Here is a 72,089-nt window from a genome sequence, read left to right as displayed (position 1 = left end):
ACAACTATGCCGGATGATTTCTCAAACAACACCCTCTCCAAGCATACCAGCTCGGCCAAGACCAGCAGATGAAGTCAAGCTTATCGTACTCCAACACCAACTCCCATTTCAGTTCAACCACTTTAGTACCAAGTGCCCGAAAATTTCAATGCAATACTGCCGCCTAACCCCCCTATCTTTGGATAGTACGGGCATTATGGCCAGCCGTTCGACCAGGCTATATACCTGACCGGACCGACCGCACAACCTCAGCCCATTTATTGGAAAATGCGTCTGTTAAATCTTAGTGACAAGCCACCTCCGTTTTCTCCAGAAATTCTAAACTCTCCTCAACTAGCAAAGGTGAAGAGTGTACTTGTGGGTGCATATGATGGTACGGGAAACCCAGAAGAGCATGTCACCTTGTACAGGAACTTAATGTATCTTCAAAGCGTGGATGATGCCACATGGTGTTGATGCTTCCCGGGCACCCTGAAGGGCGTGGCGCAGGATTGGTTTAACAGCCTCCCAGCCGGGTGCATCAACTGTTTCACTACTCTCAGTCTGTTATTTGTAGGAAATTTTTCATACAACATACCTCCTCGAAAAACTAGCCTTAACCTGGCAACAATCGTCCAGGGAAAAAAATGAAGGATTGCGTTCGTATGTGCAGAGATTCAACCAAGAAAAAGCCCAAATTCATAATGTGTCGGATGAAATGGCTTACTCTGAATTTCTCCGAGTATTAAGGCATAATGGTTTTAAGTTTGATCTAGTTAGGAAAAAGGTTCGGACGTACGCAGGTTTGCTGCGGGAGGCCGAAGCCTATATCGAAGAATCTGATTTTTGTTCGCTCCCCAAAGCGGAACAACCAATCAAGGGGGCTGAGAAAAAGCAACCTTCTCAGCAAGACTCGGCCGGGAAGAAAAAAGAAGGAAGCAACAAGCGAAAGGAAGTCTGGGTGGCCGACGGCCAGCAGACAAAATCAAAGAAGGCCAAGACATACGAACCACAGTATGAGTTCAACAATGATTTTTACTCAATCCTGATGGAAATCAAAGCATATTTAAGTTCGAGAAGCCCTAACCACTGAGAGGCTCGGCCTAGTACCGCAACAAAAACAAGTAATGTCATTACCACAAGGACGTGGGGAATGATATGAATGAATGCATCAATTTGAAAAGATTACTGGATAAATTGGCTGAGAAGGGCATGCTGAATTCGTGTCCTGAAGTCAAAATTCACATACACTCGGAAAGACAACAAATCCAAGAATAAAAAGCAAAATGACCAAGAAAAAGATGATGGAAACAGTATTGACTCAGGGTTTGTGGCCGTAATATCAGGCGGTTTGCTGCAGGCAGCCCGACCATGAATGGAATCAAGTAAGACACTTGGAAGCTGGGAAACGTGATGCACGCTGAGGAGGTGAAGGATGAGCCCTTCCTAGAAGTGACGGTCTGTGAATCAAACCGAGGCGAGATAAAAGCCCCTCACAATGACCCTATGGTGTTTATCATGAAAGTTGCTAACTTGAAGGTCGGCCAGGTGCTAGTAAATACTGAAAGCTCATCCGACATAATCAGCTTAGAGTGTCTGAAAAATTTGAAGTTTCGAGAAGATGCACTCCATGATATCTCCCATCCACTTGTTAGATTTAGTGAAAGTATCACTAACCCCGTCAAAGGAATTGATTTGCCCATTCAATTTGGGAAGAAGGGAGAAGGAAGAGACATGGGCGTCCTCTTCCTGGTAGTTAAAGAGCTTACATGCTATAACGTCATCCTCGGCCGCCCGACTTTAACAGCAGCCAAGGCAGTAATCGTACCTCACTTAATGCTGATGAAGTTTGAGCGGACGGATGGAAAAACTGGTACCATTCATGGTAACCAAAAAAAGGCTAAGAAATGCAATCAACTGGCTGTGAAGCCAACATCTAGAGGACGACCCCGATCATCCGAGCCAAATTCAGATGAAGGGTTATCCCTAGCACAGCAGGTCGGCTAGAAGCGCATCAAAAAAGAGTAGGCATAGCAACTAATGGTTGTCGGCCGACCAAAAGAGTTAAGACCACAGCTGGTTAGCGATCATACGGACATAGTGCTCGATCCGGACAAGCCTGATTGGACAGTCAAGGTGGGCACTATAACCGTGGGCTTGCTTGGAGATGACCTGATAAAGCTGCTGAGAGAATTCAAGGATGTTTTTGCATTTGAAGTACATGAGATGCCGGTCATAGATCCAAATCTGGCTGTCCACAAATTGGCGGTGAATACGATGATAAAGCCTGTCTGACAGAAAAAGAGAAATCATGAAGAATAAAGGAATCAGGTGGCCGCAGCAGAGGTAAAAAAGCTGCTGGACGCCGATTTTATTCGGCAATGTTACTACCCTGATTGGGTAGCGAATTTAGTCTTGGTAAAGAAGCCGAATAGAACATGGAGAACGTGCGTGGACTACACCGACCTCAACAAGGCGTGTCCCAAGAATAGTTTTCCCTTGCCTAAAATCGACCGGCTGGTCGACTTAATGGGTGGACATGCCCTAATGAGCTTTATGGATGCATACTCCGGATTCCACCAGATCCCTCTATGGGAAGAAGATTAAGAAAAAACAGCAATTGTGACAGAGCACGGCTATATTGCTATAAAGTCATGTCATTCGGCTTGAAGAATGCCCCTGCTACATTTTAGAGACTTTTCAACACCATCTTTAGAGATTAGATCGGCTAGAATATGGAGGCGTACATTGATGACATGATTGTCAAATCAAAGCAGTCGGCCGACCATGTGAATAACCTTCGAGAGATATTTACCGAACTCAGGCGGCATAAGATGATGTTAAATCCAAAGAAGTGTGTTTTTGGTGTTGAGTTCGATAAATTTCTCGGATTCTTAATTGATCAGCGCGGCATGGAGGCAAACCCTGAAAAAGTCCAAGCAGTCTTGGACATGAAATCGTCAAGAACTATCAAAGAGGTTCAAAGATTGATCAGCTGTCTAGCTGCACTCGGCTGATTTCTGTCAAGGTCAAGGGATAAGTGTCGATATTTCTTTCAAACAATTAATAAAAAAAGCCATGTTCGATTAGAACGAAAAGGCCGAGGAAGCCTTTGTACAATTGAAAAATAATCTGCATACACTTCCTTGGCTCGTCAGTCCGCTCAAAGACGAGAAGCTATACATGTATCTTGCTATTTCAGATCACTCTTTAAGTGTCGTCCTCCTTGCTGAGAGGGACGGCCATCAGATCCCCGTGTATTTCATAAGCCACGTCCTGCACAATGTCGAGCTAAGGTACCCATCCATCAAAAAATTTAGGCTGGCATTGTTCATGGCATCAAAAAAGCTAAGGCCATACTTCCTAGCACATTCTATAGTGGTCTACACGGACCAACAACTTAAGAAGCCGTTCACAACATTGGAGGCTAGTGGCCGAATGCTTAAATGGGCCTTGGAGTTAAGAGGTTTTGATATCACGTTCGAGACCAGGAAAGCAGTCAAGGGGCAGGCCTTTGCTGATTTTCTAGCTGATATGATGCAGCTAGACTTACCGGTAGGGGATCAAATTTGGAAGGTCTTTGTGGATGGAAGCGCTACAGCGACTGGATGCGGTGCTAGTGTCATTTGTCAATCTCCCGAGGGAGATAAGTTTGAATATGCTATGAGATTTCAATTCCAAGCCTCTAACAACAAGGCCGAGTATGACGCCCTTCTGGCCGGCCTTAGAATGTGTAAGGCGGCCGGGGCAACAAAGGTTGATGCTAGTTCAGACTCCCAACTGATAGTCAGCCAGGTCAATGGTGACTATGAGACCAGGGAGCTAGCCATGATGAAATATCTTCATATGGTGAAAGATAAGGTCGAGGTTCTAGAGCATTTTACCCTGCAACAAGTTCCCCGTTCGGAAAATCATTAAGCGGACTTGCTCTGCAAGCTAGCATCATCGGCATCATGTGATACTCCCAAATTAGTGTTTTGGGAAGTAAAAGAGAAGAGGAGTATTGATGTCGAGCCTGTGCAGATCATAGACAGAAGCTCCACTTGGACGGATGGAGGGATGGAACACTCTCGGACGATCCCAAAGAGAGTTGGTTGATGAAGAGGAGGGCGGCTTGGTTCAAAATGAAGAATGGGGAATTATTCAAAAGAGCGCTTGTTAAGCCATATTTGAAGTACATCACCCCAGAGAGGGGGCATAATGTGTTGGATAACCTTCATCAGGGGCAATGTGGATCGCACATAGACGGACGGGCCTTAGCAGAAAAGGCTACCCACCTGGGGTACTACTGGTCGAGCATGAATTTGGACGCCGTGAAAATGGTGAAAAAAAATGTGACAAGTGCCAGAGGTTTTCCACCCTTATTCACCGCGCGACAAATAGCTTGTCGGCCATAAGCAGTCCGTTCCCCTTTGCAAAATGGGGCATGGACATCTTAGAGCCGTATACTCCAACGTCAGGGCAGAGGTGATATGTGTTAGTAGCGGTAGACTACTTCACTAAATGGGTTGAAGCTGAGGCCGTCCGAGGAATCAAATGGATAAATGTGTTCGCCTTTATCTGGAAAAATATTATCACTCGCTATGGTGTGCCACAGTCAATGGTGTTCAACAATGGACCCCAATTTGAAACATGCCAACTTAAAAGTTGGCTAAGTAACCATGGCATCACTCACTATTTTGCCTCGGTCGGATGCCCGCAAGCCAACGGCCAGGTTGAGGCTTACAACAAGCTGATCTCCAACGGTACAAGAGCAAGCTTGAGCAAGCAGGCGACCTCTAGGCAGATGAGTTGGTCAATGTGTTATGGTCCATTCGAACAACAGCCAAGAATTCAATAGGAGAGACCCTATTCTTTCTAGTATACAGTGCTGAAGTCGTGCTCCCAATTGAGATGTACGAGCCTACCCTTCGGGTAATGCTAAATAATGAATAGGCCAATTGGGAGGCCATGAAGACTACCCTGGACTTTCTTCCAGAAGCCAGGGGCAATGCGGCACTTAGACATGAAAACTATCGTCTCAAAATGACGAGGGCATACAATCGCAAGGTGTCTAAGTAACCGCTAAAGATGAGGGATACGGTTCGGGGAAAAATGGAAGCGGTTGGCCAAGCTAATGAAGACGGAAAGTTAACTCCAAACTGGGAAGGGCCATACCGAATCAGAGAAGAAGTGCGGGATGGTACATACCGTCTCGAAGACTTAGATGGTCAACTTATTCCTCGTACTTGGAATACGGACAATCTAAGAAAGTATTATGTCTAAATCTAGTACTTAGCCAAAAAAAGTTGTATATACAACTAGGTCTAAACGACCGAGCCCTGGTATTAAAGCCGTACGGCCCCCAACAATGTAATTTTGACAAATTAATGAAAAGTCAAACATTGTTATCTAAATTTTTGCCATTTAATTATGATTACTTAAGCAGAAATGCCGAATAAAAGTAATAATAATGTTGTTTCCAATTCCGTCATTTTAAACAGAAGGGAATCTGAATGGGCTAACGGCATGTCAAAATAGACAGCAAGGTCAGCAAAATCGAAACCGTCGTCCTGAAATCTCGGACGACAAGTGTCCTCCCTAAAAAGACAGTTGGCCTGCTCCGTCCGACTGACCTCAAGACTCAAAAGTGTCCAATTGAGGAATTACAAGCGAACTGAACAAAGCGTCCGACCCAAGAGAGAAATCCCCTGTTAATACGGACGGTATTGTCTGCATACCAAAGAAATGTTCAAAACTTCTACGAATAAGACATATCTAGACGAGTAGAAAATCAGAGGAGGCGACCCATAGAGTACGAGCTACCCCCTCTGAGGGGAAAATGTTTAGGGTAAAAATTACCCCCAAAGCGTGGACCAACCCCATAGTGACACGTGGCCCAATCAAAGGGCAACACATGTCCCTATAGAAAGATGACACGTATGCAAGCCTTACAAAGAGCACCTGAAAAAGAGAGAAAAGGGTCTCCTTACATAGTTACATCTGGAGGCCCAAATCTCGAGAAAGCCGCAAAACGACGGCCTAACCAAGACACGTGTTTATACCTGATTGCGCTGCTAAACAGAACACGTCATTCTAGGGTAATAACCTTAAAGGGCACAATTCCCCACCCCTATAAATACCCCAATCATGATAGGAGGAGTGGATGGTGACATAACATTCAATAGAGCATTAAAACAGATCCAACTTCTCTCTACTTTCTCTCTCTAACTTTTCCGATTTCTAGTTACTAACTTAACCGTTGGAGGCAAATATTCCAGTAACGGACGGGATATTCGTGTTTTGCAGGTGTCCGGGCCATTTATCCGAAGAGCATGACCAGTGTCCCAGAGGAAATCACAAAATCACCCGAAAAAGCATCTAAATGGGGGAAAGGTGGCATTAATTAGCAGCTTCAGGTACCATCCCCTTCTCATAAATGAGCTTGGCACAATCTGGTGGATTGAAATAATTAAGTCCTATGACCAAAAGCCATATTATTTCCAACACTACCGGTTTGCTCTTAAGTTCATATAGTTGAAATAAAATAGTCATTGAACATATAAAAGTCATTGAAGCTGCAAAATAATAGAGCACATGCAAGGATTCTTCTGACATATGTATAAATGATGACCAATGTCGTAGGCGATTGTCGTAGTCCCACTGAAAGCAAAATGTATGACCACACATAAAATCTGTACAAAGAGCGAGAAAATAAATGCATGCAAACTTAAATAATAAAACACATGCATTATAATCTAAAACTTTGGAGTCTTACCCCCATCAACAAGAAGACATCCAAAAATAATCTGACAACCCCAAAGCGTGCGCTTGGTCACAATATACTATAAAGGTCCAGCAGTATCATGAGAAAGCTCCAAATGAATTAAATAAACATAGCTGCAGTCGAAAACCTAAGATTACAGAATTACAAGCTATGAAAGGGGTGAGTGAAATTGTATCAGCGTCGGAGTCGGAATGTTTTGTGGGTTTTGGAGAGCAATGACGATGCTCTGGAGGATTGTAGGATGAGGAGACGGAGAGGGTTTTTAGCGCTGATGAGAGCAGACCAATGTAGGATATGAAGGGCCACAACACGAGTATAATTTCCTTCAATTGGGTTGCTTGTGTATAAGGGATTTGTCAGTTTCCCATGATATTGTGTTGATCGATGGTTCACCCAAAAAGGCAATACAATATGTGAGATATGCGGCTCAATAGCTCGCAACGTGTATATTAGAGAGAGCTAATCAGCACGGCAATGGAGCGAGGCTCAAGATCCACCTTCTCCATCTCCTCCACCTCAGGCTAAGTATTTCTGGCAAAGCCGTAGTTTTTTACATTTTGTGATAGCGTGTTTGAGTTTAGCCTTGCTTATGTCTTGGCTGTACTACTTTACTTTTGGTATTTATTAGGCTGAAATTGAATATGATCTTCTACTTTTTTTACTTTTATAAGAGCTTTTGATGATGTTCACATAATTTACTCAATGATGTTAAGAAAATGAAGACATTAAGATGATACATTTAGGTAAGTGTATATTAATCTATAATTTTTATCCCGAATTCTAGATATAATCAAATATGTATAACTATTTTAACGGTTAGTTCTTGTAACAATTTAAGTTGTACAACTATTTTAACGGCTAGTTGTCTTATTATTATTGTTGTTATTGTTGTTTTTATAGTTTTAATTCTCATTTCATATAATATTATATATTATATATTGCACATATATAAAACTCTTATAAAGGTTATTATAATCCTATTTAAGGAGACCTTAGCACCTATACATACTTCAAAAACATAAAGGTCTCAACATACCTTTACATTTGAGGTCAAATTCAATTAAAACCCCCTAAGCATAGTTAATGAAACAAGAATTTGGGATAAATTTTACAATTCAATGTTATCTGACGGATTGTCACCTATCAACAAATTATTCAAGCTAGATCAATTGATTTTTAATCACTGTATTTAATTACGTATGATTAGCATATATGTTTAAGTGGATGTGCTACATAAGATAAGGACTTATCACATGGTAGCAGTTATAAAAAAAAATAAACCACTTAAATGAATTTCATTTTGTCTAAACACTTGAGCTGTCATCAAAGAAGAATTCTTAGTATGCTTATTTTACACTAATGACAAACTTCTTAATTTGTTGAATGTCCTCCAACTGACACATGATCATTGGCTAAGAAATGTTAAGCTTAATTTTTCCAAGCTTAGTATGTTGCTAATTGGAAGGATATATAGAAATTGGATAATTATGTAATTTTTTAAAATTACTCAAGACGCTAATTTATATTATCTTATGCTCTCCTTATAGGATGAACGATTTCAAGGGGCGTTATGGGACACGTTTTAGCATTTGCTTACGAGTCGTGCAGATGGTTTTTTCTAGTTTCAGTATTATCCTGTTAATGTACAACAGACAACTCAAATCTACTAACCACATTGGGTTTAGGTAATCCATCTTTATTTAATTTTTATTGGAATTATAACAATTACTTTTGTAAATTTTAACATTTTTTTTTTTAGTATTTTGATGTTGATGATGGCTGTGTTGGACATATGGAGCTTTCTCCTCATATGGAGAGAGATCTATGCCCTAAAAAAAGGAATAGATCTTCGCACCGTTCCCATCTACCGTACCATTTCTTTAATTGACGTGGTATGATATTTTTTTTATACTGTATTAATTTTCCTCAATTTATATTAATTAGTTTTATATTAATTATATACTAATGTAATTTAACTCTTAATACAGGTGGAATTCACGGCGGCATTGGGTGGCACAAACTCATTCACAACAATGGTATTCCTCTCCAGCATAGACACGAATGCATGCCCTATAGAGGGGTTTGGTGTTTGTACTGTAAATCTATTAGCTAGTATATTAGCGTTTGTTGCCACTCTTTGCCTTGCATATTCCACCACTGTTCGGCTTTGGGTTGGACTATCAGTTAAATAATCTGTACTCAAGCTTATAAGATTTATTAGCTAGTATATCAGAGTTGCCACTCTTTGCCTTTCTTATTCCACTGTTGTTTGGCTTTGGGTTGGACTCTCCGTTAAGTAGTGTGTATCAAGATTAAAGATTATAGTGTGCCTTGTAATCTATATTGTTTAAAACTATTTGTATGCTAAAACAGATTAAATATATATTATAAATATTATTATGTATGTCTTAGATTGCCTATGTGAGGAATTACTACGTATATTCTCTGCTTTGTACATATTGTAAGGCCAAGCTGCAGTACAGAATATTTGATCTGAAGTTCATTGCAAGAAAAGAATAAATGTTCATTTTCCTACAATGACATTTGCATCCTCTTTATTTTCTCATTTCCTTCATGTGTTTTCTTCTTTCATTTTACATCACTCAAATTTTTTATCATTTATAATAAGTTACAATTGTTCATTATCCCCATAAATTGCAGCATTAACATCAACATCTTGGTTTCCTGTGTAATCCTGTGGAACATCCTGGTTCCTAACAAGTTTTTCCAAGATTTTGACACTTATAGGAATACAACTCTAATATGCATCATAATTATTCGACACTAAAGCAACCAGTAGGCTCATAGTAGCTGTTAGAACACTTAAATCAAGTTTCCAAAATTTCATCATTACTATTACTACTACAACTACAGATAATATGAAAAGACCCAATAACGAAATATACACGAGAAAAAAAAAGGATGCATTGCATTAATACTACTACTACTACAAATATTTTCTCTCTCCTATACTACACAAGGAACTAAACTATTTATCAGTTAGTTTTTACAGTATATAATAACAATACTATAGAACTAAAAACACCAAAGGCCACCATTGCACCAAATTAACTCCCACGTATGATATTAACTCCCAATAACCCATAGAAAAAGTCACATACCAAATTCAAGTATAAGCAACAGGCATGTACAGGGTAAGCTAAAAGATGCCAAGACTCCCTCCCCAGCCCCCAATGGCTTTTAGTTTGGTTGGATACATAGAGACAAACATGAACTATACTAATCCTTCCAAACAAAAATAAGTTCAATTAAACCCGGCATACATTTTGTTTTAGCAAAATCACATAAATAAACATGAAATTTTAAGGCCTAATTAATTTTAATATATATGTAGATCAAGTTACTCTGTCGCACCTTAAAGAGCATATATATTAAAATTAATTAGGCCTTAAAATCACATTAACCAAGTTTTCTTATGAAGAGCATGAGCATATATTTCTTTAGCAAAAGAACGGGTTTTAGTCTATGATGATAGCCCAAATTCCACTTGCTTACCCACAACATCATCGGGGGACTGGGAGAGAAGCCTGCTTAACTAAAAAAAAAAAAAAAAAAAGAATAAAATATATTATTTTCTAATGGTGTCTCCTAAACAAACTCCTTTTTAGTTTTTACAATCAATTCGTCTCAATTCAATTGATAGACTAAATAAGGGTTGTGAAATACTATCAATCCATTATTCAATCTAACCAAAGGAGAGAAATAGTGAAGAATGAAAGCAGAAATTATGGAATTTAAAGTGCGATTATTAGCATAATTAAATGACAATTTGGAGATACATGCATTGATTTAGTATAATCTATCAAGTGATTCAGATGCATGTATTTCAATTTTTTTTCGCTACTCAAATTGATGAAACAAAAACATAGACAGGAAGCTTACCAATAAATCCAGATTGTGAAATTGATATTCAATAATTTTTGTACAAAAATTACCTCACCTTTAAACTGATCTAATGGAAGAGAGAAATTTCAGTGCGCACTTCAATGGAGAACTCATAGGTCGCTTCAATAGAGCATAGAGTTTGAGGAGGAAGGAGAAAGGAGAAAGAAGAAAGAAAAAGAAAGGGGCGTTTAAAGAGAAAGAAGATGAAAATAACTTTAGGCATATTAATTGAGGATAAAATTGTAAATAAACTTTTTGAAGGGTAAAATTGGAATCACACTATTTATAAGAATAATTTTATACTTTTTATAAGGTAGGGAATCATAATTTTGAACCCTAAGATTGAAAATTCTGTTTATGCATTTGAACCAAGAAAGAAATTTGATTAACTAACCCAATTTATAATAAATGTTGTGGACAAATTGTCGGTCAATTTTATGAACAAATTAGAGAATAGTATGATGATGGATGATTATTAACATTCAAGTAGGGCTGGCAATCCCTGACCCGACCCGATAACCCGAACGAACCCGACCCGAAGTTACTGAGAGAAACCCGAACCCGACCCGATCCGAACCCGAATAACCCGAATTCGACCCGATTTGACCAAAATTTCATATTTCGTAATAATATTAAGTTTTACACTATTTTTTTATTGTTTCTAAATAACCCGAAATCGACCCGAAATCTGACCCGAACCCGACCCACCGACCCGAATTGCCACCCCTACATTCAAGGAGGAAGAACAAGGAAGAACAATGAAGATTATATTTTTTTATTATAATTTTCAGATTAATTTTTTTGTAATATCAATAATAATGGAATACAAAAATATAACCAGAAAATTATAATTATGTATTTCGAAATAATTAAATGTATTTATAAAATTAGACAAATACATTTTTTATAAACATTGGACTTCAAAAATAAATCAAACGGAAAGTAAAATGTAGCAAGGTCCTGTTTGACAAAATTAGCGGTAGCAGGTAACTTTTAACGGTTGAGTAGCGGATAGCTGTTAGAGTAGCGAGTAGATGTCAATTAGTAGTGGGTAAAGGTTAGTTGTCAATGTAGCGTTTAATAGTATGAGTGTTTGGTAAAACTAGTAGTTGGAATGTTAAAATACAGTAAAAATACATGCATAATATTTATGAAGTAAACAAAATTTGTCAATAGCTATCGGCTACCTTTCAAATGCTACTATTATTAACGTTTGACAAAAGCTACCTAAACGCCATATCTACCGCTAACCGCTGCATGAATCACTATCTTATCAAACACACTTATTTTTTCATACTAGTGTTTTGACTTGGTCCAAACGCTAACTATTACCTAAAACGCTATCGCAACACAAGGCCTAAATAATAGCCAATCATGACGCGACATATCAGCAAGCCCCTTAATCAATACCTTTGTAATTTTATGAAAATGGAAAAATCTTATACAAAGTACGTATATAAATAAAAGAGTAGTTTTCATAAGTTTTAACCACCAAAGTAACCCTTAATTAATCTCTTTTTTTTTTTTTTTTTTTTTTTGGTGAGAACTAATCTCTAATTTCACACTCACTTTATTTAAAATAAATAAGTTCATATATAAAACCATTAATTTTCTATTTTCCTTTGCAAATTTGATATCATATGCATTAGTATGGGTACAACCAAGTACTCCCTCCGTTTTTAAATACTTGCTTCACTTTCCTTTTTCAGCAGTTTTTAAATACTTGGTTCATTTCCTTATTTGGAAAGCTTGTACAATATTTAATTTATTTCTCTCACCTAGTGGACCCAACATAAATCATATTTTATTAATTTCATATTCTCTCCCCTCCCATTCTCTCCACTCTTTTGCTTTTTACAATTTTTTATTTTTCCACTTACCCCACTACCTCCATATTTTATTACTTTATCCAATTTCTCCTAAAACTCCGCGCATGGAGAAATGGGGCAAGTATTTAAAAACGGAGGGAGTACTCTTAAAGAAAATGAAAATTAAAATGACGTGAACGAACTCTACTTATAAATACTCCCTCCGTGTTTTAATAAGTGTTACACTTACCAAATCCGATTGTATTGTAATAAGTATTACACTTCCTTTTTTTTGACAAAAAGCTACATTAAAATATTATATCTCTCTCCTCTCATGGTCCCCACCAAAACCCATTACTACCTTTTTTTTATTATATCTCTATTCTCACGTTCATTACTTTTCAATAAACTATTTACCCCACTATCTTTCTTTTACAATTTTTTAACACTTCAACTATCCCACTTACCTGTTATTTTATTTAAGTCAATTAAATTGCCTAAAATTACGTTGCGGTCAAACTGTAACACTTATTAAAACACGGAAGGAGTACTAAATTTTCAAGATAGAATTACCTAAAACAGTTATCAACAAGCTAAGTCATTAAAGAGAAGTTGCAATTATGATGTCTTTACATCATCATCATATATACATTTGTTAGCATGTTTCAATGATGTTCAATCCTAGTATATATTCACCACTTCACATACAATCATGCATCATGAAAGTATTTGCTACCTACTTACAATTTTTAATCACTATAATCCTTACAAATTTGGTGGAAAGAAATATAATATAGTGGTATTAATGTAATATTAATTTAAAATATTTGCTAAAAAACAAGAAAAAGTCAAGCTAATCATATTTACCAATAAAATAATGGTTCACATGTGCCTTAGAGATATGTAGATAAGGATAGATTATTATCGAGCATACCTCTAATAATCAACTTGGTTAGGCTGCGCTATAGTACTATTGTGTCAACTTGCCGGATGACCAATATCTAAATTGTTACATAAAAATCAAAATTAGCATAGTTTGGTTGACTCATATGAGATATTCATTGATCAATTATACTTTTATATGTTAGGTGAGCTTCAATTATTATATATTTATCACTTGTATTGCATAAAATTAGAGGCGTATACAAGTTTTCTAGAGTTTCAGGAGAAGAAAAAAGCGAGGCAGGAAAATGGAGTCAAGTGTAGACATCAATAATAATGGCAAAGGAGGGTGGCTCAGTTCCATGCTAATCCTAGGTTACTTTCTATTTATCCCTTCATTCTTCTTGTTTCGTTTAATAACATTTATATGTTTGTATATTCTAATATCCCAAAGTATATATTGATAGCATTGTCTCCTAGTTGTTGCTATGGGTTTGAGTCTCATACCTTGTTTGTCACAGAGCGTGGTCACAAGTTTGAGCCTCATACCTCGCTCGCCTGTCACAAGGCTTGGTCACTAACTTTCCCTAGGTATCAAACTGTCACTGGCCTGCATACATAGATGGTTTGATGGCGTCTATCAACCTTGCTATAATAATATAAATTTGCCGATTATTAATACTTCTTTAAGCCTATATGTTAATATTGCACCATGTACTTTTAATAGTGGTTACATATTTCGTCAATTTATCTCTTAAAGAAGTTTCACATATTTTATGTCTTACCCCTCTTAATTGAACATGTACATGTGAGCTACGACCCAGTAATGAACCTTAAACAAAATAAATAATTCATTCGGTCTAAAAAAATAATGTAAGTTTTGTCAAAAGTATTACAATGTTTTTATTTAAGGTCAAGGAACCATGTTTCAAAAAAAAAAAAAGGTCGAGGAATACTAGGAAAAGATATCATAGTATATTTTTTAGCTTTATTCTCTAACTTATCTTAGGAAAGGATAATTAGTTTCCGGGTATGATTATATTTGCAAAATCTCTTTCTTGTGGCTCAAGGAGAGTAATTGTATAAATATTGGTGATCTTGGAATAATAGGATCAAGAAATTGAGTTTCAATCTTATCATGGTATCGGAGCTAAGGTTACTTCAAAAAAGAAAAATAAATTTTTTTTTTAGATCACCATGGCTGGTGATGACACACCACCGCCACAACCACCACCAAAAATCGAGTCCAACTCTCCCTATTACCTTGGACCCCAAGATCGTCTAGGCGATTTTATAACCTCTCAAAGACTTAAACTTGATAATTTCAATGAGTGGTCTCACGCAATATACATTGCTTTGTCCTCAAGATGTAAATTCGGTTTTCTTGATGGCACTATCACGAGCTATGCTCCCCCTTGCACAAAAGATGATTGGGTCACGATACATTGTATGCTCGTATGGTGGCTTATGAACACCATTGACCCGGAGGTTCGTTCTATGCTCTCGAACTATGACAATGCTAAGAAGCTATGGGATGATTTGCAAGAACGTTTTGGCCTTGTGAACGGCCCTCGTATCCAACAAATAAAATCAGAAATCAGTCGGTGTGAGCAGCCAAAATCAATGCCAGTTGCGGTTTATTTCAGCAAGTTGTCGGTCTTATGGGATGAGCTAGATAAACACGAGCCATTAATAAGTTGCAAGTGCGGCAAGTGTACATGTGATATTGGGAAGCAGCATGCTACAAGGCGTGACGGTGATCGCCTACAACAATTCTTGCTTGGGCTAAACTCTGACTACTATGTTGCGCTACACTCTACTCTTCTCTCCCAAGACCCCTTACCTTCCTTGAATAGAGCGTTCCAAACCATTGCTCAAGAGGAGCGTGTTCGTGGGATTGCTAGTCACAAAGAAGAGCCCCCTGAAGTGGTGGGCTTTGCGGTTCGAATGGAGAACAACTCCAAGCCGTGCCTATCTCGTGCTGAGAGAGAGCAGCGCTAGAGTGCACGTATTGTCACAAGAAGGGCCATGATGCTACTACTTGCTTCGACAAGCATGGAGTCCCTTCTTGGTACACCGAAAAATATGGCTCGAAGGACAATAATAAGGGGGCTGGTCGAGGCAGAGGTGCGCCAATCAAGGAAAACGCCACCCCTGCCTCTACAGCAGCACCTTCGGCCCCTGCCAACACGGCTGCTCCACCTCTCACCGCCGAGCAATGGCAAGCCATCATGCCCGTAATGGGTAATACACCCCCTCCACCTCATCGTGTGAATGGTAAGTGGATCATTGATACCGGTTGCTCCCATCATGTAACCGGCGATCTTTCTTGTTTGTTGGATGTGCGTGATGTTTCTCCTTGCAATGTTGGGCTCCCGGATGGCCAAAGTGTCGTTGCCATGAAAGAAGGAGTTGTAAAATTGAAGGACAACATTACTCTTTATAATGTTGTTTTTGTTCCAAAATTAAATTGTAACTTGATTTCGGTTTCACAATTGTGCTCTACTAATAATTGTGAAGTCATAACTAACTCTACAATATGTACTATACAGGACCAACGCACGAGGGAGGTGATTGGAAACGGGTGATCTCAAGGATGGACTATATTATTTTCGGGAGGAGGCATCAATAGCGGCTATATCCGTTGAAGACACCTTGAAATTATGGCATAGGCGATTAGGTCATCCTTCCGAGAAGGTTGTAAAGCTACTTCCTTTTCTTAGTAATACTAGTAGTCATTTAAATAAAGATTGTGAAGTGTGTCATCGTTCTAAACACACTAGAGACAAATTTCCTTTAAGTGAAAATAAAGCTTCCCGTATTTTTGAGATAGTACATTGTGATTTATGGGGGCCATATGCCGAACCCTCTTCTTGTGGTGCACATTATTTTTTAACCTTGGTAGATGATTACTCTCGTGCAGTTTGGATTTATTTATTGAATGATAAAACAGAGGTTTTTGCAATGTTCATGTCTTTTATCGCTATGATTGATAGGCAATTTTCTTAGAACATAAAAATTGTACAGAGTGATAATGGTACCGAATTTTTTTGTTTGAAAAATTATTTCCTTGCCCAAGGTATTTTATTTCAAACCTCTTGTGTTGGGACCCCACAACAAAATGGGAGGGTAGAGAGAAAACACCAACACATTCTCAATGTTGCTCGTGCCCTTCGTTTCCAGGGGGTTACCAATTTATTTTTGGGGGGAGTGTGCTCTAGCGGCGGCTCATATCATTAATCGTACACCTTCTATCCTCCTAGGTAATAAGACACCTTATGAGACGTTATTTGGCTCTCCTCCTCTTTTTAGTGAACTTCGTGTGTTTGGGTCATTATGCTTTGCTCATAATCAACGGGCAAAAGGTGATAAATTTGCAAGTCGTAGTCGTAAATGTATTTTTGTTGGGTACCCTTTTGGGAAGAAGGGATGGTATTTATTTGATCTAGATAAAAAGGAATTCTTTGTTTCTCGTGATGTACGGTTTTTTGAAGATGTATACCCTTATTTGGATGCTGAAATTATAAACATTGATGTTACACTGATGGCTTAAGTACTCCTATTAATTTGGAAGATAATATGGATTATCTTCCAATTATTGAAGATTGTGACGGGGGGCAGCCACCACCTGTACTGTGGCAGAGCCACCACCACAGGCAACAGGTGCGCCGCCCAGCACCACCGAAGCCACGGCAGCAAGCAGGGAGGGGGATAGCGGGGATGTCACGACACCTAATTTAATGGGGCGTGGACATCGTACTAAAATTCCCTCGACTAGATTCAAAGGGTTTGTTACTCATACTACTGTGGCTCGAAATAGTCCATCCAACGATCCACCTAATCTAATTGCTCCACCTTCCTCGGGTATGCCGTATCCTGTAGCACATTATGTTAGTTGTGATAAGTTTTCTACAAAACACCAAAATTTTGTTGCAGCAATAACAGGTGGGAAGGAGCCACGATCATTTAAAGAAGCGATGCAAGATCATGGGTGGAAATCGGCTATGAAAGAAGAGATGCATGCCCTTGAATCTAATGGCACATGGACCTTGGAGAAACTACCTCCCGGGAAGAAGCCTCTTGGAAGTCAATGGTTGTACAAAATAAAATACAATTCTGATGGGAGCATTGAAAGATTGAAGGCAAGATTGGTTGTCTTTGGTAATCATCAAACCGAAGGCATAGATTATGATGAGACGTTTGCCTCGGTTGTTAAGATGACCACGGTTCGTGTATTCGTTGCTATTGCCGCTGCAAAGAACTGAGAATTACATCAAATGGATGTACACAATGCATTTCTACATGGTGACTTAAATGAGGAAGTGTACATGAAACTTCCCCCGGGTTTCACCACTGATGAACCGGGCCTTGTTTGTCGACTTCGAAAGTCTCTATATGGTCTCAAGCAAGCTCCTCGGTGTTGGTTTGCCAAGCTTACTACGACTTTGAAGAAATATGGTTTTGTTTAATCTTACCCGGACTACTCTCTATTTACTTATACAAAGGGTTCAATTCAACTCAATGTTCTTGTTTATGTGGACGATTTAATTGTTGCAGGGAACAATTCTACGGCTCTAAAATTGTTCAAAAATTATTTAAGTGCTTGCTTCCATATGAAGGACTTAGGGGTTCTCAAATACTTCCTTGGCATCGAGGTAGCGAGGAGTAGTACCGGTCTATTTCTATGCCAACGCAAATATGCGCTTGATATAATTTCCGAGACTGGTCTTTTGGGGTCAAAACCGGCCTTGACACCCATGGAGCAAAACCATCACTTGGCTCGTGCTGATAGTCCACTACTTGAAGACCCAGAACCGTATAGAAGGTTAGTTGGGCGCCTAGTTTATTTGGCAGTAACTCGGCCTGACTTGACATACTCTGTCCACGTACTCTCGCAATTTATGAAGGCACCACAGCAAGCTCAGTGGGATGCTGCTATACGTGCGGTGCGCTACTTAAAATCCACCCCGGGTCAAGGCATCTTGTTGCGTACGGACAACGACCTCACCCTTAATGGATGGTGTGACTCGGACTGGGCAGCATGCCCTCTTACACGTCGCTCCTTATCAGGTTGGCTGGTCTTCTTAGGTCGTTCCCCCATTGCTTGGAAGTCCAAGAAGCAGCACACCGTTGCAACTTCATCCGGCGAAGCTGAATACCGATCCATGTGTGCTATGACCATGGAAATAAAATGGTTGAAGGGGCTACTATTGAGCCTAGGGGTACAACATCCTTGTGCTATTCCTATATTTGTGATAGTCAAGCGGCAATTCATATAGCTCAAAACCCGGCGTTCCATGAGCGAACAAAACACATTGAAGTTGATTGCCATTTTGTTAGAGATGCAATTTAAGAAGGTCTAATTACTCCGATTCATGTGAGAACAAATGAACAACTTGCGGATATTTTTACAAAGGCCTTGGGTAAACAACAATTTGATTATCTCCTTAGCAAGTTGGGCATCTTTGACTCAAGTACTCCAACTTGAGGGGGGGTATTAGGAAAAGATATCATAGTATATTTTTTAGCTTTATTCTCTAACTTATCTTAGGAAAGGATAATTAGTTTCCGGGTATGATTATATTTGCAAAATCTCTTTCTTGTGGCTCAAGGAGAGTAATTGTATAAATATTGGTGATCTTGGAATAATAGGATCAAGAAATTGAGTTTCAATCTTATCAAGGAACCAAATACAAGTATCTCCTTTTCATACATTGTCACCCACTCATCTTTTGACTTCATTTTTCTTGCTTTTCCACCTTTTTCAAGTTTTCCTTGTTCTTATCTTAATTTCAATATAAGTGATCAGTTCATTTCTTTGTACTATAATTTATTTTCCACATCTAATTTAAAGGTTAGAATTAAACCAAATAAGACTTAAATCACTTGGCAAGACTATAACTTGAACAAATCCTTGATAGTGAGAGATGGGTTCAAATCTTGTCAAGTGAAAGTGAATAGGGTGGGAATTCCCTTACCTTTTTTCCTAATCCTAAGTACCTACTACCTAGCTCGGGCCACAAGTACTATATCGAATTAAGGTCTGATTATGATCGCCTTCTTCTAACCATAAAAATACTGGGGTATAGTCCCTCCACCCCAAAAGTCTCCTTTATGGCTAAAATTTAGTCACAAAATAATGATTCCATTTGCATTAAAACACCCTCTAATATACAAAAATATTAGTGTAAAATTAGCTTTCTCATATAAATTTTGTTTTTTCATGTACTTTTATTACTTTCTCTCTCTAGTTTTTTGTAAACCTTGTATAAATTTACTTTTTCAATATACTTTTACTACTTATTTAACTTTTTTAATACCCGTGAAAATTACCCATGTGGGTCGAAATTTTGGGGATGAAAGGAGTATATATATTTGGTCCGATCTTTTTTTTTTTTTTTTTTTTTTTTGTGGAAACCGATCATTTAATTAATTTTATAAATAGTTACTACTCGTTTATGATATGTGTAGGAACAAGCTTCGGATTAAGTATAGCATCAGGTGCCTGGTATTCCAACTTAATAGTGTTCCTTATCAGTGTTTTCAATGTGAAGAACATCCCTGCTGCCCAGATTAACAACATCTTCAGTGCATTAATCAACTTTTTTCCATTCGTTGCCGCCATCTTAGCGGATTCTGTTTTCGGATCCTTCTCCATCACCCTCATTTCCTCCATTGTTTCATTATTGGTAAGTTTTTTGTCTTCCACAACTACTCCCTTCGTTTCGTAATAATCGCAATGATAGGGAGTGCACATAGTTTAAGAAAAATATAGAGCAGGCTTGTAGGCTTTAATAAATAATATAGATAGTATGAGAGAGAAATAATAAAAAAAGTTGTGAAATTGGGATTGATAAGACAAAGGAATAATAACATATTTGTGAAAGTGATGTTAGTAGGTGAGATAATTATTATTAAAAAAATAAAAAATAAAAAATAAAAAAAAATTCTGAGTCATACCAAATAAGAAAGTGTTGTGATTATTATAAAACGGCCTTAAAATAAAAGTGTTACATACAATTATTACGAAACAGAGTGAGTACATTTTTTTTAGGCCAAGAGGTGCAACGACCTTGGTCCTAGAGAAACACACATTTATAATAACACACATTAATTTTCAGGGAGTCCTTATGTTTACCTTGATTGTTACAATCAAGTCCTTGAGGCCACCTTCGTGTGCAATCAACTCAAGTTGTTTGCCACCAACAACCTCACAATACTCCATTCTATATGTATCTCTTACACTAGCATCACTCGGACTAGGAGGAACGCGTTACATACTAGCAACCATGGGAGCAGACCAACTCGATAAGCCTAAACATCAAGCAAGTTTCTTCAACTGGTTTGTGTGCGTCTTATATGTTGGTTGGATCATAGGATACACCCTTCTAATTTATATTCAAACTAGTGTGAGTTGGGAACTTTCCTTCTTCGTTGCTCTTGTTGCTAATTTGACTGCCGTTGCTCTCTTCTTACTTGGATCACGAATTTATCGAAAATTTCCACCTCAAGGAAGCCCTTTTACTAGCATAGCAAGGGTTTTGGTTGCTGCTTTTAGAAATATGAAAATGGTTAAACCAGTAAATGGAGAAGATTGTTATCTTCATGAAAGTGAGGAATCAAAACTTACCTATGGAGAGCCTAGTAAAAGTCTCAGGTATGTTTTTAAGTTTTAACAACTTATCCTATGTCGTTTACATGAATGATTGTGCATACCTTATTTGCTTTTCATATGTCCCATATTTACTCTCTACTTCCTCTTTTTCTTTTTTCTTTTTTTATTAACTTGTAACACTCTAATTTTTGCACTATTTATATACTCTACTTTGAGTCTTTAAATGTCTAGCTCTAATTATTTATAGTTAAGGAATAATTAGTCATGTGAATTATTATTAGACGGTCTCAATTTATACTTTGTTTAATATCAAGTATTTATAATTCTTACATATTGGTAATTAGAGATATTAATTAGTGATTTAAATCATTCATTGACAAGTGTGAAATGAAACGTATTGGAATTAATAATAATAATTTTTTAAAAAAGTATATTATAATGCATCTAGTAATTAAGGAGACTTTTCCTGCTGAACCAAAATCTTTACATTTATACGAGTCTACTTGACTCAAGTCACTTATATTAGCTTAGACGTATGGGATTAGCATGTAATTTAGGCCCCGTTCTGTTCACCTTATTTTTGCTGAACTGGAATTATTTTTACTGAAACAAAATTATATTTGTTGAACTTAAATTATTTTTAATGAACTTAAATTAATTTTACTGAACTGAAATTATTTTTGCTGAACTGAAATTATTTTTACTGATTTTCTATTATAATTCTTCTTTAAGGAAACTGAATTTTACTGAACTGAACTTATTTTTACTAAACTGAAATTATTTTTATTGAACTGAAATTAATTTTACTGAACTGAACTTATTTTTACTGAACTGAAATTATTTTTACTTAATATTATTTTTTTAAGGTAAAGAGAATAGGGCCTTAGTATATTGTGGTAACTAGTATAAGGCTCGTACAATGCACGGTTTTTACAAAAATTTATTACGAATTATTATAGTCATGTGGAGTATTGTTAATCTGACCCAAATTAATTATTTCGTTTATTTCTTAGTATGTATAAAGTTATACATAGATTGTACCACTAGCTAGATTAAATATCATCAAAATTTCGTTTACAAAAACATCTACAAGAATATTACTCCGTATTGATTTTGATGGTGAGAGTACGTGAGTAACTAATTGCAAAGTTTCAAAAACTAGTCTACTATTATTTGTTTTAATTTGATAAATCATAGACATGCTATTAACTTTTATACATCATGTTGAAGGTTTTTAAACAAAGTGTACGGGATAATACCGACAACTCACCTATTTGGCCGATAATTGACATTAATTAGCCAGCAATTAAGCGAACCAACTTAGCATCCATAATGGCCGGTTTCTCGGCCACGTGGAAAGCAGCTTGAAACCACGCAGGCACCTGCCACCTATAAGGTCGGTGCGCCACCTGTAAAGTCGGTGCGCCACCTGTAAAGTCGGTGCGCCACCTAGAAGGGCCGGTGGCACCTGCTTGGTTACTCCCCTATATATACCCAGCCACATTTTCACAATAAGGTACAATCTCTTAATCTCTCAATCTCTCTCTCTCTCTACACCTCTTTCTCTCTCTTCAAACCTTCTTCCTCAGATTACTGACTTTAGCATCGGAGCGGTTATTCCCGGATAACCCCCGGGCTAGGTTATCTGTGTTGACTGTGCAGGTATCAAATTGGACGGTAAACCTTTACCAACCCCCAAGACATCTCGGTATCGGAATTCACCCGGAACAATTGGCGCTAGAAGGAGGGGGTAATAACTTCTATCGTCCAAAAAAGACCTCCCACAGTCATGGAAGGAAATACCGAAACTACACCCATCCCAGAATCAGAAAACCGGAATTTTGATAGCGGCATCCTGGCAACTGCTGACAACAGGGCCGTAAATACTATACCGGAAATAACGGTGGAGGATGAAACCCACCTTCTTCATAAGGATACGGTAAACATACCGCTAACACCGGAGAGAACCCAAGCTACCCCGGATCCCTGGGGAGAGTTCACTCCGGAAGAGTTAGAGATAACGGCCAAAGTCATGCAGGCAATGTCCCGAAAAAGGAAAGAGGCCGGGATTGCGGCCACGAGAGAACCACAAAGAAGGCCGACATCGCCTGTAATTATCAACCTTGAAGATCGGTTCAATCAGGCCGAACAGCAGCCTCAGCCACAACCACCACCGTGTGAGGTGGTGATGCCCTCTGAACGACAGGTCACAAGAACTGCGCAAAGGGAGGAATCCGAATCATACCGACAGGAGGCCAGTAGCGGGCCGCCGAGGCACTTGGCCAGGGCCATCATCCGACTGAAAACGTCTCCCTTTACGCAAGGGGTCCTTGATCAACAAATGGAAAAAATAAAAATGCCGGCGTGTACCTAAGACGGCAAGGGTGATCCAAAGAGGTATGTAGCGGCCTTTGAAAGCCATATGCTGCTGTATACCGATACTGACGCGGTATGGTGCAAGGTTTTCCCTACAACGCTGGTAGGGGCTGCCTCAGATTGGTTCACTAATCTCCCACCTGGGTCTATCGACTGTTTTGAGACCCTTGTTGAGATGTTCACAAGTCAGTATGTGAGCAACAGTGCAAGACAGAGAATCTCAGGGGAACTTATGTCTATCAGACAAAGAAGGGACGAATCACTGAGAGATTTCGTTCGGCGTTTCAATAATGAAGCTAATACAATTCCAAAATTACAGCAAGAGATAGCCGTCATGGCTTTGATGAGTGGTCTAGCCGACAGTGATTTTAAAAGATACATGGCGCGGAAATCCTTCCCCAACCTAGGGATAGCTTTCAGCAAAGCTCATGAGTATATCAAGAGCGAAGAACTTTTGAAAGCAGGAAACCAGACTGTCTCGGCAGACTCATCTCGGCGACAAAATACGTTTGTACCAGTAGAAACCCCGGTGGAAGGGGTTAGAAGGCAGAACCCACAAAAAGCGAATAGACCTGCCAGAGGTCTGGGACGGTACAACAATTACACTCAACTGAACACACCAAGGGCCGCTATTTATTCAATAAACCAGCACAAGGAAGATTGGACCCGGCCGGCACCAATGACAACGAAGGGCCGAGATATAAAGAAATATTGCATGTTCCACAAAGATGTCGGCCATTATACCGAAGAATGTATCCAGTTGAAAGAAAACATTGAGGACCTTATTAGAAAGGGACACCTCTCCCAATACCGGTCTCAGGGGGGAACTAGCCGACAATCAGCACCATTGGCCCGACAAACCGAATATCGAAAGCAAGGAGACCTGTCAACGCAAGATGACACCTATCGCCCAGGCCATACCGATTCTTATCGGCAAGGAACTGCACCTCCTGGACGTAAGATAACCATAGAAGTAATTACCGGAGGGCCCGTGCATGGGGGTTCCGTTAGCGGTGCAAAGAAAAGCTTGTCGGAATTCAAGCATGTGGTGAACGCTTTAGGAGTAGATGAACGACCTCGACCCGCGACAATGCCACGCGTATCGTTCTCCGAGGACGATGCAAAGGGTATAGTTTTTCCTCATGACGACCCGTTAGTGTTGATATTGGCAGTCAACGGGTGCTACGTCAAGCGCGCGTTGGTAGACGGGGGCAGCTCGGCAAACATTTTGTTCGCAAGAGTGTTTGATGCGATGATGATAGGTCGAAAGTACCTAACGCCGGTGTCGTACCCGGTTATCGGTTTTAACGGGTCAACAGTTAGACCCGAGGGAAGTATACTATTGCAAGTAAGAATTGGGGAGGGATCGATGACACGGGACGTGATGACAGAATTCCTGATTGTAGACGTGCCGTCAGCATACAACGTTATTATCGGTAGACCATTGATTCATGATGTACAAGCAGTGGTATCGACATATCACCTCACGATGGTTTACGTCTCCAATTTCGGCAAAACAGAGCGTATCCGAGGCAGTCAAACGACGGCAAGAGAATGCTACGTATCGGCATTAAAGCAACCTGGCCGACAAAGCCCAGCGAGCTTGCACAATCAAAAAAGAGAGCGATCCCCCTCTACCCAAGATTTGGCAATGACTAATTTTGACACAAGGCCCGTAACTGTGCCGAGACCGCTGCCGGGAGGAGAAACAATTGATGTCGAATTGCAGCCTGGAGTTGCCAATCGTACAGTGAAGATAGGCTCCGATATGGATAGCGATATGCAATGCCACTTGATTGAACTCTTGAGAGAGAATGCGGATGTTTTCGCATTCTCGGCCGACGAAATGCCAGGTATTCACCCAGATGTAATGGTGCACAAGTTGAATGTTGATAGGCGAGCTAGGCCGGTACGACAGAAGAAAAGGAACTTTTCAATAGAAAAAATTGAAGCGATACAGGCAGAGGTGAACAAGTTGTTAGCGGCAGGTTTTATAGAGCCGTGCACATACCCAGAATGGTTAGCCAATGTCGTAATGGTTAGAAAGCCATCAGGAAAGTGGAGAATGTGCGTTGATTTTACCGATTTAAACAAGGCGTGCCCGAAAGACTGTTATCCCTTGCCGAGAATAGATCGACTGGTTGACTCCACGTCAGGCCATGCACTTTTAAGTTTTATGGATGCCTTTTCTGGATACCACCAAGTCAGCCTCTATCATCCGGACCGAAATAAAGCGGCATTTATCACAGATGCCGGAGTTTACTGCTATAAAGCCATGCCTTTCGGGTTGAGGAATGCAGGAGCAACATACCAAAAACTTGTAGATAAAGTTTTCGCCGACCAAAAAGGAAGAAATGTCGAAGTTTATGTTGACGACTCCATTGTAAAAAGCCGTCTAGCTGCAGATCACATTAAAGACTTAAGGGAGACGTTCGATACTCTACGACATTATCGAATGAAGCTGAATCCCGAGAAGTGCGTGTTTGGGGTCAAGTCCGGAAAATTCTTGGGCTTTATGGTTAGCAAAAGAGGAATAGATGCTAATCCCGACAAAGTAGAAGCTATCCTCAGCCTTCCGCAACCGAGGTCAATTAAGGATATACAAAAGCTAACAGGCCGAATGGCGGTGTTAACGAGATTTATCAGCAAATCTGCCGACAAGGCTCTGCCATTTTTCGTAGTTCTACGGCAAAACAAGACTTTTGTTTGGGGACCAGAGCAAGTCAAAGCATTAGAAGCCGTTAAGAATCATCTACGATCATTACCAACAATAGCAAGGCCGGAAACGGGGGAAACACTACAACTTTACATCTCGGCATCCCCCAAAACGGTAGCAGCTGTACTACTAGTGGAACGGAAGAAAACGCAGATGCCTATATATTTTGTAAGCCACGTGTTAAATGCTGCAGAACGACGATACCCCCTAGTAGAAAAAACCGCATATGCAGTCGTAATAGCGGCAAGAAAACTGCGACCGTACTTTGATGCACACACCATTGAGATTTTAACAAATCAACCATTAGAGAAATCTCTTCAAAAGATGGAAACCTCTGGCCGACTGCTGAAATGGGCAGTTGAGTTGTCGGAATACGCGCTGATCTATAAGCCCAGGGTGTCGATCAAGGCCCAGGCCCTGTCCGATTTTATAGTTGAGACCTCTTACAATGAAGAGGAGGAACAAATCGGCATCTGGAAAGTGTCCGTTGACGGCTCTTCAGCCGCAACCGGATCCGGGGCCGGTATAATCCTTACTTCTCCACAGGGAGATATATTCGAATATGCAATTAGATTCAAGTTTAAGGCATCCAATAATGAGGCTGAGTATGAAGCAGCACTGGCCGGGGTCCAATTATGCATAGCGGCAGAAGCAAAGAACGTAGAGCTTTCCACGGATTCACAGTTGGTAGCAAGCCATTTTGATGGGACATACGAAGCACGTGAGCCGACAATGATAGCTTACTTACAAAAGCTCCGAAGTGCGACAACAACACTTAATCAATTCGTAATCAACTTAATACCACGTGGGCAAAACACTCAGGCAGATGCATTGGCAAGATTGGCAAGTTCAAGTTTCAATAACATAGAACGCAAAGTGATGGTTGAGGTTCTGGAACACAAAAGTATAGACGAAAAAGAGCAAAAGGAAGTCAATTGTGTGGCGCAAAGCCGAGAATGGTATGATGACATTCTGGAATATAAGTTGCAGGGTGTACTTCCGACAAATAAAAGCGAGGCACAAAGGATCAAGAAAGATAGCGTCTGGTTCATTATGTTTCGGGGCATGCTGTACAAGAGAGGCTTCTCACTGCCATTGCGTAGATGTCTAACGGCATATGAGTCAGCGAGACTAATAGAAGAAATACACGAGGGTCATTGCGGTAATCACTCAGGCGGCAGGTCAATGTCCTTAGAAGCAATGAAAAGAGGGTATTATTGGCCGACAATGAGCTCAGATACTCTATCCTACGCAAAGAAGTGTGACAAGTGTCAGAAATTTGGTCCAGTGATAAATCAACCACCTAACGACTTAACACCTATCCTCAACCCTATCCCATTCGCCCAATGGGGGATGGATATTGTCGGACCTTTTACTTCGGCAACGGGAGGCCATAAGTTTTTGATAGTAGGAATAGACTACTTCACGAAGTGGATCGAGGCGGAGCCGGTTGCGAAGATAACTGCTAATGAGGTGAAGAAGTTTATCTGGAAAAATATTTTCACCAGATTTGGGTTGCCGATAGCGATGGTATTTGATCACGGCTCGCAATTTGACTGTAATCCGGTCAAAAATTTCCTCAGCATATATAAGGTCAAGTTCGCATATGCCGCAGTTTGTCACCCTCAGTCCAATGGCCAAGCTGAAGCCGCTAACAAACAAATACTAACCGCACTGAAAAAGAAGATTGACGACGCCAAAGGCCTTTGGGCAGACTTGGTGCCGGAAATATTATGGGCTAACAGGACGACAACAAAAGAGACGACAGGAGAATCACCTTTCAATCTGGCGTTTGGATCAGAGGCTGTCATCCCTGCAGAAGTAGGGTTACCGACATTTCGAGTTCAACACTTCTGCGAAGACCAAAATGATTTATTATTACGACAGCAGTTAGATTTCATACCAGAAGTAAGATTAACGGCTTCCATTAAGTCTGCTGCCTACAAAAACAGAATGAGCCAAGCCTACAACAAGCGCGTCAACCATAGGCCGTTAGAAGATGGAGACCTGGTGTTGCGCAGAACAGCTGCAACGGGAAAAGGGAATGCCGATGGTAAATTCACGGCCAACTGGGAAGGTCCGTATCAAATATGCGAAACAATACGCCAAGGCTCCTATCGTCTTATGACATTAGAGGGAACCCAGTTGAAAAATGTTTGGAACGCAGCTGTCCTAAAAAAGTATTATGCTTAATCCTATGTATTTTGTACTGAGTTAGCTAAAATTTGATATGTATTTGGTACCTATAGTACTTAGATATCGGCATAACTATTCCGTATGTATTTTGTACTTATTATTTCTAGGGACTGCTTTGTCCGCAAGTTTTATTTTGGCGGAGAGCCGTTAATAAGAAATGAGAAGCAAAAATGAGAACCATCTGCCCACTTTCGATATGGACTTGCAAACGGCCTAGCTAGCCGTAACAGTCATTCAAGTGCCGAGATGGTTGGATAACTATGCACCTAAAGGTGAGTTGAATAGACGGTCTGATCGACTGTCGTTGCTCAGCCTGCTAAAGGTCGCAGGAACGGATTTATTCCAGAAGAATAATGGATTTTTGTTCTCTTCAAAATCCATCACGGCAGTATATTGTTCAAGAACAATACTGAGTTTCACGAATAAATGCCAAGGCATTTACCCGTAAAACTGTGGGGCAAACGTATTATGAATAATAAACAAAATTAACTAGAACAAGCAAAATTGACAGCTAACAAGGGCAAATATCACAAACAAAAAATAAAAGCATGGTCATCAAAAAAGAACAGATTATCGTTTACAGCCGATAGTAAATGAAAAGTTTGCTGATTAAAACATAGTTAGAAAGAGGACACAAAACCAAAAGTAGTCCCTTATCGGACATAGCATACAGATATGAGTTTTTTCAAAAGACAATTAATAAAACAGCTGGATAATGACTGCCCAAAACACCTCAGTTCTTTTTTGGTTCAGACTCCTTCCCTAAACCGTCATCATGAGAAGGAGTAGCAAGAAGGGCGTCATCAAATTCTTCATCAGGGAGGCCGCGAGGATCAAGGTTCTTCATAGTTGCAAGGCTGGGAGGATCATCGAAATAATCCTTCTCGTAGCTAGTAGGAGAAAGATGTCGGTCAGACCCGTAAGCATCCTCCACTGCCTGCCATTTGTCCTCGCCCCAGTCCTCGGCTTTACATACGCACCGATGTGCAGCAACCCACCCACCAGTGTAACGGTCAATCAGCTTCTGACAGTAGATATCAGATTTCAGAAACTGGTTCACGGCCCGACGTTTCAGCACAGGCCTCTCTGACCGTGCCAGCTCAAAGTCCTTCTCCGCCGTTTCCCTCCGAGTCTCCTCGGCCTTCAGCTTCTGTTCCAAATCGGTAATTTTCTTGGACAGAGACTCCTGGTCGACCACTTTGAGCTCTAGCTGATTGATCCGAGACTGCAGGCCTTCAACCTCAATCCGATGAGCTTTGTGCTCCTCATCAGCCTTCTTCAAAACCGCCTCAGCTTTATCGGCCTGCCTCTGATAATGCTTGTACATATGAACAACCTCAACAGCCGAGGTGACAGTCTGCAAAGAGACAGTTTCCACCCTTAATAATAATGTATATACGTACAATAAAAAAAAAAGAGAAGAAAGAAAAATACCCTCATAAGATTGTTCATCATCTGACCGCAAGGGGCCGTAAACCTACTGCTAGTCCTATCGGCAGGGGTTGGCAAGTCCTTCAACATTCTCCAGCCCAGACTGCCCCCGGATAACGGGTCATCTGCATAAATGGATTCACCCCTGTTAACATTCAGCTGAGGACGCCAAGCCTCACTAGCATTGCCGACAGGGAAATCCAGAAGTTCGTCAGCAATTTCTTGAGGAACCTTCACATGTGGAACCTCAATGAAGTCTGGAACCGGTGCGGGCACAAAAGCGTTATGAATGCCAGCTGTTGAGAGGCCGATTAGGACGTGGGGAGCCCCCTAAGAAACAGGAATGATCCTTTCAGCTTGAACTTGGGTGTCAGCCCCTTTAATTTCTTTCCCAGAGTCGTCAATTTCAATATCCTCTAAGTTTACGACGTCCGGGGCAACAGAAGACTCCTTTCGGCCAGTAGCTGAGGTTGTTCTCTGTTTTTTCGACTGATCACGATCAGAAGCCGAGCTAGCTCTCTTCGACCTTACGGTACCTCCACCTCGTCTAAGGGGGAGACTGGTAGCCCCAGTAGATCTTGATTGAGAATGGGCTGTCATATCTCGCTTACTTCTTTGACGGCCTTTCTGGGCTCTGGTAGCAAATTTAGGAAGAGTGTCGAGTTTGCCCTTAGGGTTAGGTGGACACTGCTGCTTAACACGGCCGTCAGGATGAAGCCCTAATTTAGCGTTATCTAACTTATCAGGACCTGTTTTTCAATAAAAATGTATGAATGCAGTTAGCGAAAAGCTACAACGGCGAAAAGTTCCAACATAATAAACACTAGTCAAAATCGAAACAAGGTATAATGAGCAAATATACTAACGGCCGCAGATACTCAACGATAAATTAAATATTGCAAGAGGCCAAATAATGCACGAGAACGAACTGGTATAAAGGATAATTAACACAAACTTAAAAACAATGGCTAAATTCATACCATATTCATCAGTATGGCAGAGACCGACATGAGACAGGGGAGCGTTGCCCAGAATATAGTTACAATTGGGCAGCCACTCCCTTGGAACGACCTTTACTTTCCTACCCTCATTTATATAAAGACAATCGAAAAACCGAAAGGCTTTTTGTTCAAGAACGCCTAACTTTCTATCTCTAAGGGTGTCAAACCAAGTATGAGGAAGGTGGAAGGTCTTCCGTAACCCAAAGTTATCAGGAACCTTCACGAAATAGAATTGATTTTGCCATTTTTTACAGCTGGTCATTTTCGGCCATACTGTAATCTTACCGGTAGTAGTAAGAAGAGACCACCAGCCTGGAGATTGACTGTCTTTTTTCAATCGATGAATTTTGCGGAACAAATTCAAAGTTAGCGGAAAGTCCATATAAATCATAGTCCAGACCAAGGCTACAACATTGCGAACCGCTGTCGGGGTTAGCTGTGCAATACAGACATTCCAAGCTTTAAAGATCTTTTCTATGAAGGGATGAAGCGGAAAACGAAGACCAAACTCGAAATGCTTAGCATATACCGCAATGTGTCCCGCCGGACAATCAAAAACGTTGTTGCCGGAAGAAGGCAGAGTAAGCACATAGTCATCGGGTAACCTGAAGAATCTCCTACCGACACCGCAGTAATTCTTCTCAATAGCAGTCTCCAACCACTTCTCATCAACTTTGGTAGTCTTCACCTTTATGTCCTCGGCTAGTTCTAAAGGACGCCGATACGCGTCATCATCATCTTCTGAATTATACGCTTCATCCAATCGCTCCTCGGCAATAATTTGTTCGCCGACATTGATGTCTTCGTTTATTTCAGAATCTGTCTTCTCGTCATCAGAGCCACTACCTTCAACCTGTTCTCCGCTACCATCAACCTCATCACCTGAGTTTTCACTCTTCTCGGAAGCTGTGCTACGCTCAGTAGACTCCACATCCTCATCAGGGATGTCGGCTGTTTCATCTTCGTGTTCTACCAAAGGCTCCTTGCCTGGACGCCTGACTGAACTCTCACCTTGGCTAGGATCATGGCTGGGACGTTTAGTTCTCGGCATTTTGACTCTTTCAACACCAATTTTACCGAGATTAGAACCGTATTCGTCGAGGAAGATGTATGAGTCAACGTCCTCAATAACACTGACAGACTCAAGTTCAAGAAGATCAATATCTTCTAATATACCAGGATTAACAGACCGAGAAGATTTTTTAGCTTCCTTTTCTGATGCTGAGGACAAGGGTACAAACGGGTCAGCCTCACAGGCCTAACCCGTAATAGAATTTTTTATAGACTTACGCATAACCAACTCAACAAATGTAGAAACATCAAAACCCACTACATACAAGTCACAAACATCGAACAAATAAATTAAAAAGAGAAATTCAGAGTATTTTTTACCTCTACACGAAGCGAAGAACTTCGACGAATCGCAAAAACAAGAGGGAGCAACCAAGTCTTGAAGCGACTGAAATCCGTCCACCAGAGTATAAAACCAGAAATATCTTCGCACTAGAGATCAAGCGGAATAGCAAACAAGACCTATGTTTGGGAATTTATGGTTTTGAGAAATTTTTTGGGAATTTTTTGGGAAATCCTTTGCAAAACTTGAGAGGAAATAAAGAAACTGTTCGTGTTCCTTATTTATACCCCCAGTGAACAGTAATTTGATATGACGTTTGGTGCATGAAATCCAACGGCGGAGATACGAGCACCTCTTCATCAAGAAACGCTCGACGATTGACACATGCCCCACTACTTTTTACTTATTTTCAATTTTTCCCGCCCATAACAATGTCCAAACAGGAGCATGACTAAGGCTATATAACTGTCGGTACTTTGCTCACTTTGGGGACAAATCGGAGATTTTAAATCTCCTATAGGTATTTTATATTGAGCAAAGCACTGTCGGTACTTTGCTCACTTTGGGGACAAATCGGAGATTTTAAATCTCCTATAGGTATTTTATATTGAGCAAAGCACTGTCGGTACTTTGCTCACTTTGGGGACAAATCGGAGATTTTAAATCTCCTATAGGTATTTTATATTGAGCAAAGCACTGTCGGTACTTTGCTCACTTTGGGGACTAATCGGAGATTAAAAAAAAAAAAAAAAAAAAAAAAAAAAAAAAAAAAAAAAAAACTCCTACATCTATTTTATATTGGAATTTTTGCTGGGCCACATAACTCATTCGAACTCATAAAGTGCGAACGATGACTTTTTGTCAACGTCCCCACTTGGGGGGCTAGTTGTACGGGATAATACCGACAACTCACCTATTTGGCCGATAATTGACATTAATTAGCCAGCAATTAAGCGAACCAACTTAGCATCCATAATGGCCGGTTTCTCGGCCACGTGGAAAGAAGCTTGAAACCACGCAGGCACCTGCCACCTATAAGGTCGGTGCGCCACCTGTAAAGTCGGTGCGCCACCTAGAAGGGCCGGTGGCACCTGCTTGGTTACTCCCCTATATATACCCAGCCACATTTTCACAATAAGGTACAATCTCTTAATCTCTCAATCTCTCTCTCTCTACACCTCTTTCTCTCTCTTCAAACCTTCTTCCTCAGATTACTGACTTTAGCATCGGAGCGGTTATTCCCGGATAACCCCCGGGCTAGGTTATCTGTGTTGACTGTGCAGGTATCAAATTGGACGGTAAACCTTTACCAACCCCCAAGACATCTCGGTATCGGAATTCACCCGGAACACAAAGCAGCGTTCATAAAACAAGGCGATAACCATGTAAACGGTACCAAGACAAAATCATGGAGCCAATGCACCGTCGAAGAAGTAGAAGACCTAAAGAAGTTAATCAAAATTATGCCAATATGGTCAAGTAGCATCCTACTAAGTGGTGCAATGGGAGTTATCATTAGTTTCACGGTGCTAATGGCATTAGTCATGGATAGACAACTCGGCTCTCATTTCAAAATTCCAGCCGGAACTTTCACAGTCGTCACCCTTGTATTTACAGCAATCACATCCTCTACACTTGATCGATTTATATACCCTACATACAAGAAATTAACTGGTCGACGTTTAACATATTTACAAGGGATCGGAATTTGTCATGTTACCAACATTCTTGCCGCGATAGCCTTTGCTCTAATTGAAAGAAGACGGCTCAAATTAATTGAAATTAACAATTTGATGGACCAACAAAATGCCATGACACCATTATCCGCCTTATGGCTAATGTTTCCATTAGCCATAATGGGGATTGGAGAAGGGTTTTACTTTTCGCCGGAGGTGGCATTGTACTATCAAGAATTTCCTAAGTCTCTAAGAAGTACCTCGACTGCTATGATCTCATTGCATATCGCGGCTGGTTATTACCTTAGTTCAGCATTTATCGATTTGGTTGGCAAATTGAGCAATTGGTTACCAAATGATATAAACTTAGGTAGGGTTGATAATGCTTGTTGGGTTCTTGCAATTATTGCAACTGTGAACTTTGCTTACTTTCTTTTATGTGCCTTATTATACAAGTATAATAATCCTGATCCAGAATTGGATGATGCTAATCTTGTACATACTTAGCTAAGCTAGTTGAGAAATAACTCACTCTATTAATATGTTTTAACATTTTTTTTTATTTCAATCTCATTCTTAATTTAGAATTATGCCTAAAACAGATCATGTACGGCGTATTACAAACACATCAATAACTTATGGTTTTTTGAAATTCGTAAGAAATATTTGCTTGTTTGAGATTGAATTGTAGCTGCATGTAGAGCCGGCAATCTTGATTCGACCCGTGATCCGAAATTGACCCGAAAACGTAGACCTGAAATCGACCAGAACACAAAGCTGACCCGACCCATGCCCGACCTGAAGTGGAGTTGACCCGATACCTGAATTGACCCGACCCGAATTAACCCGACCCAAAGTTGACCTGATACCCGAATTAACCCGATCCAAAATTGACCCGATACTCGAAGTGACCCGACCCGATTTTAACCCGAATTGATTGACCTGAACGGACCCGAAACTCGAAGCGACCCGAACTATAACCGAAATGACCTGATCCAAAATTAACAAATACTCAAATGACCTAACTATTTAGGGCTTTATTACTTTACCCAAATAAACACTTGTCGAAATTAACCTAAATTAAATAGTATAATATTGTGTGTATAATACTGTTGAAATGTGCGTGTAATTTAGTACTCGTAATTCATAGAGAGTTTCATTTGATTAGGAACACTAGTTCTTGTTATTGTTATTATTACTATTACTTTTTGCTTCTTCTTTTTAGTGTTATATTGAATTTTTTTCCACTATTCACTTTATCTAATTTGAATTTTGACCAATTCAATGATAGTGAATTAGTGATCATACATATGAAACAATACAGTCTTGTGTATATAATACTGTTGGAATTGTGTAATGAATTTAATTGTTATCTTTAATACTTATTGATAATTATAATATATTATTGGTCAAATTTCTACATTGACATAGACGGAGATTGACTTGACCCGAATTGACCCGATCAGAACTCAACCCGACCCGAACTTGACCAAATATTGGACCCGAAGACTGAGCTGACCCGAAATGTCCTGAACCGAACTCAACCCGACCCGAACTTAACCCGAAGTGTTGACCCGATACCCGAACCAACCCGAACTTAACCCGAAGTGTTGACCCGATACCTGACCCAACTAAAATTACCATTGACCCAAAACTGACCCAAAACCCGAATTGACCCGACCCGAACCCGACCTGAATATTAATTGACCCGACTTGTACCTGACCCGAAAGCCCCATTTGCCCGGTCTAGCTACATGGATGGTGTGTAATTTATGTATTTTTTTTACTCGCAGCACTGTTTATAAGCCACAAATGGAGAAAATCCGAGTTTTTAATAGGTAAGGATAAGGATGAATGACATTAGTTAAATGCTTAACTCTTAGACCATCTTCAATGGTGAGACTTAAGTTTTAGTATTGAAATACAAAATGAGTTGTTTTTTTACCTCCAATGGTGATGCCATACCCACTTCTCAATTTAGTAACTCATGTGAAGTCTAATTTCCCAATGGTGAGACTTTCTTAAAATATACAAATGTCACTTTCAATTTATGGCCCACCAAATTCATTTCTTTTTTAATATCAAATATTATAAGATAAAAAACAAATAAAAAAAGTAAAACTTAAATAAATTACAAAATATATTAGAATATTGACAAGGGCCCCACACTTTTTGTCAAATGAGACTCGAATTTGAGTATCTAAACTTAGCAGCTTTTTTTTGTTGGAGTTACTAAATTTAGATCCTAACTTATTGGTATACATTACAAAAAAAATACTCTCTTTTTCCTAAAAATACTCACTTGAGTCTCACCATTGAAGAGGGTCAAGTAGATCTTAAGATTTTCTCATTTATACACTTCTTTTGCAAATATCAATAGAAAGATAGTGACTACGCACGATTATTACTTTATTTCTGCGTTTTGTTTTTCATTTGTTAGAAACCGGTGGATGAGCACGGGGAGATCCCTCCATCTCCTAGATCCTCAGTTCCTCAGATTAACCCTGCATCATTGTGATCAACTATTTTCAACCAAAAATCTGATTTCTCTGAAATTCGTGGCGCCTTTTCAAACGGCTACCTGAAAACAGAAGATGTCGACGGCGAGATTCCTCTTCACAAATGGCGTCCTTTCACCACCTTCCGACACACCGTCGGTCTCCACCTTTCTCGAAACTCACACAGGTTTTCTCTCTCTCCTCTCTTTCTCTCTCTTCTTCTCTCTTCAACCATTGAAGCTTAAACCCTAGAAATTCAACAATTTGCAGGAGCTTACACCACTACTCGAACCCACAACAATGGTGAACTCCTCCTCTTCTGGGACCGCCATCTCAAGCGACTCTCCAATTCACTCCAATTTCTGCTTAAATCAAACCCCCGCCTCGTTTTTGGGGCCCAATTTTCTGGGTCTTCCTTATTTTCGTCTTATGTGAATTGGGATTCTTTGATTCTTCGTCGTGTTAATGATGCGATGAGGGTTTCACTACCGGTTGCGATTAAGGAGAGGGGTAAAGGGGAGGAATTGGCTATTTCGACGCTTGTTGGAGGGAATTCTGAGGAATTGAGTCGAATTCAGGGGGGAAGTGAGGAGGAGATGATTGATAGGGTGTTGGATGTGTATGTGCATATTGGAATGTATGTGCCGCCGGTGTTTGGTGTTGAAGGGAACGCGGCGCGGTTGGCTGTGATTGGATGTAGGAGGGATTTTGCTGAGGCTAAGTACTCTGATTGGGCAAGGTTTGGATATCTAATTTTGTTTGTTTTGATTCTTTACTGTCTTTTTGTTAATTTGCGCTTTGTAGTTTTGAACTTTATGTTTTTATTATTATCAACATTTTATTACTTTGGTGTGTGTATGAATATGATTGATATGAGGTTTAAAAGAGCAATGTGTGATTTTCTTGTTAGAAGGGTTTCCACCCCTTGGTTGAATCAGATAATTGCTTTAGCCTTGCCACTGGATTTCTTGACTCGAGGAGACTTATATTCATGTGAAGGGCTAGAAGTAATTGTGAATCAGCTAGGATCAACATCAAAAGTTTCGTAAATGTGGGCTTTTATCATGATTGAGTGTACTTAATTATTAGATGGTAATATATTAATTGAACTGGAGGCCATGAAACAATATTTGAGCGCCTATTTTCCTCATGTCGAGTTACTAGTCTATGGACTTAGTCTTTGAAGGGAAAGAAGTGGGAGGTGAGGAGAACGGGAGATGCAGTAGAGAGATACGGCTAGTCATCCATACTACTGAGCCAATCCAACTTTGACTACCGAGTGTGATTTATTTACTGCATTTTATGGATGCTTTTCCAGTCTTACACGTTTGAAATTTGTAAGATGAATGTATGATGCATCTTTGCTGTTGGTGTAAATTCTTTAGTATAAAATCTTATGCTTTGCCATAATTAAACCATGAGAAACTTGAAAATTGCTGTAAAAGAATGCGTGCATAGGCATTTCATGGATCTTCCTATTTTGTATGCTGAATATTTATGGCTTTAACTGTTGTGGTCATTCTGAGTTGTAATATGGGAAGCTATGTTCTAGGTAGGCTAAGGAAGCCATTGGAAATGTTGAGACCTCCTTCTGCTACCGAACTTTTATTGTCAGACAATGGTGATCGAATACTTGAAGGGTCGATAACAAATTTCTTTGTAGTTCGTTTTAAGGTGAGAAGTTAATTATGTATAGGTATCATATAGGAACCTGACCTTTTGCACTCCATAAAGGAGCCCCTGTAAGCAGGATGAGGTTTCATTCTGGTTTTACTGACTTTTAATTACAAGAAAGAGAACATTAAAATATGATCCTTTAATGCCTGTTGCTGATGCAATTGTTTATTATTTGTATATATGTTTTATAATTAGTTTTCAATATCAATTGTACAGTATCAGTTTGCATAATCATGATTTATATATTTGTATTTTGTAAGTTTTGTTGAGTCCTTTATAGCAACATAAAAGGTTGAAAGAGGAGTAGGTGACATGTACAATGTCATACATCTGGTCGTGGGCTTTGTGCTATGATGCTATCGCTAATTAGTGAGTTTATCCATATGACTTTATGAGAAGAATTATTGTCGTACTAACATGTGTTAGTTAAGAAATTATGCCACTCCCCTCCACTCCTCAAGCACTACTACCTTTCCTTTTTTCATATGTTCCGCAAAAAAAACTCCTCACTTTAACCCTTTTTATGGCCAAGCATGCGTAATAGGTTACTTATTTTGGCCCACACACGCTCACTTCTTTAAAATATACTAAACTATAGCCTTTCTCCTCCTCAAAATGTAATAAAGAAATCATGTGGACCCAAGTTTTTGCACTTCTTCTGTATACAATTGCTATATGTGGAGTGGAGGAAATATGTTACTCTGGCTCTTCATTTGCCTTAAGTATTCATGTTGGAAACTCGACCCTTAGACATTGGTATGTTTGTATGACACATGAACACTTCATTTTGGAACAAAATTGGGTAAATTTTTCCTTGAATGGTTGTGTCTAGCACTTCTAGCTGCTACGTAACAAACGAAGTATAATTTTTGTTTTTATCCATCCATTGTATTGGATGTTTTAATAATAAATAGATCTTAGATATGATTGGAACTTTTCTATTTTGTGGCAATAACTGACAACATCCTATCCTTTTACCATTTTTTATTGTATCTGACATTCATAAGGCTAATTTTTATTGTAGAACTACTTTATATCTACCCTCGTAATTTTTTATAAGCCTACCTTCAAAAACGTCTTTAGTTTACAATCTGTTTCCCCTCTTCTCCCATGTATTTTGTCTTTTTACCCATATTGTGTTATTTGATTCCGTCCGTTTTACATGGGAGTATGGGACAACCAATTCGCTTCCATCACAAGCTTTGTACATTTAAGGTTTTCTGGCCCTATCTTAAACTTCTTTGAAACTAGTAATGGAAAATTTAACCGTTTTTAAATCTATCATGTTATCCAGGGTTGGGATTTGTGGTAAACATCTAATAATATTGATTAGTTGATTAGATACACCCATCTTATTTCTCTTTCCAAATTTTCAAGTATGAAAGTTAGGTTCTTCTCCGGTTCTCCATCATTTTTTGTTCATTCTCATTGAGTCGAGAGCATGTCAAGATTGCAAACCCGTAGTGCCTGGATGGGCAGCAATGGAGAGTGAATAATTGTTGCTTGATACTAGAAGAGTAGAGGGATATAAATTGGAGACGTTTATATGACACAAGAGTGTAGTGATCTGTTTCTTAAGTGGATACTGTTATTAGTGGTATTATTTGAACAAAAATGTAGTTTAAAGTTGAAAATTATTATGAGGAAATTGTTTTAATAAGGGGTATATATTTGATAGCTTCCTTTAATTTTTGCTTTTATCAATTCATCCTGTGAACTATAATTGAAAGAATATAAAATCTTGAATGCAATGGGATCATGAAATGTCATCTTTGTTGGGTTTCTGAATTTGAAATATTTATAGGAGCTGGGGAGGGGGTGTTTGGCCGGGTATGAGGCTCGATTTGTTGGTCTAAATGTTTAATTGTGACTATGTGTGTGTCTTTGCCGTATTTGGCGGAGTAGGAGAACGTGCTTGTGAAGGTGGTTTTAAATTTGACCACATATAGGAAATTAGGCATTCCTGTTGCTGTTATTCTTTTTATCTATTATTTTATTAAAATCGAGTTTTCTTAAACATGTGTTTTTATGATATAGGGGAATAATGAAGTTACTGAGAAAAGATCTATAATTCGCGGGACTTTGCAATCATATGAATTACAGACAGCTCCTGTAAAAGACGGTGTCCTTCCCGGTGTTATCCGCCAGTTAGTAATTGAGTAAGTGCACTCACCTTTTAATTTAGAATGTAGCACTTTTGCCTCCCTGAAATGCTTGTTAATATCTTAGTTTAAAATGCTGCTTTCAGTTTATTGTTCTTATAACCATCACTAATACTCCCTCCGACCCAGACTAGTGGTTGGTTTGGCAGAATTGTCATTGGGTATAAATCCCACCTCTCTATCATTCAAAATTGTTCAATTATTTCTGTTTCTTAGAAAGTGAAAGGTTGTTTTGGAAGCTTATAGTCAAGTTCTGCCACGAGATAATCCTCCATCTGAATTAAAGGGTCTGGTTGTCAAACAAATCTGCTTCATTTTTTTTATTTCTCTAAGAAAATATATGTCCTTTATGATCTTTCAAAGAAAAAGGCGTATTTCGTATTGAAGTAATTCTTGTTTTGCTATAGCCCCAGGGTTTATATTCTGAACAAGGGGAGGACAACTTAACTTATCATTGGTAGTTTGCTTTCCTCCACCCCCATTGATGAAAGGAATTATAATATGACTCATATGAGAAAAGAATACTGATCATATTAGCTATCTATTAGGGCAATTATAAACAATTAGTCAAAGATCAAGCTCTTTGTGTAAATTTGGTAACATTATTTGCTTCTGCTATTTTACAAAAACAGAATATGTTTGAGCAAGGGAATTGCAATTCTAGAAGAATCACCATCTTGGTCAGAACGTGACAGTTGGGAAGAAGCATTTGTTACAAGTAAATATCCTATCTTGTTCTATTGTATGTGAACTTTCTCAATATATTTAAAGGAAAGAGGCACCTTTGCTGCAGCCCTGCTGCTGGGCTATCAAAAATGATAAAATAAGTAATATGTGCATTGTGTTTCTTCTACCTCATTTGCTTTAATATTAGGTACATAATAGACAGCCTTGTGCCAATTTGATTTTTAAAATCCCTTGCTTTCTTTGCTGGTTATATGGAACTTGAGTACGCATCCATGGCATCAATATTTGTAGAAAGAGGTTACTTGTGTCGTCTAGACCATTCTTTTTGGTCTTGATTCTTTTGCTTTAGTTCTTGCTATCCAGTCTACAGCTTTCTCTCATTTTCTTTTTGATCTTAATTGGAACTAAGAATATTATTTATGTGAGTTGGGTTTTTCTAATTTTCTTTCTGTTTTTGTAATATTACAATTGTTGGGATATGTAGTATGTATACCTCAATTTGCTTGTTAAATTTGGTAACTTTGAATGGCATCCACCCTAATATAATTTTGAAAGAAAATTAAAAGCCATCACAAATATCAAGTTAATGTAGATAGTAAATTCCACAAGTTTGATATCATTTGAAGTAATAAAGTTTAAGATTATGATGTGAAATCTGTGGCGAACTTAAAGACATAACTTTATGTAATCTCTTTTTAAGGTGGGTGGGTGTGAGCAGGGGAAAGGAGGAATGATTATAGAAATCCTTTGAGTTATACGATAACTCTCAGTTGCTCTTACAAAGAGTTAGTGGAGTGCTATCACTATAGGCGTTTGGTTCGCGGAAGATAGGTATGAGGTATGGGTTTAGAATGATTAAAACCCATACCATATGTTTGGTTGTCAAAAGTATGAATTTTAAACCCATACCTCAAACCCACGTCCTCTACCCCCCCCCCCCCCCTCTCAAGGTTTTTAAACCCCATACCTCGGGGGGGGGGGGGGGGTGGGTGGTGGGGGGATGTGGGTTTGGCTTATTCCAACCCCTTAGGTATCAAATACATGGTATTAAGGGGATGAGATTCCATTCCAGAATTGAATCAAACACAAGGTATTAAGTATCAAGTTCCAACCCGATACCACCTTAACCCTATTTCTGAACCCAAACCCATACCACTCTGCGAACCAAACACCCCTGTTTGGAGTACTAAATTATCACTTGCTTCTAGGTTTTCATCTTTTCTTGACGGTCTCTAAAGTAACCAATTTGGACCTCATTTAATTGCTTTTCACTTGGGCATGCACCAACACCTTAAAGGTATATAAATTATCACTTGGGCATGCACCAACACCTTAAAGGTATATAAATTCTTGGCATGGCCTCTGAGAGCTAGAAGCTTTATTAAAAAATGCTAGATGTATCTGATTTGGATATTTCTAAGAAGCCCTATAATTTTGAAATACCTGAGCAGCATTAATGATTAACAACACATTAGTCAAAGAAGAGCTAGTTTGGTTGAATTTGGAGAAATATATTTTGTCATGTGTCATCTCAATTATTATAACTAAGCATAAATTTTTGGAATCCTATGAATTTTTTTGTTTGTTCCACCTAACTCCTTTTTTTTTCTGTCTGCTTTACTGTAGATAGTTTGAGACTTCTGCAGCATGTTGAAACAATTCAAGCCCCTCAATCATGGACCTCATTAGGATCAAAATCCTGGAAAGAAGTGCCATGGATGGAGAAGCATTTTAAGGTATGCATTTTCATAACATTCCCGTACACATGAAACCAGCATATGCTATTATATAGCTTTCTCATCGTATCTCTAATTTCACCTTCTATCAAATTAAACAGGAGAGTCCAGGGATGATTACAGCATTAATCCAGGTATATTCAATAACGTACATGAGCTTTAAAAATGCTGATATATCATTTTCCGTGTTTGGTTGTTTAAGTTACCCGTAGAGGTATTAATTTGTTCTAGTCAACAATAATACTGCATTTTTAAACTACATGGTTGGTCCTTAGCATCACTTTGAAGGCATTCCTTTTCCGCATAATGTGGGCATTGGCAATTTGTTTGCTCAAGTTTCGGGAGTTTTATATGAATTCTTTTTCTTATTGTACATAGGAGGAGCAAATTTCATTCTCCACTTTGAATGATAAAATTCTACTGCATTTTAGGGTGCTGATCCGATCTTCTTCATCTCCCCCCTCCCTTTTTGAACTCCTTCCAGACTGGCTGCAACAGCGAGGTCTTTCAGTGTTTTAGGTATTTATGGGTTAAAATGCTAGTGGAAGGGTATTTCTCTCTGGCATGTCTGGTGCATGTAGAAGTGTTGATCTAATCTATTATCAACTTAATTGTAAAAGTCCTTAATGAATGGTTATACATTAACTGTAATGATGAGCTCTTAGATTCACCATGATAAGTCCTTTTTTATGCACCTCAAACTTTTCAAACCGTTGACTCTAAAGATTTGTTTATGGATTAGTGGTTATGTACCTTACGGTTAACTATCTCGCTATAATTTCTTTCATGAAAGAGTAGACTGATGAATGCTCTCTCTCTCACTTCTGATATACTTTTGCAGAATGAAATCATGATGAGAACTGGACTTGAAGGCTATACACTTGCTTTATGAAACAGGTTGTTCACTGTGTAAGTTAAACCTGTGCGAATTGTTTATAAAGAAATTGATACTGTAATTTGTTACTTTTTGGGCTGCTAAAGCAAATTACAATCTGCTAAAAGATTAGGTTATTTTAGCCCCATTTTCTTTGTTTTTTTTTTCCTTTTCCTGAGTGTAATTTAGATATTATAGTACCTTGAATCTTCTGTTATCAATCTTCCTGTGTTGTATTGATTCGTTGTGTTTTTCAACCTGCATTTTAATATTGAGTGTATTCCAAGTGCTTCATCTGTCATACCTGCACAAGTTTCTTCTAATTATCTGGCAAATTCAAGTAATATGGAATTTAAACCAAACACAATGCTGCAGCATATATTCTCAAAAACAAGACATATTCGTGCTGCTTTTCCTAAGTTTAATGTACTTTTCTAATGAATATAGGTAGCACGGTGTGGGATATGTTATGGAACTACTCCCATTCGCAATTCCTACTCACTAATGTACTTATATTTCATTTGATTCATAAGATATATATTACGAACTATTCTGTACTTATTTTTACGTATTAATGTAAATTCATGTAATCATACGAACTACTTGTCGTACAAAAAAGGTTTGTGGGATCTCACTTCTAAAGGGTCTTGCCTGCTAATACACATACCGTATGATATCACTGCGGAGTAGTGCTGTCAAATTTCAAACCGAAACCGTTTAACTGCCCGAAACCGACCGACCCAAATGAGAACCGAACCGATTAAAAACCGAATTTTTTGGAACCGAAAACCGACCCGAACCGTATTTTAGTAAACCTGAAACCGAATCGACCCGAGTAATGGTAAACCGTTTAAGAACCGAACCCGTTAACAAACCGAACCGTATATAAACCGAACTGAATGAAAACCGAACCGAAAAAGAACCGAACCGTATCTAAACCGAAACCGGTTCCAACCCGAAACCGTTTAAACTGGCAAAAAAACCGATTACACCGAACCGTTAGCAAACTGCTACCCGTTTGCACCGAACCATTTAAAAACCGAACTGATTGTAAACCGAACTGGTTATAAACCGAACCGTTTATGAACCAAACCGCTTCTAAATCGAACCGTTTACAAACCGTTAGTAATCAAAACTTCACTTACAAACCGTATTCAAGTATAATAGATTAATAGTAGCACAAAACCTCCCTCATTCGAATAGTTTCCATTGGTTCACAGTTAAGTTTGACATAAAAGTTTTAACATTTACCCTCCCTCCTTCACATAAATTAAACACTGGTCTAAACCTCTAATCTTCCTTTATCTCGTCCATATTTATAATAAAAGTAATCCTAAGTAGGAAAGGATAAGAAAACAAGTACAAATTACCTAATTCAGCACCACACAGTACCTGAGAAGTTGCCAACATAGATTTACAGACCAAACTTCCTTCACATCCGCAAAAGGAGACTCAGCAGGTACACACTTCCAAAGGGTAAAAGGACTACATAAAGACCAATTGCAAATGCCATATTGAGAAACACAAATTCACATTAAGCAAATTTCAAATGCTTCAAACAGAAGGGGGTAAAAAAAATACATATTAAGGGCACATCCATAACACCAGATTTGATAAAATTAACCAAAGATAGTCAAGTTACTCAGGACAGCAAACACCGTGAATGAGAGGCGCCGTGAGACGGAGAGGCGCTTAGTCGTGAGAAGGAGAGGCGCCGTGAGGATGAGTGGTAAAGTGAGAGTGGTAAAGTGAGAGTGAGAGTGAAAGGGTTTCAAAAGGGTGAGAGTGGTTTCATGTAAATCTAACCATTGATTTTTTAATCTATGGTTCAGATTGGTGATCCGTGTGTGTTGTGGGAGAAAGAATCTAACCATTGATTTTTTTAATCTATGGTTGAGAATGGTGATCCATGTGTGTTGTGGGAGAAAGAATCTAACCATTGATTTTTTAATCTATGGGTGAGAGTGGTGATCCGTGTGTGTTTGTGTGTTGTACATCCATCTACAAAAATATTATTCCCTCAATTCTTTAGTATTTTTTTGCCCCATTTGATCGGGATCAGTGCCCAAGACACGTATTAAAACATCTACTAGTATATTTTTATTTTCATACACGTAAAAATTATAAAAACGTTATATTAATAAAATGTATAAATAGATTAATTTAAAAAGATCACTAATGAGCTATAACTTTGTACTAATACATACGAATAACGATGATACGAATATTTATCTATGAGATATTGAGATGGTTAGATACTACGTGTTAATAATGTGTACATATGATCGATTGAACTAATCAATATGACCTTGTTAATTAGTCATTAGTGTTTTCTTTCATTATACAAATCAAAGCACTTTGTAATATCTTCATAATTTCATGAAAATATATAATGATAAACGAGTCATAATTATCAGTCTTGTTGACTAATCAAGTATCGAATTACCAAATTGCAAATTTCCATTTCACAAAAAGTCAAGAACTCATCAAGTCATGATTATGATTGTATGCGTAGTATATAAATGATTAAATAAGAAGCATATAATAACCTAATTGTATAACAATAATACATTAATACACTAACTCTTATAATATGTATTTATAAAATACACTAACTCTTATAATCTACTTCGTAATAAACTAGTAAAATCAGTATGACCTAAACTTGAAACAGAACATAATATGTATTTATAAAATAAATGAGAATTTGTTTATAATATGTTGCCTAAATATGAAATGATTCGCGACTTGCCGACTTTATTTAAAACTTGTGAACGCAAAAGGTTAGCAAGTACTATCAAATTTCAAACCAAAGCCATTTAACTGCCCGAATCCAAACAACTCGATAAACAATTTATTTTTTGAAACCGAAAACCGACCCGAACCGTAATTTAGTAAACTTGAAATGGAACCGATATGAATAACGTTAAAGTGGTTAAACCATCGAAGAACCGAACCAATTATAAATTGAACCGAAAAAGAACCGAACCAGTTAAAAACTGAACCGAAAAAGATCCGAACCAGTTATAAACTGAACCAAAAAAGAACCGAACTGTTTCTAACCCGAAACCGTTTCCAACCCGAAACTGTTTGAACCGGGATAAAAACCGTTTACACCACACCGTTAACAAACCGCAACCCGCCTGCACCGAACCGTTTACAACCCGGACTGTTTACAACCCGAACCGAATTAAAACCGCTTAAGAATAAACCGAAACCGAATCGAACCGATAACTATTTAAACCGAACCAAAACCGACCCGCGAGACAATTAAACCGATTCCAAACCGACCCGATTAACTACCGAACCGATTTCAAACCGAACCGAAACCGAACTGTCAAACCGTTTTGACAGTGCTACTGCGGAGTCTACCAAAACTACCCCCTTCTAGAATTCAAGATCAACTCTGCTTTTCAGGCATACAAGTAAAAATTAAATATTTCTACAGCACGTTATTGACAGAGGAGGTTGCTTCTTGTTCACCAAGTTGGAAGTATAAATGTATTATACTTTATACAGAGTACTAGTGTACATCCAGCGGCAGTTATGCCTTGAATGATTTATACTTACTCTAGTTTAATACTAAAATTAAAAACTCTATAGATTTTGTTTAAGTTTATATATTTTAACAAAATATTATAATAGTTTTGTGGTCATTAAATATAAATATATATAGAATATATGCTTTAAATAATTTAGTACAACAAGCAAGGGGACACAGGTGATATGCCACCTTTGAATTTTAATTTTTTTTTTTTTTTTTTTTTGGTTATTTATTATTAAATTAATTTGTTGAAAACAAAGCTAATGTAAGCATATGCCACTTCACAAATTATGAGGCCCATATGATGGGGAGTCCAATCGGTACAGTGTCTACTTTCCAGCTCAATGCTCACTATGTCGAGACCCCCTGTTTATGACTCCAGCTGCTCAAACTAACTCATTCAACATTCTAATTTTAAATAGAGCAACTTAATTTCATCTCCTCACTTGTTTTTTTGAACTTTGTATAAGAGGTATTGTCCTTGATAAATCTTCATTAGATTAAGTCAATTTCAATGTCGCAGGAAAGTCTGACTACTTATAACCCTTGTAAAATTACATTACAATACGAATTAATAACGGGCGGCACAGCACACTATATTGATGTATGATGTTGTTCACTCTCTTTATTCAACGTGGAATTACTAGTCTCAACTAACATGAAATTTTCTAAACACTATCCTCCACATGTGAACTTATCTTTACTTACAACTTGGAAAAGTCATTAATATCCTTGCTTTGCCCTCTCTTGACTTCCTAAATGAGGTCAATTTGGATTATGTTGGACTACATGATCCAAACATACCTTCACATCATTTCCTTCTTGCATTATGATCAATGTGTACTTCCTTTGTAGGACGGTTAATGCGCTATAATTATAACAAGCTCTTACAACCAAAAAATTACTTTATATAGAGTATATATTAGTCGAACTAAGCATAGATTGTAAGGCAATACAACAATAATACATAGATGATAGTGATAGAGTATAAAACATATTCTTGGGCCTCAACCATCAACTTGATCTTTTAGTTGAGTTGGTAATTTAACATGGTATCAAGAGCCAGCATAACACAAAGGTCACGACTTGGACCTCAACAGATAGCTTATATTTATTCGATCACATAAATGTTAGCTCTTATGACTTATGAGTTACCATTCTTATGATTTGATTTTAAGGATCAAATGTAGATTTTCCAAACCACAATTTGCTTCATTCTCTTATTATATCAATACATTGGCGATTATATTCAGTCTCATAGTACTTGTAGAAATAGAATAATTTAATTGCGATGGAAAGTATGCATTGAAAATAAAAAGTGATGGTCAAAACTAACCACCTTTGACCTCAAAAGTTTAGCAGATTTATAAATTTAGTTAGGATATAATACTTGCTTTTGTGCTATAGTCTGTGATTACAGAGTAAGGAGTGTTTGCTAAGAATAACCTAAGATATAAAGATGTTTAACTTTATACAGTACTTAATTAGTTACGTGTTAATATACATGTAACTCTAGTACCTTCACCTAGAATTATCAAAACGAGAAGGATGAAAACCTTGAAATATCAAATGAGTCAGTTCTTTATAGTCTATCAGTATTGTGAAAATTAAGAAGTATAAAGAAATTTATTGTGTATTAAAAAAAAAAAAAAAAATTGTGCTATCAAGTATAGCCTATCGAATGGATTATGCGACGTGAGTATATAACAAGTTAGTAGTTACTACAACTTAACCGATATATTTAAAAAAAATAATCGAGAAATAGAAACAATATAATATTAACATCTTAAATATTTTCATAAATATTACATCATGATTAAAAAAAATTAGAAAATGATAAACATAATCCTTAGCGCTATGTATAAGAAGCTCGAAAAGGAAATATTGAGGAAAGAGTAACATTAATTACACCGATTTACGCGTGATTTTGTCATGATCGAATTCCCAACTTAATTCCATTTTGGGAAGTATATTTAATGCTTATACTTGGTCCTAAGGGCTACATATATCATTACCAAAAAAAATTTACCCTTTCAATTACTTTGTATATATATATTTTAATTTTTTTTTTCTTTTCTATTCACTACTCCTCTGAGTTTGAGCTTCAAGGTTTATACCTTCCATAATACAAGACTATTTTAGTAACTGTTAGTGAACCAACTCAACCAAAAGTTTAAGCTGATGGTTGAGGCTCATGAATATGTTTTATACTCTATCAGTAACCTAAACTTTCAAAAAAAAAAAGTGTCAATCCAAAATACTTTGTGCACTGTATAGTACACGATAACCTATAACTGTACAGAGTGAGGAGTATATAAAAGATAGCATATCAAATGATGGTAACTCTCTTCGTTTCTATATAGTTGAAACATGTTTTTGGCAAATTAAATTGACTCTTTATTATACTTTGTGATCGAATGTAGTGAAGTCTAGATTGAGGTGAAATAACTAATTAAAAAAATGAGTTGATCAAAGAGAAATACATCAAGAAAAATCTGTAAGAAAAACGTGTCAAGTAAATAAAAACTGAACTTATTAAAGGTAAAACTGATGTTATTAGGGGAATAGTTTGGCGAATAGTGTAAGGATGCATGGATAGATCGATGGATCACGTGACATAACTGAAACTAGTGTTCCAATATGAGTGAAAGTTCTAGGCAGTGAGTGGGTCAAAGGTGAGGGAGAAAGCATGTGATAAATAGGTTGTTAGCATAAGTAGTTTGTATTATGATCTGATGGAATGTGTGTATGTCTACTCTACTCTGTGCCAAAAGTTAAGACAGCTTTGGTGCTTAATTTACAACACGCGATTGCATGTGACGTTAAGGCTGGAACAACCTTTTCATTTTCTTCTTGTTTTTCTTATTTTCTACTTAATTTGTTATTTGCATGAATCAATTAGTATATAATTATATGAATTGTAAAGCTAATAAATTAAAGAGATTGAGGATTCTCTAATTAAATGTTAAATTGTCAAGATTCTCACGCGTGATTGATGGGCGAGGGTGCTCAATTGCTTGAATAATTGCCTCTCCAATCCTTACTTGCCAACTCACTCTTTTTGTATAACTCCACTTCTCTTTTTTATGTGAATAATATTAGTTTTATTTCTTCGATAATTTAGTCATACTTCTTCGTACAACTAACCCAACTTCATTTTGAGTAGATTTGGAAATCAAAGTTTTTCTCTCCGATATTACTTCAATAAGTCAAAGTGCTTTTATTCCGGGGATCGAAGACTTATAATGGATAATATTCTAGTGGCTTTTGAATTATTTCACCATATGAAGAATTCGACTAGTGAGAGTGGTAAATTGTCAAAAAAATCCTTAAATTTAACGAGGAGATTTAAGAAGGTAAATTGATGAAACAACTATAACTTAAACATTGATAACAACCTAGCTAACATGTCCGATCCTTACTGTCGCTCAAGTTAGTTTGCTAATGTCATTGTTTACCTCTTCTAATGCTCTCTTTAAAGGCTTAAAGTATGTGCCAAATTGACATGTTGTAATAATAATAATAATAATAATAATAATAATGATAATAATAATAATAAAAAGTATAATATATTTCCAATCAATAAATTTTGGTATAATATCAAAATGACTATTGATTAAGAATGGCTAACTAATGGAGATCGTATACGTATTAGAGTGTGTATTAGATTACAAAACTTAAAGTTAAAAAAATTAATCTGCCCAAATAATCCAATTTGTACTTGAAAATCAATTCCTCGTGTTACACAACATCACTCAATTTGTACTCCACTTGAAATTTAATAACTCGTGTTATACGACATACTTAAGGACGATTTATTTGCTACCTTTGTTTTAATTTATATAAAGGACACTTTAACATTGTTGTGCCTCTAATCGGACTATAGAACTAGTTAATTGACGAAGCTTCCATCAATTAATTTCTTTGCTAAAAATAGTGTTTTTTTTTTCATTATTAATGGAAAAAAAAAAAAAAAGAAAACCGTAAAGATGATGACATACGCCGCATAATAGTGGGAAAAACATCCAAGATTGGAGAGATGAGATCACGTTGCTAAGCTAAGAGACAACTATAGCACTAAATATCCCAATCAGCATATTCTTACCTGTCATTACCTGTCTTTTTTTCTTCCTTATTTTTTTAAAATTTAATTTCCCATGCTATCCTTCTTCCCCTTATATTTCACCTCTTTTTCTTTCACTCCTCTATTCCTTCTTATTCTTTCTATCTCTTAAAATTTCATCACTCTACCCATTAACTAATTCTTCCTAGCATGACGATGAGCGACTTCAATAACAACAATGGTGACAACAATAGTAATAAATCGCAATTCGGCGATACGACGCTTACAAAGGTTTTTGTTGGTGGATTGGCGTGGGAGACCCCTAAACAAGCCTTGTATGAGCATTTTGAGAAGTTTGGTGAGATCTTAGAGGCTGTCATCATTTCTGATAAGATCACCGGCCGATCCAAGGGTTACGGCTTTGTAAGTTTTCAGTCTTTTTAAGGCCGACACTAGAATGTTTTACATCGGATTTAAAATAGTTACGTCCACTTTGACTTTTTACCTTATTTATTTGCTAGCTGGGAGACTTTGTAAGTTTTAGATCTTTTTAATTAGGTTCGACACCAGAATGTTTTATATCTGTTACAAAATTGAAATACCATTTTGATTTTCACGTTATTTATTTGGTGGAGTTGTTATGATCCGAAGTACAGTAATAATAATGATGTGTTATCATAATAAAACAGGTGACTTTTAAGGAGCCGGAAGCAGCAAAGAAGGCATGTGAGGATGCTACACCAATTATCAACGGCAGACGTGCTAACTGCAACCTAGCGGCCTTAGGGGCTCGCCGCCCACCAAGATCATCATCGACTACTCCTCAACCCCATCAACGGTCAGCATCCAACAATGGCAACAATGGTAGTGGCGGCGGCGGTGGTGGTGGTAGTGCATTGAGCCCTACCTCGGCTGCTGCACCTACTGCTCATGTGCAGTGGTACTATCCTGCTGCTGTTGCTGGTGGTCGTGCTGGTTCGCCTAATCCTACGACTCCGTATCATCCCCATCAACACCATCAACCTGTTCCCTTCTATGGGTATGAATTAAGGATGTTTTCTTAGTCGCTCAATTTTTTATTAGATGCATTGCTTTAATTGACACTAAGACACAACTTCTTGTTACAATATATAATGCTAATGTGTAACACTTTGATTTTCAGGTACTCTCCTACCTATATTGCAGCTGATGTTGGCTACAATCATGTAAGTAAATAAATTAAAATTAGCATGCAGTAACCTAATGCATTCTCATGTGTACAATTATACCTTGCAATGATTACATTGTTATTATTTACCATTAAATCAACACTTTATCTATTATAATTATGGAAAATGTAATAGTTTAAATGTCATGTATGCTTATATTAGACTTGATTGTAACATGCATACTTTATTTTGTTGCTAATAATAAAAGAATCCCCTCAAATATAAATGTGCAAAAACATACATAAACTTTACACACTCGGATTTATTATGAAAGTTATTAGTTAGTGTACTCAATTGTGAATTGTAACTAGACATTGGTGTATATATTCCAAACATTAGAAATAATTTTTTTATGTAGTACAATTAAATTTGATTAATTCCTACCCTTAAATTCATAATTGCACTAATGACGACTTGTTCGATGAGATCACTGATGACCACATCAATTTGGATTGTATATTTGCATAAATTTATCTATGAACTTTGAACAATGATTTTTTTTTTTTTTTTTTTTTTTTTTTTTTTTTTTTTTAATATATATATGTATAGCAAGTTATTTTATTTTTTTTTATTTTTTTTTTATGATTTACGCAAATAATACGAGGAGTGGTCCATATTAATTTAAATATTCCGTATATAATTATATATTTAGCCGTTATCTCTTATTATTATTTAAACTCGCAATGAAAAGGATCTCAATGCTGTCCCCACTTTATTTGCAAAACTATGCTAAGCTTTATTCATGTGTAATTTGTACTCCATAATTTGGAACGAACTCCCTATATGTTTCAATTATTGATTCAATATATTATTACGTGTCAATAATAAATACAACTAACATCATCTATGAATCTACGATAACAAGTATTGATAGTACATTTTTCTCATTATTTGTCGAAGATAATGAACTACAAATGATATGGAATTAAAATTTTCTGTTCATTTTTAGTTGCAATGACTTGTGCAATAAACTCTCACACTTTTAATTAAATGGGAGAATTATTTTTATTATACTAATCCCTCCGTTTCTCATTTACATACATACTTTTTTTTCGAGGGGTTTCAAAATTACATGCATATTTCTATTTTAAGATTGTACTTTTTGATTATATTCTCTATTTTGACAAATTGTCATTAATTTTCTTTTATATTTTTGTACTTTTGACATTAATTTCCAACACTTTCTCCCTCTATCTCTTCAATATTACCAATTATATTTTCTTTCTCTTGATCTCCCTCTAATCCCACATGCATATTTATACTTCTTATTTATGGATTTTAAGGAATATCTAAATTACTTAATTTTTGTAAAAAATAAGAAATGAACATGTAAATAAGGAATTGAGGTAGTAGCATATTTTATTATTTGCCGTTATTATATTTATTAAGACCGTTATTTGTATTGACTGAGTGGTCAAACTGAAACTAACATGTTACTGGTAATTGCAGAAATTAAGCTACAGTGGTGGGGCCTACATAAACGGGGGGCATTACCCACAGATGTATCCAGGTCAGGCTATGATGGCTGGAGCAAATACTTTGATGCCAATTTACCCATTTTACCCTTACTCTCATCACCACCAACAACAACACCATCATCAGGCTGCTGCTATGGGCCTACCAGCCCATATTTATCAGCCCACTTCTTCTGGCCCAATAACTGCCCAACCTCCCATCATCTCCAAGCCCACTACTCCTGTTTGTGTAACTTCTCCCTCAGGTAAACTACTTTTATTTTTTCCGATCCTCTCATTATCTTAATGTTTTTTTTTTAAACAATTAATGATTTTAATATCGAGTTATTAACTGTCAATCGCAAATTCTTGTAAAAGACGGTTTTAATGGAGTCTATGTTAGGTTAAATAATTAATGTTTAGTCGGACCGTCTCACCTTAGACCTAATTGAGTGTGCACTAGAAAGAATCTTGATGGAAATTATTGATTTTTCTTCGTCCTTTATTATTCCGTACATCACGTCAATCAAAATTACTACTCTATTTTTAATTCTATTTTGATGAAATAAGTCCAAATAATGCACACCATTAACAAATCTAAGTACCACAAGTATTCAATAATTCGTAGTGGGTACATTTAGCATCAAAATCTAATTCTCTTTCAAGTTGTACTTTTTTTTGTTGTTGTTGCAAAAGACATAACAAGGTTATTTTGTAACAACGTATAGTATATGTAGCATTTCACAAGGCTAGATAGTGTTGATTGCGTCATTGCGATCTAGATTGTAGGCACATTTTCATATATGTTAATAATTATTTGTTGTAACTAAAAAGTAGTATATCTTATAGGTTGGACAATATATTATAGTTGTAATGAAAATAGATAGTAAGTAAATTAAATTATTAATTACCTTGATTTATTAATTACTATACGTCTGGCTCCCTCATGTAGTGGTCTAGTTGGCATCAATCATGGCCTCTCATACGGTCTAAGCTGTCTTAAAGACATGGCCACAACTAATTTTGCTGGCATTACATGTGTGCAACTATCAATGTCATTCTATGTCTTCTACTACGTATAAAGTAGCACTACTATAATATTAAGAACATTAATAATTAAAGGAAAATTTGTCAAAAAAGACCTTTTAAAAACACTATTTTACAAAAAACAACCTTTTAAAAGTTTTTTTTTGTAAAAGAAAACCTTATTGTTAAATTTTTTGTTGAATACAACATTACTAATTCACTCAATTAACTTCTAATGTTTTGTAATTGCCCTTTAACTTTCACTTATCCATTTAATAATACCACCACCCCCTACCTTTCACCCTTCCCCTAGCAGCAGCCCCCTCCCCCAATTGAGCCGCCACATAGGACCCTCTACCCACAGCAACCCACCTCCATCACCGAGTGGACCCCTTTCCCGGTTTCCACTTTACCATTGCTGCGACTACACACCGATAATAGTCCTCGCCAAACTCTACACGCCGGCGTTCAATTTCATTTTCATCAGAAACACAAATTTCATTGGTGTTTTCGTAGTAAAGTATTTTCATGATTTCTATAATTGTTGAATTAACTATTTATTTGCTAATATTATGAGGGTTTGAACCTTTGAATTAAAGAAGAACATTTTTTTGCGACATGGGTGTTATATATAATCTCAATTACCCTTTAATATTACTCCAACCTTTATCGAAATCGCAATACCCAGAGAGCATACAGCGTGGGAATAAGGGTAAACTAATTTTCCAACTTACCTTGATGTTCCTTATGTGACCCCTAAAACTAGAATTTTATGAGATATCATTTACGGAACTACGATATCGAACATTGAAGCTATGCTAGTTGATTAGTAATGGGAAAGGGGTTAGTAATGGGTAAAGGTTAAACCGGGAAAAGGAAGGGGTTGACTCGGTGGTGGGTAGCTGGGGGAGGCCTGCGAGTTGGTGCCTTGGTGGTGGTTTTATTTTTTAATCTATAAATTAATTCAATTATTATATAGTTAAGTGATTTTTAGAAGAAATTAGAGGTTAATTAAGTGGATTAGATATACTAGGTTGTCTTCAGCAAAAAAAATTTACAATGAGGTTTTCTTTTGCAAAAAAACTTTTAAAAGGTTGTTTTTTGTAAACTAGTGTTTTTAAAAGGTTTTTTTTAACAAATTTTTCATAATTAAAAAGCTAATTTTCCTTAGTTTTGATAATAAACATCACTAGGAGATTTTTGATGAGACGTTCTTGCGTTAGTTTTTCCCCGAATACTCATTCTATCTTAGGGGTAAATTATTAGTTTTTTTTTTTTTTTTTTTTTTTTTTTTTTTTTTTGACGTTAGATATGTGATACTTCGTATTAATTTACTACGGAGTGTCATAATTAAATACCGAAACGATTAGTAAATAGGGCACTGATCACTAAATTGATACAGTATATGAATTAAAAGCTGATGTTTTGAGATTCAGTGTGTTTGGCTGTGGAGTAGGTTCAATTGGAGCAAGAGATTGTTTAAAGACTGGACGAAGATAATTAAAGGAAGAACCATTCAATAAGTGCAAGCTAAGGAAAATGGCGTCTTTGGCTCGGAAACAACATTGTTATCAATTCATTTGCTGGAAGAAGGGCTCATAATTCCAACAAAAACAAGAAAAAGTGGGGAAGAATAGACCCTAAATCTTTAAAAATTCAATTTGTTTAATTATTATTATTAATTTATTATATTCTTAGGTATTGGACAATTAATTAATTAATTAATTAAATTAATAAATTCATTCTCTCACTCTCTCTATTTTTCTCTTTCTAACTTACATGATGTAAAATGAGATTCTAATAGATCATGAAATCATGTTGTGTAGTACAAGTACTATCATGTAATCATCCCTACAATATCCAAATATATAAATTGTCGGAGTATTATTTTAGACAATATACTCTCTTAGGCCTCTTTGTTTTTCTATATATATTTATTTATTTTATGGTTTATATAATGCAAGCTTTAATCATTAATAGTTTCAATGTATTAAACGGAACAGAAAATTAATTATCAAAACTTTATGTTATAATTTAATAGAAATACTAAGTGTATATCAACACAAATATACATAAGACATGTTCGGCAAAATATAGCTGTAAAGGTAGCTGTTAGCTGTGAAGGTAGTTGTTAGCTGTGTAAGTAGTTTTTAGCTATCAACAAGTTATAGCTGTGAAAATAGATAATTGAGGTATGAGTGGTTGGTAAAGTAGCGGTTGACTAGATGTTACATATAAAAATCAATATTTTACATTTAAAACTATAGATTAAATTTTCAACAGCTACCTAAAAAAGTACCTCTACTTTCAAAAGCTAACATTTTTAACTTTTCATAAAAGCTACCTCCACAACTAAAAGCTACCATAATCACTACTTTGCCAAACACTCACATTTTTTTGGGAGTGTTCGACAAAATATAGCTGTGAAGGTAGCTGTTAGCTGTGTAGGTAGTTGTTAGCTGTCAATAAGATATTAGCTGTGAAGATAAATAATTTAGATATGAGTGTTCGGTAAAGTAGCGATTGACTAGCTGTACATATAAAAATCAATATTTTATTTTTAAAATTATAGATTAAATTTTCAACAGCTACCTCAAAAGCTACCTCTAATTTCAAAAGCTAATCTTTCTAACTTTTCATAAAAGCTACCTCCACCACTAAAAGCTACCATAACCACTACTTTGCCAGACACTCACATTTTTTTGTTAAGTAGTGGTTTGACTTGAACTAGCGCAAAACACACCCTTTGTTAAGTAGTTGTTTGACCAAGCCACTAAAAGCTACCTAAAAGCTACTCAAATACTAACACCGAACACGCCTGCAAAACAGTTCTCGATCATACTATACACGGCTTGGCTCACTTTGTAAGCAACCTACCCTAAATCTTAGAAGGTAAGATTCCCCCTTTTTCCCCACCTTTGAAATATTTAGCCTACAAAAACTAATTAAAAGAAGAAAAATTGAGGGAGTAATATGATTTTCATACCAATATTCTAAAGAGTGATGGAATCTTTACAGCTGGTAGTTAGATGAAATAGAAATTGTGCGTAAGATTCGAAGATATAAAAGAGTACTGACTAAGAGATTGAAAAGTATATGAATTGGATGTTCTTTGAACCATTTATGACTTGGCCACATGCTCATGAAGCTCGACTTCTGACTATCACAACATGCATATTTGCAGCACATATCCTTATGGTACTTCTATGGGATTTGCACTCATTATAACCAATATTTTCCAACCATATAAGCAAGAGTGATCAATAAGAAGATCGAGTACGACACAAAAACATAAAATATAAATGAATGTGATTGTACAGCGTGTTGCATGCTGGGGTCACCAAACAAACGGATATACAGTACTATCACCGTTTCTTATTAATACAATATCATTATTTAATATATATAAAAAAAAATTAAATATGTATAGGTTTTTTTTGGGTTTTTAGAGAGCCACAAGGGCAGGCGGTGAGAATCGATACTAAGATCTCTTAAAATCGAAAAAAGATCTCTAACCACTTGATCTATCCCTCACTCTTATATATATATATATATATATATATATATATATATATATATATATATATATATATATAGAGAGAGAGAGAGAGAGAGAGAGAGAGAGAGAGAGAGAGAACCCTCCTCTATATAAGAACCCAATCTTATATAAGAACCCATCTCAGCCGTTTATTGATTTTGATCTAACCATCTAAAATACTCCTTTAGTAATGACATTTCTATAATTGTTTACAATTTTTTTTTTTACACTTTTAACAAAGTATCGATCTTTAAGGTTATTCTTTCTCTCACCTCAGCATTTTCTCTCTCCTCAGCACTTTCTCTCTCCTCTACATCAACGAAAATAACTTGATAAGTTTATCAATTGTTAAAAAATTCTGATTTAATTTTATTACTTGATTGCTTCGATGTATTTCCATATTTTTTTGTTCAATTTTTCATTAGTTTTTTGCGTCTTTTTTTTTTGCGATTTTTTAGTTCAATTTTTTTGATTTTTTTTGTTCGATTATGCTGATTTTGTTTTGCGATTGTATTGTTTTATTTTTTTTCGCGATTTTCCTTGTTTTTGAGATTTTTTTGCGATTTTTTTTCTCTTTTTTTTCCAGTTTTTTTCGATTTCCAGATTTTATTTTCAAGTTTTTTATTTTTCGATTTTTTATTTTCAAGTTTTTATTTTTTGATTTTTTATTTTCAAGTTTTTTTTTTCCCAAATTTGTTGTTTTTATTTTCAAGTTTTTTTTCCAGATCTATATTTTTCTATTTTTTATCCGATTTTTTTTCGTTTTCTTTCCAGTTCTTCGTTTTCATTTTCAATTTTTTTTTTCCAGATTTTTTTTTCGAATTTTTTATTTGCTTGAGTTTTTCTATTTGCTTGAATTTTATTAGATTTTAATTTTAGATTGTTTTTTTTTTTGCTACAATTTGTATTTTTTATAATTAGGTTTTTGCATATTCATGGATTTAGATGATGTTGAAGATAATTCTCCTTCTTCCTCTGTTACTCATTCAGGTAATTTTTATTGTTTTAATACTTTAATTTCAATTTACTTACATGTTCTAAACTTGCATGTTTTAAAGTAATTTTGTGAATTTGTTGATTATGTTCAAAAGTTGTTTTAATGTTCTAAATTATTTCTGTTATGTTCTAAAGTAATTCATTATGTTCTAAATTTTTCCACTTTATTCAATTTATTATGTATGTTATATAGTAATTCACTATATTCTAAAGCAATATGTTATAAGTATGTCTGTGATTTACTATGTTTAATTGTTTTAATGCTTTAGTTTCAATTTACTTACATGTTCTAAACTTTACTTACATGTTCTAAACTTTACTTACTTACATGTTTTAAAGTAATTTTGTGAATTTGTTGATTATGTTCAAAAGTTGTTTTAATGTTCAAAATTTTTTCTGGTTATGTTTTAAAGTAATTCATTATGTTCTAAATTTTTTCACTTTATTCTAAATTTTATTATGTATGTTATAAAGTAATTCACTATGTTCTAAAGTTTATTCTTAATATTCTAAATTTTTTTTTCTGTATGTTCTAAAGTTTTCTATGTATCTTTCTCTTTCTCTTTCTCTTTATGTTTTAAAGTTTATTTTTATGTTCTAATATTTTCTTCATATTCTATGACTTCTAATTTAGCTTCTAATTTTATGTTTTAAAGTTATATTGTATGTTCTAAAGTTTACCTTCTAGTTTTAAATTTTACATTTTATGTTCTAATGCAGTTGGTGTTATTTATCGTACTCCTGAGGTTGTTGGATCATTTAGCCCTGGTGGTACCACTAAGGAATGGATTCCAAGTGTTCCCGAGGAGTTAAAATCCTGTTTGGGGATGATATTCAAAAATTCCGAAGAGGGTCTTAGTTTTTACAAAGCATATGCAAATGCCGCTGGGTTTACTTCTAGGAAATCTACTATTTCAAGGAAGAAGAATAACAATGCTATAATTGCTTTTCAATATGGAGTTTGCAATAAGGAAGGTTTCAGGGAAACAAAAAAACCCATTGCTCAACAAACCGTTGATAAAGAAGGAAAAGTTCGTATTACTAGGAAACGTTTAGTCACTCGTGTAGGATGCAATGCTCACATATGTATGAGATATGATGCCGGAAAGTATGTTGTTAGTCATTTCAAAGAAGAACATAATCATTCTTTATATACTCCAAGTTGTGCAAAATTTCAGAAGGATAATAGAAAAATGCATATTATGTATAAAAAGTTGATTGTTGATAATTCAAAGGTGATTTATTTTTATGTGCTAAATATTTTTTTTCTTTGTTATGATTTACTATGTTTTAAAGTTGATTCTTAATCATAGTAATTTTTTTTTTTACTTTTTTTTTTTATTTTTTTTTTATAAACGGGTAAATGTTGGTCCTGTGAGGTCTTATACTATGATGAAAGAATTAGCTGGATCACATGATAATGTTGGTGCATCTAAACAAGATTTCAAAAATTTTATAGAGATTTGAAGGCTTATATTGCTGGATTAGATGCCCAAATGTTTGTGGATAATTTTCAAAATAAGAAATTGATATGGAGTGCATTTTTTTTTTTTTACTATGATGTTGATGAAGAAGGTAGACTTTGTAGAGCTTTATGGGCTGATCCTATTTGTCGAAAAAATTATGCACTTTTTGGTGATATGGTTTCTTTTGATACCACATTCAAAACAAACAGGTGATGTTCTAAATGTAGATTTCTTTATGTTCCTAAACAAATATCTGTCATGTTTTGATGTTCTAAACATATATTTTTTATGTTCTAAACTATGTATGTCTGATGTTCTAAACATAGATTGCCGATGTTCTAAACATAAATGCCATATGTTCTAAAATATATCCATCATGCTTTCATGTATTAAACATTATGCTTTTATGTTTTACATTTTATGCCTTGCCTTCTAAACTAATATCCATCATGTTTTGATGTTCTAAACATTATATCTTGTGTTCTAAACATTATGTCTATACGTTCTAAAGTTTACTTATTAGGTTTTAAAGCTTCACTTTATATTCTAAGTTTATTGTTTATGTTTTAGGTAACTCATTATGTTTTAAGACAACTATATTATTGACAAGTTTAATAATTAAAATAAATTACAGTGTTCTAAAGTTTATCCTTAATGTTCTAATGTATACCTTTATGTTCTACAATTTACCTCTATGTTCTAAAGTTTACCCTTATGTTCTAATAAAATCTGCATATAATTTGTGTATGTTACAGATATAATATGATCTTTGGTCTATTTACTGGAGTTGATCATCATAAAAATTGTATTACTTTTGCGGCTTCTTTTGTAGCTCATGAAGATATATCATCTTTTGAATGGGTTTTCAAAACTTTTCTTAAAGCAATAGGAAATAACGAGCCTGTGTGTTTGATTATCGATCAAGACCCAGCAATGAAAGTTACTATTCGTAATTTTTTCAAACTACAGAACATAGGTTTTGTATGTGGCATATTATGAAAAAGGTGCCTGAAAAAGTAGGTTAGGCAATTGCCCAAGACACTAATTTTTTGAAAAAAAAAATTTGTGCATGTGTTTGGCATTTAAAGATTGAGCCGGAAGAATTTGAAGAAAAGCGGAACAAAGTTATTTCAGAATTCAATTTGAACGATCATGAATAGTTGGCACACATGTACAACATACGTGATACATGGATTCCAGTGTATTTCAAAGATTTATTTTTGGGTGGCATCATGAGAACCACATCTAGATCAAAAAGTGAAAATAATTTTTTCACTATGTTCACTAATCCCCATCTCACTTTAATTGAGTTCTACATGAGGTAATGTGTAGTTGTCTAAATATGTTCTAAACTTACTCTCTATGTTCAAAAGTTTTTCTTCTATGCTCTAAATATTCTTTTTATGTTTTATAGTTTTACTATTTATTTTATAATTCTCTTTTATGTTCTTTTTTATATTCTAAATTTTGTCTTACATGTTGAAAAGTTTTTGTTTAATGTTTTAATAGTATTTAGATCATAATAAGCATGTCATGTGTATTATTTTAATATGTTCTAATGTAATTCACTTTATGTTCTAAAGTTATCTTCTATGTTCTAAAGTTAATTTCTATTTTCTGTAGGTTTGAATGTGCATTGGATGCTCAAAGGCACACTCAAAATAAAATGAATAATGATTCGAAGAATAAGCGTCCGGAGTGCAAGACTCCAATTCCTTTAGAGAAAGATGCTTTAGAGTTGTTTACAACAACGATTTTCTATGAATTTAAATATGAGCTTGAAATTGGATGTTTTAATTGTGGTGTTGAGGAGATGAAGAAGGACAATGAGATTTACATTTTTACACTAAGGGAAGGATCTAGGAGGAGAACTTTTGATGTTGTTTTTTATCCAACTACCTTAGATACCAAGTGTTTTTGTAAAAAATAAAACGTGATGGTGTGCCTTGTAAGCATATGATTTGGGTGTGGAAGGCAAGGATGTTAGAAAAAATTCCCAAGACCTACGTTCTAAATAGATGGTGTGCAATGGCTTTAAGAAGCCCATTTTTGATTTAGAGGGTAATGTGTTGGAGGAATGTCTTAATGCGGTAGATAAGAAGATGCTATTAAATGATTTGTGGTATGAAATTCATGCTTGTGTGAGTTTAGTGCAAAACAATGAAGATGATCTTAGTGATGTTGTCAAAAAACTTCAAGCCATGAGGATAGATTTGGAACAGAAGAAAACAACAATTGGAAGCAATAATCTTTCTAGCAAAGTTAAAGACATTGAAATGCTTATTGGAGCTAGTTTACCTTCTGAAGTTTTGATAAAACCTCCTAAAATTTCAAAAAACAAAGGTACGGGGGTTCACGTTCCAAATCAGGTTAATGTTCCAAATCAGGTTAATGTTCCAAATGATATCAATGTTCCAAATGATACCCATGTTCCAAATAGTGGCAAGAGAATGAAGACGTGTCAGAGAAAAAGCCGTTGAACAAAGTCAAAAGAAGAAAAGATTATGTAGAGCATGTGGAGAGCTTGGCCATCATAATAGTCGTAATTGTCTAGGGAAAGATAAGTGATATTGTAAGTAATCATTTTTTAATTTTCTTATGTTCTAATTAGTAATAAATTAAAATTATTATTATTATTATATAAATACATTGAGTTTTTAATTTAATAAATGCCTCTTCATATCATTTTGTATATGTTTTAAAATGCATCAAATATGTTCTAAATTTTATCATATATTATAATGTGTTTATGTTCTAATTATTTTTTTTTCAGGTTGATGGATATGCTATTAGTACAACCGCATGGGACATTTTATTTTTTAGAAAATAATCTCATTTACTTGCACATGGAAAAAAATTTGTGTAAATTTTTTTTTATATATTTATATATTTTTTTGTATTCTTTTTATTATATTGAGAACATAATATCATATTATTTTTTGTCCAATTATTCTCTATATTCTTATGTTTACAATTATATTAGAACATGATTATGTTATAACTCTTATTCTTTTATTTTTTCCTTTTTTTAAAAACCATGACTTCTACCACCACCAAACTCCACTGGAAATAAGGATGGGTATAGATGAAACTAAGATCTTAAGCATGATTATTGTAAAATAAAGGTAAATAGTTAACTATTAAGCCAACCCACCACTAGCAACTATATTGAAACCACCCATCACCACCATAGCAGAATAGAAACCATCCACCACCACCACCACCACTATTGCAACTTACCCTCACTTACCCTAGCAACCTCAATTAACACATAAACCAACCAAAAACCCATAGATCGATCCACAAACCACCGATTTGAAACCACCAACCACAGCAACGGAATTTACCATGAGAATGGGGTTAGATGAGGTGGAGAGAAAACAATTTTTTGCGAGTAATGTGAACCATCTATTTTTGGAAATTTTGCAAGTAACAATAACCGAAGGTAGTATTAACTTTTTGACTGCATTTTTAAACTAAAATATCAAAATCATAACCTTATCATCAATTAAACAAGAGTACTAAAAAAACATATGTTTTGTATAATACATTTATATATACATCAAAAAAATAGTGAGGGCGACAACAAATTGAAGTTTGGAGGAGAAATATCTTTATGTCTTTTTTGGAGGAATTGGTGTCTTTGGTGTGACCTCATTCCTTTCCTTTTCCTTCTTCGTTGTACGCAAGAAAAACTTAAACTTATTCTTTTGTCTAAACATAATCAAAATTACTTTAGAACATGGACAAGTAATTTAGAACATAATCAGAAATACTTTAGAACATAAACTTAAATACTTTAGAACATAATCAGAAATACTTTAAAACATTATAAAAATAAATTATAACATAATTAGAAATAATTTAAAACATTGACATGTAATTTAGAACTCAATCAGAATTACTTTAGAACATAGATATATAATTTAGAACATCATTAGAAATACTTTAGAACATTGATATGTAAATTAGAACATAATAAGAATTACTTTAGAACATAGACATGTAACTAAGAACATAATCAGAATTACTTTAGAAAATAGACAAGTAATTTAGAACATAGATATGTACATTAGAACATAATCAGAATGTTCCAAATCAGGTTAATGTTCCAAATGATATCAATGTTCCAAATGATACCCATGTTCCAAATAGTCATCTCCATATTTGTAAAAAAAATGTACTATTATATTGTTTTAAATATCTTTCTACAGATATATACTTGAGATTTATACAATCATACATCAAATTTTGTTGATCTTTGACCACTTTCTAGCCATCTTCATCACTCTTTTCCGTTCTTCATTTACTTCTGATGTTATAATCTTCCCACAATACTCCACTCGTAACCTTTTCATTTGCTCAAACTGTAAAAAAAAAAAAAAAATTAAAATTAAAATTAAAATACACACGTTTAGAAACATAGACATGTAATTTAGAATATAATAAAAAATACTTTAGAACATTCCCATGTAATTTAGAACATAATCAGATTGACTTTAGAACATAGACATGTAACTTAGAACATAATCAGAATTATTTTAGAACATACACAAGTAATTTAAAACATAGATATGTACATTAGAACATAATAAGAATAACTTAAAATTAGGTTAATGTTCCAAATCAGGTTAATGTTCCAAATGATATCAATGTTCCAAATAATACCCATGTTTCAAATAGTGACAAGAGAATGAAGAGTGTCAGATTGAACATTGACATGTAATTTACAACATAATAAAAAAACTTTTGAACATAGACATATAATTTATAACATAATCAGATTGACTTTAGAACATAGACATGTAATTTAGAACATAGACATGTAATTTAGAACATAATCAGAATTACTTTAGAACATTGACATGTAGTTAGTACCTAATCATATATGTCTTGTTCTACACTTACATTGTCATTCTCTAGCCCCGAATTCCATTGTTTTTGACATTGGCCTTCATAGGTTTTCATGTGCTTCAACAGAAATACTCCACAATCATGTTTGTTTGTATTGCTCTTCCATTTCATCTCAACGTTTCTTGTTTCATAAGTGGAGATAATGTCACTCTTGTTATCAGTTCTTGATAGAATTCACCAAATGCCTTCAACTAAAAAATTAATAATATAATTAGAACATAATCAGAATTAGAACATAGACATGTAATTTAGAATATAATTAGAAATACTTTAGAACATTGACATGTAATTTAGAAGTCAGTTAGAATTACTTTAGAACATAGATATATAATTTAGAACATCATTAGAAATACTTTAGAACATCGATATGTAAATTAGAACATAGATATATAATTTAGAACATCATTAGATTTACTTTAGAACATAGACATGTAACTTAGAACATAATCAGAATTACTTTAGAACATAGACAAGTAAGTTAGAACATAGATATGTACATTAGAACATAATCAGAATAACTTAAAATTAGGTTAATGTTCCAAATGATATCAATGTTCCAAATGTTCCAAAATTTATTTATAGCATGATAAGAAAATAATAATTAACCAAGTCAAAACTCTACACCTTACCATCTTTGTAAAGTCATCTCCATATTTATCTTCAACGGAAAAATTTGGTGGAAGAATTCTATTATCTATCACATCAAGGGTTCCTTCCAAAAAGTTGAAGCACAACAAATAATAGTGATCCGGTAAAACAGCCGGAAAGAAAACCAACGTTTAGAACATAATCAGATACTTTAGAACATAAACAAACATGTGTTTAGAACATAATCAGATACTTTAGAACATAAATAAAAATAAAGAGAACATAATAAAAAGAAAAAAAATAATATGTTACCAATTGAAAGTTGTTAAATGTTGTTACTTCGGCATTTGTCATTTTCTTTGTCATTTAATGAAACAAAGCTTTCTTTCTATCTTCCAAACTTTCTATATTTTTGACGTATTTTTCGGTGCAAAGAATGAGCTGAAAAAAAAAATTAAAACTTAAGTAATTAGAACATTGACATATAATTAGAACATAATCAGAATTAGAATATAGACATGTAATTTAGAACATAATTAGAAATACTTTAGAACATTAGCATGTAATTTAGAACTCAATTAGAACTACTTTAGATCATATACATATAATTTAGAACATCATTAGAAATACTTTAGAACGTTGATGTGTAAATTAGAACATAATCAGAATTACTTTAGAAAATAAACATATAAGTTAGAATATAATTAGAAATAAATAAAACATAAAATTTCTTTATAGCATGATAAGAAAATAATAATTAACCAAGTCAAAACTCTACACCAAAACCTTAAAAAAAAACCTTTAGAAAATAACCAAAATTATTTTAGAACATAGACATGTAACTTAGAAAATAATTAGAAATATTTTAGAATATTGACATGTAATTTAGAATATAATCAGAACCACTTTAGAACATAGTCATATAATAGCATGATAAAAAAAAAAAAAAATTAACTAAGTCAATTCTCAACACCAAAACCTTCTTAACCAAATAAAACCACAAAAAACTAATCATATATGTCTTGTATAATCTATATGGTAAGATATTTAGAACATACGTAGCATTCAGTAGAGAAAAAAAAATCTACTCTTCTTGTCTACACCACGTCTTTTGTTTTCATAATTTAATATGAAACAAAAGCATCTGCAATGTTGTTGAACATGTGACTATTTCCTGAAAGACTATCCATCTCATTTCTCCTAATCACCATTGCCGTTTTGTCAGCATACAAAAGTTCCCTAAAATGAGAACAAAAAACTATATTAAATCAAAACATAATTTTGAACATAAGCATAATACTTTAGAACATAAGCACGTAATTTTGAACATAAACATAGAACTTTAGAACATAAGCATAGTACTTTAGAACTAAACTTTAGAACATGGACCAGTAATTTAGAACATAATCAGAAATACTTTAGAACATAAACTATATTAAATCAAAACATAATTTGGAACATAAGCATAATACTTTAGAACATAAGCATGTAATTTTGAACATAAACATAGAACTTTAGAACATAAGCATAGTACTTCAGAACATAAGCTTGTAACATTTAGAACATTTACTTAAAAAAAATATATAGTTTAGAGTTAAACTTATAAATAATAACATAATTTATAGCTTTGAACAAATACTTTAGAATATAAATATCAAATTTAGGGCATGTGCATATAGTTTCAAACATGTACTTTAGAACATAAGCATTTACCTTAGAACATAAGTACAATGTTTAGAACATAAGTATAGATTTTATGACATAAGCACATACTTTGATTATAAGCATATAAATATAGAGTGATGAAATCTTACGCGTTATCTACTTGAGCAAAAGCATACTCAGCTATCATTTTATGATCTACATTGTTGAAGAGTTTTTCATGATTAACCATAAAGAGCGAACCCAAGTACATTGGAAGCTTATCTCTTCCTCTATTTTTCCTTGTTTCTTCTTCTTGCTTCCTATTCAATTGAATTAAAAAAAAAATACAATCAACAACTAAAATCAAATAATAATCAAACAATCGTCATAGCCTAAACCTAACACTAGTACAAAACTAACCTCAAGTAACACCCAAAAAGTGTTACATAAGGTGGTAAAAGTGTTACTATAGACAATAGGTAACAATTTATTGGGTGATACATCCGCCCATTTTACCTAAGGTCTTATGTAACACTTTGGGTAACGTATGATAACACTTTCAAAAGTGTTATTATAAACCCTTTTATGTATCACTTTTTACGTTATTAGTATCATTTTTAAAGTGTTACTTTTTATTTCTTTCTTTTCTCATGATGTATCACTTACTTATTTTTAGTAACATTTTTCAATCATATAGTATCACTTTATCCGACATTATGTATCACTTTTTCGAAATTATGTAACACTTTGTTGATTATTAGGTAACATTTTTCAATCATGTTTTGACATATAGTAGCACTTTATTTGAACTTATGTATCACTTTTTACAAAGTAATGTAGCACTTTATAGATTTATGGGTAACATTTATTATTATTATTATTATTATTTTTAGTACCAATATTATTATAATTATTATTATTATTATAACTTTTACTATATATTTTTTTAATATACGAAAAAAAATTATATGTACAACAACTATATGAATAAGAAATCAACACATATGATAGAAACCAATTTGGATTGAAATACGTTCATAATTCTCACAAAAAAAATCCATAAACACCAATTTTAATGTTTGGCCAAACAATATAATAATCCAAACATAAAGAATATTAAGTTCGATCTCTAGCTTGGAAGAATTAAGGAAAATAAAAAAGTTCCAAATTTCAAAAAAGACAGCGATTTTTAGCAGCAACCAGCAGTAGCAAGCAGTTGCGGAAGCTTCCAGAAGTAGCAGACATCAGTTGGCAGCAGCTTCCAGCAGTAGCAGACATCAGTTGGCAGCAGCTTCCAGTAGTAGCAGACATCAGTGACAGCAAACCGAAGTAGCAAGAGTCAGCAACAGATCAGACAATAGTAGCAGCGAGAAAACAGCAGTGACAACAAAAGACAGCAGCAAAACAGCAGCAAAATAGCGGTAGCAGCAACTAAACATCGGTAAAAGTAAGTTCTTGTAGCATCATAAATTGCTATCCCAATTCTTCATCTTAATCCTATGTGTGAAAGCATCATATATCAAACAACTAGAACAAAAATGAAATAACATAATAATAAGAGTTACTACTTTTTAAAAGATTATATATTAACCATTACCTCATTTTGCTGCTGTTCATTAGAGTGTACGATGGGAGTATGATCTATAAGTTCTGGATTGGATGACGCATTTTCAAGTGATCGAGTCAAAGTATCCAACACTTCCGGATCAATTTGCTTGAGTGTCTTCATTAATTCTGCTACAGTTTCTAAATTTGGTCTTTATAGGGCTTTAAGAATTCATCGGGAATTATTGGGTTGTTGTTCTTTCCCCTTAGTGAACATATCCCCTGTTGCTTTTTTCTATGGCCAAAGTTATTTGGTTTATTCATTACTTCATAGTATGCAACATCTCCATCAATTTCACTTTGAATTTGTACCTCCTCCATCTTGTCCTACAATGGAAATATATCAAATAAACAACTAATTTTAGACAAATAATCATATTCTTAAAAATATGGATATAATAGGACTTACAATGTTAATTTGGGTGGGCTCATAAGATGTTTTGTATTTCTTATCTGCTTTCCTTTTACGACTTTCTTTGTACATGAGTGCTAAGGATGATGGCTAGTTTTCAACATCTAGTTGTTGCTAGAATAAACACATCCAAATAAGAATTGAAACAAGATTGTTTACATGATCATAGTGAGAACGATAAAGAAGGAAGAACGGTATAAAAACATACCAATTTATGTTGTTTCCTCGCGAAAGTCATAGGACCCATAGTGTGCCTATCGTATTGATCAATACTTATTTCCCTCTTGTTTTTGCTGTCCGCCTACATGCATGCATAACACACAGTTCATAACTTAACACATTTCATTTTGAGTGGGAAATAAGCAATTGTAAATATAATCGAAACAAACAACATAACATTACCTGTACTGGTTCCAAATTCCAAAATTCTAGCAACTCTTTGAAATGCGCTTCTGGAATTGTATTAGGTGAATTTGCCAATCTATCACCATCATTGTCGTATGGAGTAAAGTGGGTTTCCTTCACACTACATTTATATCTACGCCAAAGCCTTCCCACGGATGACAAAACACATTCTTTACCTTTTTCCGCGATAATGTATTTCTTTTATATTAAGTAAAATATTAAACAAGAAAATTAGGGAGCAATCAATTACGTCAGCTGGACATATAATAGTACATAAACTAATCAAATCAATCCACTAAATAAAAGGATGTGAAAATATACTTAGCAGGCACTATATGCATGAAATCTTTCTGAGGTGGTGGTGGATGATAAGGGACTTTATAGGTGATTTTGTCAAGGGATTTGCAGCAAGCTTTAGCATCACAACATAGCAACAATAAATACCAGCTTTTGCATACGTCATAAATGGTACATACCTGCACATAACTCCAAATTTTATCCTTATCTGTAACATGATGCCAATTAATCTTGTTTAATGGCGCTAGAGAAGCATTACGAGCTAATGTCCCTAAGAATCTTGTAAATGTATCTACAGTCTTATCATCAGGACCAATAGGCTTTCCCATTTAATTAAGAATAATAAGCTTACGGTCTTCTAATGTCCATTCATGAACATCTTTACACATAGTTGGTCCTCTGGTTCGCTTCCTTTTTGGAAGTGCTACATGAACATTAACTCAACAAAGTCATTAAAATCATACATGGCTCTTATCTATCTTAAAATATTTAGAACAAAATTATAGTGATCATTACCTATTTGTTCACTTTCGTGCTCTTGATTCATTAGTGGTTCATCTTGCATTCCTAGCTCCTCGGGGGTAAGAGTACTCAAATCATCATAAAACTCATCTTCTTCATCTACATATTGTTCCAAATTGTGTTCATTTGAACCCATATGATTCTCGTAATCTTCTTGTAAGTCAGGTCCAATTCTTTGTGGTTGTGAAAAACTGTGTGCTTGCGATCTCCCTAAAAGCACCAGTGAACTAGCCATGTTAACAGGCTGTCCACTAGCCATGTTAACAGGTTGTAGTTGTAGTTGTTGTAATAAACCAGTTTATTTTGCTCTTCTGTCTTTTTCTATCAATTGTGTTTTCATTTGCCTGAAAGCACTGAGTGAACCAGGAGTAACCATTGCCTTAATCTGCGCTATCTTAGCTTGGACACCTCCCAATCTCAACCTCTTTTTCTTGCTGACTATGGGACGATAGATTTTTTTGTGCAGTAGAGTTGCCCAATTGGATTTTTCTTTGCGTTGAATCTCTCCCTTGCAACCCTTGCCCTACTTGTTGTTTTTCGGTGTTTTGATGACACATCTGAACAAGATTAGCCATTGGAACTGAAGAGACACCTATCGTGTCTTTAATAGAAGTGGGAATCTTCCCTCTCAATGCCACAACCTGAAATAAAGTATTCATGAAAAACATTAAAAAGTATTACATGAATTTTTATCAATTATGATTCACATAATTAAGTTGTCAAAAAAGAAAAAAAAAAGAAACACCTTTTTCGAACGAGACCTCAAGTTTACCCTGCTTTTCCTTATTTGATTTTCATCCTCTTCACTTGAGTGGTTCAATTCACCCCCTTCATCAGGTGTGTACTCATCAGTATCTTTAGTCACCTTCTTAAATTTTTTCGTTTGTTTCGATCCCTTCATAGATTAGTTCAGTTGATAAGCCATGGACGTAATCCCCAAATCCTTCATTCTGCTTCTATTTTGTTCTATCCTTGCTTGTCTAGCTTTCTCATAATCTGCCATCGCTTCCTACTGAAAAAATCATACCAAAAACATCAGATTAGCTAAAATGAATCAGACTTCACTA

At 35.8% G+C, this 72,089-nt stretch overlaps 5 protein-coding genes across 9 annotated transcripts; all 5 read left to right on the top strand.

The window, feature by feature from the left end:
• The first annotated feature begins 1,392 nt into the window (after nt 1–1,392).
• On the top strand, nt 1,393–1,986 carry LOC145591911 (uncharacterized). The gene has a single exon (XM_081648393.1). The coding sequence runs from the start codon at nt 1,393–1,395 to the stop codon at nt 1,984–1,986; it is 594 nt and encodes a 197-aa protein (XP_081504519.1).
• A 1,176-nt stretch (nt 1,987–3,162) lies between these two features.
• Nucleotides 3,163–3,897, top strand: LOC145591910 (uncharacterized). Its single transcript, XM_081648391.1, has one exon. It carries the CDS (start codon nt 3,163–3,165, stop codon nt 3,895–3,897), a length of 735 nt encoding a protein of 244 aa, XP_081504517.1.
• A 9,535-nt stretch (nt 3,898–13,432) lies between these two features.
• On the top strand, nt 13,433–43,603 carry LOC145591567 (putative protein NRT1/ PTR FAMILY 2.2). Of its 5 annotated transcripts, XM_081648056.1 has the most exons (10): nt 20,926–20,998; nt 35,500–35,544; nt 36,147–36,391; nt 36,475–36,943; nt 37,761–37,878; nt 39,919–40,040; nt 40,676–40,761; nt 42,357–42,466; nt 42,568–42,600; nt 43,308–43,603. In XM_081648056.1, the coding sequence occupies exons 3-10, from the start codon at nt 36,301–36,303 to the stop codon at nt 43,356–43,358; spliced, it is 1,080 nt and encodes a 359-aa protein (XP_081504182.1). In that variant the 5' UTR covers nt 20,926–20,998; nt 35,500–35,544; nt 36,147–36,300; the 3' UTR covers nt 43,359–43,603. The 5 variants fall into 5 exon arrangements, with proteins under 5 accessions (XP_081504181.1, XP_081504184.1, XP_081504186.1 ...); XM_081648055.1 differs by lacking the exons at nt 35,500–35,544; nt 36,147–36,391; nt 36,475–36,943 and adding exons at nt 13,433–13,716; nt 19,813–20,030 and having other exon boundaries at nt 20,463–20,998; XM_081648057.1 differs by lacking the exon at nt 35,500–35,544 and having other exon boundaries at nt 20,870–20,998.
• Nucleotides 43,604–51,151: 7,548 nt separating this feature from the next.
• On the top strand, nt 51,152–56,285 carry LOC145593179 (putative RNA-binding protein ARP1). The gene is made up of 5 exons (XM_081649686.1): nt 51,152–51,370; nt 51,637–51,986; nt 52,110–52,152; nt 53,605–53,875; nt 56,072–56,285. Exons 1-5 carry the CDS (start codon nt 51,158–51,160, stop codon nt 56,089–56,091), a joined length of 897 nt encoding a protein of 298 aa, XP_081505812.1. The 5' UTR covers nt 51,152–51,157; the 3' UTR covers nt 56,092–56,285.
• Nucleotides 56,286–59,108: 2,823 nt separating this feature from the next.
• Nucleotides 59,109–62,565, top strand: LOC145591909 (protein FAR1-RELATED SEQUENCE 5-like). The gene is made up of 5 exons (XM_081648390.1): nt 59,109–59,163; nt 59,890–60,277; nt 61,391–61,616; nt 61,796–61,956; nt 62,259–62,565. Exons 1-5 carry the CDS (start codon nt 59,109–59,111, stop codon nt 62,563–62,565), a joined length of 1,137 nt encoding a protein of 378 aa, XP_081504516.1.
• Nucleotides 62,566–72,089: the final 9,524 nt, after the last annotated feature.

The sequence above is a fragment of the Chenopodium album genome, chromosome 18 (assembly GCF_948465745.1).
Source record: "Chenopodium album chromosome 18, dcCheAlbu1.1, whole genome shotgun sequence".
Taxonomy (NCBI): domain Eukaryota; kingdom Viridiplantae; phylum Streptophyta; class Magnoliopsida; order Caryophyllales; family Amaranthaceae; genus Chenopodium; species Chenopodium album.
This window is presented reverse-complemented; position numbering and strand designations above follow the sequence as displayed.

What these genes read in the sequence shown, in the direction of transcription:
- LOC145591567 (XM_081648055.1), top strand. Translation starts at nt 13,650, where the DNA reads ATGGAGTCAAGTGTAGACATCAATAATAATGGCAAAGGAGGGTGGCTC. An exon ending in CCTCCATTGTTTCATTATTG is followed by an intron (nt 20,031 to 20,462) that starts GTAAGTTTTTTG and finishes ATTAATTTTCAG; the next exon opens with GGAGTCCTTATGTTTACCTT. An exon ending in ATCCGCCAGTTAGTAATTGA is followed by an intron (nt 40,041 to 40,675) that starts GTAAGTGCACTC and finishes TTACAAAAACAG; the next exon opens with AATATGTTTGAGCAAGGGAA.
- LOC145591909 (XM_081648390.1), top strand. Translation starts at nt 59,109, where the DNA reads ATGGATTTAGATGATGTTGAAGATAATTCTCCTTCTTCCTCTGTTACT. An exon ending in TTCCTCTGTTACTCATTCAG is followed by an intron (nt 59,164 to 59,889) that starts GTAATTTTTATT and finishes GTTCTAATGCAG; the next exon opens with TTGGTGTTATTTATCGTACT. An exon ending in ATGAGATATGATGCCGGAAA is followed by an intron (nt 60,278 to 61,390) that starts GTATGTTGTTAG and finishes TGTATGTTACAG; the next exon opens with ATATAATATGATCTTTGGTC.
- LOC145593179 (XM_081649686.1), top strand. Translation starts at nt 51,158, where the DNA reads ATGACGATGAGCGACTTCAATAACAACAATGGTGACAACAATAGTAAT. An exon ending in GATCCAAGGGTTACGGCTTT is followed by an intron (nt 51,371 to 51,636) that starts GTAAGTTTTCAG and finishes ATAATAAAACAG; the next exon opens with GTGACTTTTAAGGAGCCGGA. An exon ending in CTGATGTTGGCTACAATCAT is followed by an intron (nt 52,153 to 53,604) that starts GTAAGTAAATAA and finishes TGGTAATTGCAG; the next exon opens with AAATTAAGCTACAGTGGTGG.
- LOC145591911 (XM_081648393.1), top strand. Translation starts at nt 1,393, where the DNA reads ATGCACGCTGAGGAGGTGAAGGATGAGCCCTTCCTAGAAGTGACGGTC.
- LOC145591910 (XM_081648391.1), top strand. Translation starts at nt 3,163, where the DNA reads ATGTATCTTGCTATTTCAGATCACTCTTTAAGTGTCGTCCTCCTTGCT.